The sequence below is a fragment of the Castor canadensis genome, chromosome 2, assembly GCF_047511655.1.
Source record: "Castor canadensis chromosome 2, mCasCan1.hap1v2, whole genome shotgun sequence".
NCBI classification, from domain to species: domain Eukaryota; kingdom Metazoa; phylum Chordata; class Mammalia; order Rodentia; family Castoridae; genus Castor; species Castor canadensis.
This window is the reverse complement of record NC_133387.1, coordinates 122588009-122660097: the sequence shown is the minus strand read 5'-3', so window position 1 is coordinate 122660097 and position 72089 is coordinate 122588009. Positions and strand designations below refer to the sequence as shown.

General features: G+C 37.6%; 1 pseudogene; it reads left to right on the top strand.

Annotated features, from left to right (window-relative positions):
- The first annotated feature begins 24976 nt into the window (after window positions 1-24976).
- LOC109702336 (small glutamine-rich tetratricopeptide repeat-containing protein beta pseudogene) lies at window positions 24977-44427 on the top strand (annotated as a pseudogene).
- Window positions 44428-72089: the final 27662 nt, after the last annotated feature.

Genomic DNA, 72089 nt, shown 5'->3' with positions numbered 1-72089 from the left:
CCTATGGGACACAGTTAGGGCAGTCCTGAGAGGAAAGTTTATAGATATGAGTGCATATATTAAAAAGATTGAAAGATCCCAAGTCAATGACCTAAAGATACATCTCAAACTCCTAGAAACACAAGAACAAGCAAATCCCAAAACAAACAGAAGGAGAGAAATAATAAAAATAAGAGCTGAAATCAATGAAATAGAAACCAAAAAAATCATAGAAAGAATTAATGAAACAAAATTTGGTTCTTTGAAAAAATAAACAAGATCGATAGACCCCTGGCAAACCTGACTAAAATGAGGAGAGAAAAAACCCAAATTAGTAGAATTAGGAATGCAAAAGGGGAGATAACAACAAACACCATGGAAGTCCAGGAAATCATCAGAGACTACTTTGAGAACCTATATTCAAATAAATCTGAAAATCTAAAAGAAATGGACAGATTTCTAGATACATATGATCATCCAAACCTAAACCAAGAGGAAGTTAATCACCTGAATAGACCTACCACAAAATGAAATTTAAGCAGCAATCAAGAGTCTCCTCAAAAACAAAAGTCCAGAACCTGGTGGATTCTCTGCTGAATTCTATCAGACCTTTAAAGACGAACTGATAGCAACCCTTCTTAAACTGTTCCATGAAACAGAAAGGGAAGGAAAACTACCAAACACATTTTATGAAGCCAGTATTACACTTATCCCAAAACCAGGCAAAGACACCTGAAAAAAGGAGAACTATAGGCCAATCTCCTTAATGAACATTGATGCAAAAATCCTCAACAAAATAATGGCAAACCAAATTCAGCAACACATCAAAAAGATTATTCACCATGACCAAGTAGGCTTCATCCCAGGGATGCAGGGGTGGTTCAACATACAAAAATCAATAAACGTAATAAACCACATTAACAGAAGCAAAGACAAAAACCACTTGATCATCTCAATAGATGCAGCAAAAGCCTTTGATAAGATCCAGCATCATTTCATGATAAAAGCTCTAAGAAAACTAGGAATAGAAGGAAAGTTCCTCAATATTATAAAAGCTATATATGACAAATGTACAGCAAGCATTATACATAATGGAGAAAAACTGAAACCATTTCCTCTAAAATCAGGAACCAGACAAGGATGCCCACTATCTCCACTCCTATTCAACATAGTACTGGAATTCCTAGCCAGAGCAATTAGGCATGAAGAAGGAATGAAAGGAATACAAATAGGTAAAGAAACTGTCACAATATCCCTATTTGCAGACGACATGATCCTATACCTTAAAGACCCAAAAAACTCTACTCAGAAGCTTCTAGATATCATCAATGGCTATAGCAAGGTAGCAGGATATAAAGTCAACATAGAAAAATCATAGCATTTGTATACACTAACAAGGAGCAAACAGATAATGAATGTATGAAAACAATTCCATTTACAATAGCCTCAAAAAAAATCAAATACCTAGGTGTAAACCTAACAAAAGATGTGAAAGACCTCTACAAGGAAAACTATACACTTCTGAAGAAAGAGATTGAGGAAGCCTATAGAAAGTGGAGAGATCTCCCATGCTCATGGATTGGTAGAACCAACATTGTAAAAATGTCGATACTCCCAAAAGTAATCTAAATGTTTAATGCAATTCCCATCAAAATCCCAATGACATTCATTAAAGAGATTGAAAAATCTACTGTTAAATTTATATGGAAACACAAGAGGCCACGAATAGCCAAGGCAATACTCAGTCAAAAGAACAATGCAGGAGGTATCACAATACCTGACTTCAAACTATATTACAAAGCAATAACAATAAAACAGCATGGTACTGGCACAAAAACAGACATGAAGACCAGTGGAACAGAATAGAGGACCCAGATATGGAGCCACACAACTATAACCAACTTGTCTTTGACAAAGGAGCTAAAAATATACGATGGAGAAATAGCAGCCTCTTCAACAAAAACTGCTGGGAAAACTGGTTAGCAGTCTACAAAAAACTGAACCTAGATCCATGTATATCACCCTATACCAAGATTAACTCAAAATGGATCAAGGATCTTAATATCAGACCCCAAACTCTTAAGTTGATACAGGAAAGAGTTCTAAATACTCTGGAGTTAGTACGTATAGGTGAGAACTTTCTCAATGAAACCCCAGCAGCACAGCAGCTAAGAGATAGCATAGATAAATGGGACCTCATAAAGCTAAAAAGCTTCTGTGCATCAAAAGAAATGGTCTCTAAACTGAAGAGAACACCCACAGAGTGGGAGAAAATATTTGCCAACTATACATCAGACAAAGGACTGATAATCAGAATATATAGGGAACTTAAAATCTAAATTCTCCCAAAACTAATGAACCAATAAAGAAATGGGCACGTGAACTAAACAGAACTTTCTCAAAAGAAGAAATTCAAATGGCCAAAAATCACATGAAAAAATGCTCACCATCTCTAGCAATAAACAAAATGCAAATTAAAACCACGCTAAGATTCCACCTCACCCCTGTTAGAATAGCCATCATCAGCAACATCACCAACAACAGGTGTTGGCGAGGATGCAGGGAAAAAGGAACCCTCTTACAGTGTTGGTGGGAATGTAGACTAGTACAACCACTCTGGAAAAAAATTTGGAGGCTACTTGAAAAGCTAGACATCGATCTACCATTTGATTTAGCAATATCACTCTTGGGGATATACCCAAAAGACTGTTACACAGGTTACTCCAGAGGCACCTACACACCCATGTTAATTGCGACACTATTCATAATAGCCAAATTATGGAAACAGCCAAGATGCCCCACCACTGATGAATGGATTAAGAAAATGTGGTATCTATACACAATGGAATTTTATGCAGCCATGAAGAAGAACAAAATGTTATCATTCGCTGGTAAATGGATGGAATATGAGAACATCATTCTGAGTGAGGTTAGCCTGGCCCAAAAGACAAAAAGTCGTATGTTCTCCCTCATATTTGGACATTAGATCAAGGGCAAACACAACAATGGGATTAGACTTGAGCACATGATAGAAGCAAGTGCACACAAGGGAGGGGTGAGGATAGGTAAGACACCTAAAAAATTAGCTAGCATTTGTTGCCCTTAATGCAGAGAAACTAAAGCAGATACCTTAAAAGCAACTGAGGCCAATTGGAAAATGGGAACAGGTACTAGAGAAAACGTTAGATCAAAAAGAATTAACCTAGACGTAACACCCATGCACAGGAAATCAATGTGAGTCAATGCCCTATATAGCTTTCCTTATCTCAACCAGTAAAAACCCTTGTTCCTTCCTGTAATTGCTTATACTCTCTCTACAACAAAATTAGAAATAAGGGCAAAATAGTTTCTGCTGGGTATTGAGGGGGTAGGGGGGAGAGAGAGTGGGCGGAGTGGGTTGTAAGGGAGGGGATGGGGACAGGGGGGAGAAATGAACCAAGCCTTGTATGCACATATGAATAATAAAAGAAAAAGAAAAAAAAAGGAATTATTGAAAGATTTAGACTCGTGTTCTGTGATTTTGGAAAGAATTTAGAAGGTGGGTCTTTGCTCTTGAATGCAGATTTTTATAGTCAGGCCACAAGGGTAATCCAGTGATTGCATATCATCTTATGGACCTGATGCCAAACGTAGTGACATTAAAAGCATCATTTGTAAAAAGAAGTGGTCACTCACTTTAGCCAGGGTAATGGGATATTTGATGCTTTTTATGGAATGAACAGTGTTCATTGGGTATTTTGTGACATGGACAGAGAGTACTCTTGCTTTGTTCTTAAAAATTTATAGTCAGAGAGCAACCTTATTCATGTTGTTATTCTGATAATTTGCTGATGTTTAGCAAAACACCAAAGTCTAGCTGACACCAAACTCCCAGATGTGGAGGTTGCTTTATTCTTAACTGAGCTGTGTAAGAATTCTGTCTGATATTATATCTCTCCCTCCATTTTATTGGTAAGGAATGTCAATTAAAGTATCTTTCTGATAAAATCTTATGTTAGTGCGTTCAGGGAGTTGGTAGGTAGAATATATGAAGTTCAAATATCTGGGCCAAAGAAAAAAATAGTAGACAACGGCTTAATAGAGGATCAAACTATTGAACTAAGAAGGTTACTGTGACAAATATTCTAAGAATAGTAAGCCTGTTAGCATAAATCAATAAATGAGGAAATTGGGAAAAATTAGCTTTAGGAGTACATTTGTATTAGCTGCTTAGGGTTTTGGAAAAATATTTGTGTTAAATATGTATTTTGTATATTTAAATGATTTTATATACTAGACAAGACAAAGAATTGTAGTAATTTCAAATAAGTAAATTAAGAATGGGAAATTTTTTTCTCCAAAATTATTTCTCTTCTCTCCTCTCCTTTGTCCCCACTTAAAAATCCTTTAACAAATTTGGAAACACCAGTAAAAAGAAAACAGCAATAAACATTTAAACATTTGATGAAATGGATGAAGCAAAGATAATACAGTAACAAAACACATATTCTCTCTCCATTTCAACTGACTTGTATTTATTTTGTTTCACCTAATGTAATATTTTTTACTTTTGTTTTAGAGAATTAGCTCATGAGTTACATCTCACCAAAACACCTTGCTGCAGTTTGTCTTATTCTACTGTGCCTCACCTCCCTCAGCTTTCATAAGAAGTTATTTATTAGAAATTCACTGAGTGCCCTTGACATTTACACTGTTGTGTTTCCAGTATACAGAACAATATTTGACCTAAAGTAGCAGATAGAGTTAATAAATTTAGCTTAATATTTATGGAAATTCACTGTCTTTTAACTTAAAATTATTTTCACCTTTCCCAATGATTATTAACCCATTTCATGGAGGAATATAAAAATAATTATATTTTTAAATTTCCTGATTTAACCTATCTGACCAATTTAACATTGAAAAAGAGGATAATGTACCTGAATGCTGTCCTTTACTCACAGTCAACAATCGTCATTAATCTTTGATATTTTCTGAGCTAATGATAATTAAGGAACTTGGCTTTTCTTTTGGATCACATAATTTTCTTTCCTTTTGAAATGCAAATATGATGTATCATAAAAAAGGGGAAATCAGAGACAAAAATATCAGAGAATTACTTTTCTAGAACATTATGACTAAAATACAGGATAGCTTTTTAGTCATAATAAAAACTATCTAAATATGAAATGTACAAACCTTGTTTTTTGTTCTTTCTTTCTCTTTTTCCTTCTTATGTTTTTGGAAAATAGGTATTTTTTTTTCAAACTGTATTCAGTGCTAGAAAAGTGTAGTGTAAAATTAGCCTATATTCTACTAAATAAATTGATGGCAAAGGTACTGATCTTCCTGACAAATCTGAAAAACAGTACAACTTTTACCGCTTTGCCTTAGGTTCCACAAAAATTACTAAGAGTATAATTATTGGAAGAAAAATGATTGTGAATTAAAAGAAGTCTTTTTTTTTTTTTTTTCATTTTTCTTTTATTATTCATATGTGCATACAAGGCTTGGTTCATTTCTCCCCCCTGCCCCCACCCCCTCCCTTACCACCCACTCCGCCCCCTCCCGCTCCCCCCCTCAATACCCAGCAGAAACTATTTTGCCCTTATCTCTAATTTTGTTGTAGAGAGAGTATAAGCAATAATAGGAAGGAACAAGGGGTTTTGTTGGTTGAGATAAGGATAGCTATACAGGGCATTGACTCACATTGATTTCCTGTGTGTGGGTGTTACCTTCTAGGTTAATTCTTTTTGATCTAACCTTTTCTCTAGTTCCTGGTCCCCTTTTCCTATTGGCCTCATTTGCTTTAAGGTATCTGCTTTAGTTTCTCTGCGTTAAGGGCAACAAATGCTAGCTAGTTTTTTAGGTGTCTTACCTATCCGCACCCCTCCCTTGTGTGCTCTCGCTTTTATCATGTGCTCATAGTCCAATCCCCTTGTTGTGTTTGCCCTTGATCTAATGTCCACATATGAGGGAGAACATACGATTTTTGGTCTTTTGAGCCAGGCTAACCTCACTCAGAATGATGTTCTCCAATTCCATCCATTTACCAGCGAATGATAACATTTCGTTCTTCTTCATGGCTGCATAAAATTCCATTGTGTATAGATACCACATTTTCTTAATCCATTCGTCAGTGCTGGGACATCTTGGCTGTTTCCATAACTTGGCTATTGTGAATAGTGCCGCAATAAACATGGATGTGCAGGTGCCTCTGGAGTAACAGTCTTTTGGGTATATCCCCAAGAGTGGTATTGCTGGATCAAATGGTAGATCGATGTCCATCTTTTTAAGTAGCCTCCAAATTTTTTTCCAGAGTGGTTGTACTAGTCTACATTCCCACCAACAGTGTAAAAGGGTTCCTTTTTCCCCGCATCCTCGCCAACACCTGTTGTTGGTGGTGTTGCTGATGATGGCTATTCTAACAGGGGTGAGGTGGAATCTTAGTGTGGTTTTAATTTGCATTTCCTTTATTGCTAGAGATGGTGAGCATTTTTTCATGTGTTTTCTGGCCATTTGAATTTCTTCTTTTGAGAAAGTTCTGTTTAGTTCACATGCCCATTTCTTTATTGGTTCATTAGTTTTGGGAGAATTTAGTTTTTTAAGTTCCCTGTATATTCTGGTTATCAGTCCTTTGTCTGATGTATAATTGGCAAATATTTTCTCCCACTCTGTGGGTGTTCTCTTCAGTTTAGAGACCATTTCTTTTGATGAACAGAAGCTTTTTAGTTTTATGAGGTCCCATTTATCTATGCTATCTCTTAGTTGCTGTGCTGCTGGGGTTTCATTGAGAAAGTTTTTACCTATACCTACTAACTCCAGAGTATTTCCTACTCTTTCTTGTATCAACTTAAGAGTTTGGGGTCTGATATTAAGATCCTTGATCCATTTTGAGTTAATCTTGGTATAGGGTGATATACATGGATCTAGTTTCAGTTTTTTGCAGACTGCTAACCAGTTTTCCCAGCAGTTTTTGTTGAAGAGGCTGCTATTTCTCCATCGTATATTTTTAGCTCCTTTGTCAAAGATAAGTTGCTCATAGTTGTGTGGCTTCATATCTGGATCCTCTATTCTGTTCCACTGGTCTTCATGTCTGTTTTTGTGCCAGTACCATGCTGTTTTTATTGTTATTGCTTTGTAATATAGTTTGAAGTCAGGTATTGTGATACCTCCTGCATTGTTCTTTTGACTGAGTATTGCCTTGGCTATTCGTGGCCTCTTGTGTTTCCATATAAATTTCACAGTAGATTTTTCAATCTCTTTAATGAATGTCATTGGAATTTTGATGGGAATTGCATTAAACATGTAGATTACTTTGGGGAGTATCGACATTTTTACTATGTGGATTCTACCAATCCATGAGCATGGGAGATCTCTCCACTTTCTATAGTCTTCCTCAATCTCTTTCTTCAGAAGTGTATAGTTTTCCTTGTAGAGGTCTTTCACATCTTTTGTTAGGTTTACACCTAGGTATTTGATTTTTTTTGAGGCTATTGTAAATGGAATTGTTTTCATACATTCTTTTTCCGTTTGCTCATTGTTAGTGTATAGAAATGCTAATGATTTTTCTATGTTGATTTTATATCCTGCTACTTTGCTATAGCTATTGATGATGTCTAGAAGCTTCTGAGTAGAGTTTTTTGGGTCTTTAAGGTATAGGATCATGTCGTCTGCAAATAGGGATATTTTGACAGTTTCTTTACCTATTTGTATTCCTTTTATTCCTTCTTCTTGACTAATTGCTCTGGCTAGGAATTCCAGTACTATGTTGAATAGGAGTGGAGATAGTGGGCATCCTTGTCTGGTTCCTGATTTTAGAGGGAACGGTTTTAATTTTTCTCCGTTAAGTATAATGCTGGCTGTAGGTTTGTCATATATAGCTTTTATAATGTTGAGGAACTTTCCTTCTATTCCTAGTTTTCTTAGAGCTTTTATCATGAAATGATGTTGGATCTTATCAAAGGCTTTTTCTGCGTCTATTGAGATGATCAAGTGGTTTTTGTCTTTGCTTCTGTTAATGTGGTTTATTACGTTTATTGATTTTCGTATGTTGAACCACCCCTGCATCCCTGGGATGAAGCCTACCTGGTCGTGGTGGATAATCTTTTTGATGTGTTGCTGAATTCGGTTTGCCATTATTTTGTTGAGGATTTTTGCATCAATGTTCATTAAGGAGATTGGCCTATAGTTCTCCTTTTTGGAGGTGTCTTTGCCTGGTTTTGGGATAAGTGTAATAGTGGCTTCATAAAATGTGTTTGGCAGTTTTCCTTCCCTTTCTATTTCATGGAACAGTTTAAGGAGGGTTGGTATCAGTTCTTAAAAGAAGTCTTTAAGGTTTTAGAGAAGGTTTATGAGGAAAAAAAGCCAAATATTTCCCTACTAGTAATAGCAACACATCCACATATTTACCCTTATGTCTAAACAAACAAAAAGAATGTAGACTTTTTTGTAAATCAATTTAGCACACATTATGTTTGTGGAACAAAATCTTATAACCAAAATCATCATACATACCTATTATTTTATTTCATTGATTTCATTTTACATGTATGTGTTTATAAATTCACACACACACAATGTATATATATATATATATATATATATATATATATATATACACACACACACACACAGCCCTTATTTGAATCAAGGACTCAAATTGTATGTTTACCTAGATTTCATGCACTACATCCTAGTGAATCATGTATGGTTTTCAAGTGTGGATAGTTATTGTGGGGGTATCTTTGAAGTGAAAAAGACAGTATCAAAACTTCTGCAATATTTTAAATGTATAATATTTCTGAGGCTTTTTTTCTCATTGCCAGAAAAAAGTAATTAAAAAGTTACTGTCTACCTTGTTCAGTCTTACTTGCAAAGTATAATAAATGTATTACAATTTAGCCACTTAGTAGACAACGAATTGTTGAAAATGTTAATCCTTCTATAATAATGGAGTATTTCTGCCTAGCTGCTTAATTGTGGATATGTACAGTAATGTGTGTGTCTGTGTATATGTCTCTATTCTTGTTGATTGTGTGCATTTATCAATAAATACTGGTTACTGTCAAATTTTCCTGATAAAAATATAAAATGTATGAATTCTGTATTATTACATATACAAATTACTAAGTCACATATTAGTAAAAGCAAAGAGTACTTGTTATACTCAGAATGCCTAGCCATTGAATATAATACACATGTTACAATATAATGAGTGAATGACTGTTGTCTCCTTGTGAATAAAAGGATATGCTTTGCAGATAGCTTTCTACCATAACAGTCTTTTCAAAAATTAATGAATTTTATGCAGCCATGAAGAAGAACAAAATGTTATCATTCGCTGGTAAATGGATGGAATTGGAGAACATCATTCTGAGTGAGGTTAGCCTGGCCCAAAAGACCAAAAATTGTATGTTCTCCCTCATATGTGGACATTAGATCAAGGGCAAACACAACAAGGGGATTTGACTTTGAGCACATGGTAAAAGCGAGAGCACACAAGGGAGGGGTGAGGATAGGTAAGACACCTAAAAAATTAGCTAGCATTTGTTGCCCTTAACGCAGAGAAACTAAAACAGATACCTTAAAAGCAACTGAGGCCAATAGGAAAAGGGGACCAGGAACTAGAGAAAAGATGAGATCAAAAAGAATTAACCTAGAAGGTAACACACATGCACAGGAAATTAATGTGAGTCAACTCCCTGTATAGCTATCCTTATCTCAAACATGAACACTTGTTCCTTCCTATTATTGCCTATACTCTCTCTTCAACGAAATTAGAGATAATGGCAAAATAGTTTCTGCTGGGTATTGAGGGGGTAGGGGGGAGAGGGAGGGGGCGGAGTGGGTGGTAAGGGAGGGGGTGGGGGCAGGGGGGAGAAATGACCCAAGCCTTGTATGCACATGTGAATAATAAAGCAATAAAAAAAAACACGATGTATTCTGAACATTGCCACTTCAATGAGTAATAAATTTGTAAATTTACTTTTGAAATGTATTACATTATGTTTACATCCTAAAATAAATCTGCTCTAACATTAACTCATACAGCACATTTCAATTTCATTTTAATATTCATTTTGTAACTGATAAAACACATAAAATGTTGTAACGTGCACTTTTCCAATACATGTATATATTGCATAATGTGAAATTTTAAGACTAAAAGTGGAGATTTTCTTTGTAAGGTAGCATCATAATTATGTGACCTTAATGTAACCAAAAATGCTATCTCAGAAATGGCCAACTTCACCTTTGTGTGCTTGGTTGGTTTGTATTCAGCTAACTTTGTTTAAGCTGCTTCAGTGAGTAACTTAAAAGAGTACAGAGTGCATATTTGCATATATGTGTGCATGTTTACTGACACAATCTAATTAATTTATATGGCCCTTACCTTCACTGAACTTGTGTATGTTGGAAAACATTTCACATTATAAAATATGCCTCCTATGCTGGGAAGGAATCAGTTGAGATAGGAAATGTGTAACAATGCATGACCTATGGGCACTTAGAGGTGAAAAGGAAGCTACAAATGGGTTCAAAGGGATTTGTGGGAATGTGAGACCATACGAAAAAATGTAAGTGCAAGAAGTGAACAGAACAATAAAATATCACCGATTGGGCAGTAGCAGTACCATATGTAGGGTCAATAGAGGAACAGAGCTTGTTCTCAAGTTCCCTTTGGAATACCTCCATGTGCTTTCTCTCTCCTCCTCAATTCCTCTTAACCCTGCTATATTTCCCTGTCTATCTTTCTAATTTTTTGCTCTCTTCACTTATAATTCTTCAAAAAGAAATCAGGGATTGCTACCCCCATTCTTTATGTATTCTGCTCAATTATTTATTGTGACATCCATCCCTGTTGAAATTATTTTCTTGTTTTCTGCCCTGTGATCTCTATATTGCCAAATATATTTGTTTTTTCATCACACTCAGAGTCTTTACAAAATTTGACAAAGTTAACAATTCATTTCTACAAAATCCCCCCTTCATGAAATCCTGAGTCAGCTTCACCAAAGAATTTCCTTTTGTGTTTATTTAAGTTTTTCTTGATATTTGCATAGGTCCTTCTGTAAGGAACAAACTGATTCATTCTCAGTGGATTCACAATCCAATTAGATTGTTAGGAATGCAAAGATTTCCACAGTGTTCATGTTAAAAGGTATAAATATGCTTATTGGGCACAGAATATGGGTTTTTGCAATTAGGAGATTTTCAGTGTTAAGCTATTTGAAATTGGCCTTGATGGTGAATTCACTAAGTACTTGATACATTGCTCATCTCACTGTTACTAAATAATTTTCCACTGATGAATCATTGGTCTGTCTGTCTCTGAAAACTAATACAATGTTCTCCAAGGGAGGACTATATGTAGTTCATTATAGCATTTTAGTTCAGTATTTTCTACTTTGGGCACCATCTCTGGTGGCATTTGCAAAGTGCAAGGTGTTTGATTCTCATAGAGCATGTAAGATTGACAAAAGGTTGATTAAAATTTTCTAATCTATGCATAATATTTTGTCTACATTTCAGTGTAATTTGAAAGTAAAGAAACCATACATTTACTGCTGCATTTAGAGAAAAATTCAAAAGACAAATGTCACAAATTAAGCATATTATCATTTAATGCAATTATATGCCTTTACCGTTACATTTCATATAATCCAGAAAAGTTTTTTTGAGAGTGATTTTATAAGATCCAGTAGGTTGATAGGTGGAGATAATAATAAATTATATTCATATACCAATCTATGACTCACAAGTCACTATCACTTAAAAACAGGTAGTAGAAATAAAAAGTAACTTATTTTACAACATTTAGAGAAGTGTAATTGAAATAAAGTAGAAAAATGCAGGGAGCTTATGTAATTACTTCTGAAAATTGTTTTGCAATACTACTTATGATTACAATAATCAGATATTAGTGATAAAATGTGGATTTTAATCATTCATTTTTTAAAGAAACTTATTTGCCTAGAAATGTTGAGCTGAAAAACAGCACAACTAATATTTTAAAGTATCACTTAAGAAAATAGGCATACTGGCATGAAACAATCTTTTAGTACTCTGGCTTTTTAACTGTTTGAAATGATTTAGCACAATCAGGTGAAAGTGTTTGAGACCTTTGCCTTCTTTGAACATTATAGACATGTCAACAGGAACTGCATTTGTGAAACAATTTTGTCCTTTTGTGAACACCATATAGTATCTTTAAACAAACCTTGGTTATAGGTTATTCATTCAATATGTTCTCTTGATGCAAGCAAGAGAAGCTACAAAAATAAGTATGATGCAGTGATCAGTATTATAAAACATTATTTTACAGGTTTTTTTGATGCTGTTGTTCATGGTTTTAAGTTTTGACGTTAGGACCTCACACTTGTTACTCAGGTTCTGTACCTGTTGATATAAGTCCTTTTCTGTGTTTCATTTCGTGAAGAGGGTCTAACTTTCCCAAAGCTACCAGCAGAGAGCAATCCATCTTCCTTTGTCTCCCAGGTACCTGGAATTATAGACAAACACCACCATCTACACCTTGTTTTTGGCCATGCTGGCCTGGAGATTCTAACATTCCTGATATGTCTCTCATGTAAAAGTGTGAGCCACAAACGGGCTCTAAATTTCAGCCCTGGAACTCCCAATGTTGATCCAAACACATATCTAAATGTCAGAGTCCAGGACCTGCCTTTTTTCAGTCTGAGCTCCTTTGTGACTGAATTCTGAAGGAACATGTATGAATTCTGCACAGAAATGAACATAGTCCTTGGCTCCACATGCCCTTACCTTCATTTGACACATTTTGCCCAGAACCTCAGGACTATGGATGAGGCCTGTGTTGCTTGACCCCAGTCCCTTTGTGAGTGAACATGTCAGATCAGACCAGGGGTTTATGTGGAAATTTCAGAGTGGTGCTGGTTCTGTAGGACCAAGAGGCTGAAAGGATTTCCAATAGCTTGTTATTTCTCTGAGAGAAGATTGGAGGATATGGGGTTCTTGTTTCCAATGTGTTTCTGTATATGTGAATATGTTCACATATTTTTTTTCCTTTTGGAGAAAGAGATATTTTTATATAGTCCAGCTGGCAATGAATTGTTATCTTTCTGCCTCAGTCTCTTGAAATCTGGGACTATAGAAATGACCACCACCTATGGTCTATGTTTCTTTCTTTGACTCCAGCCTTCCAATACTTGCCCCATTTCTTTGTTACTGTGTTAGAAATGAGTGAAACCAACAGTAAGATTTCTCAGGGAACACTGGTTGTAATGGTCATACAAATCTGGTGACATGCTAGGAAAAAGATGGAAATTTAATGTGCATGGTGCAAGTGAGAAGAATGGTGAGGCACTAAGAAGGACAATGACTTGTAATGGGCTGTACATGCAAATGGAAGGAAGGTATGCCTCTGAACCCAGATCATCTGCTGAAAGCTAAGGTGCTGACTCCATCCAGGTCTGCCCTAGGATAGTGGGGTAGAGCATGTGGGTGTAACTGTGACTATTTTTCCACAAGTCCTAGGGAGAAGACAGTCAATAGACCAGGGGACTTGTCTGAGGAAGAGCTCAGGAAGGGGACATCCAGAGATGACCTTACTTCCTTGAGAATGGACAAATGGAATTTGGAACCCTGGTAACCAGGTAACTAATCCCCACAAAAGCCCCAGCCAAGTCACTTCAGTTAAGACATTGGAGAGACCAGTATGTTCTCTTGCTGTGTCCAAACTTGTGAAGGCTCTGGCCACAAATCAGCTGAGGATGGGACCTTTGACCCTGCCTTGACACAGAGAATCAGTCCTCGCCCCTGTTGCTTATGGAGATTTCCCCATAGAATCACAAAGGCAACACAGGTTAGTTGAAGGTGGAATAGCCCATGACTCTGACACCTCAGTTCATATCAGACCCTTCCGGTGTGTGTGTGTGTGTGTGTGTGTGTGTGTTCATTCTTTCTTGGTGGTTTCAGTTCACTGTATGTCTACATTTGCTACTGTTTCCATGTTGAATTCTATCTCACTTTTTCCACAACAGAGTGCAATGGAGTTGCCCCCAACCCTGGCTAACCCATGCAAGGGAGGAACCATCAAGGGAGGCACACTGGATGTTCTGTTGGACCACCAGGTGCCTGCCTTCCTGTTTGGGGATATGTCACCTTTTTCCTGTGTACCTATTGAAGTCTTGTCACCACACAGCAGGTCCTCGACCTGCTGTTCAATAGGTAAGCCTCCCATCCAAGCCTAGTGGACTTCTCACCTCCTGGATAGGTCTCAGACATACCCAGTGGCTTTCTTTCCCCTGACTGATCATGGAAACTTGGCTTCTCTGTGGACCTCCCTCATAAAATATTGCCAGCACATAAGGGGATTGAGCATCCGAGGTGATTGCCGTAGCTTAGCCCTAGAGAGTGAGCTGGCCAGAATTGTAAAATGTATTGAATGTTTCACCCTATTCCATGAATAAGTTCTCTATCTAAGCACCCACCTATCTGAGGCTTTGGGAAATACATTTTCTCTATTTGTAAAGAAGTTTCCATATTTCTTTTGGATTGTACTTGACCTGGAAATTGCTAGATCTTCCAGACATAGGTAGGAGCTGGCTGGGATCATTCACTGAATACATTGTTAGGAAGCACTTATTGTATATGGGCACATTTCTAGACAACTTGCATAACTCTGTAAAAAGAACAGGAAATTCCTGGCATGCTGGGCTACACCCCCAAAGGAAAATAAGTCAGAAACACTGGATATCTTATGCCATTACATGAGACATGATGCTTTCTTGACCACCTCTGGATATCCCTGCATTGTGGACTATTACAACGGGAATGATGGACCACAGGAACAACTCAAAAAGTGAGTGGGTTTTTTGTGATAAAAGGGAGGGTGATTTTACTCATCGTGGGAATATTTGTGCATCTCAACTTGGTGAGGTCTGGGCAAAATGTGCGTCCTGCAGCTCCTATGATTCATTCTATTGGAATGAGGATTGTGGTTTTATCTGTAGGTAAGAATCAAAGATATTTGACAAACAGCTGTGGGTGGTATCTTTAATACCTGGGAAGCAGAGAGAGGAGGAAGCCACACAGTTGGCCCCTGTGAGAACCTATAATCCCCACCACAGCTCATCCTATCCAGGTCTGCTCACCTTGTGCACATCAGGGCCACACAGAAAGTGTGAGGAACTCAGACTCTCACTCCTTTGTAACAGGTACTCTGCTGCCTCACTGAGGGAATCAGTGAGTATTCACAGGGTAAGCTGTGCCCCTCAGGAGAATATTGTCATGAGAAGATAACCCACACTTGGATCAGGGACAGTGAGGCAGCTTTTGCCATGAATAGGTGCCACCAAGTCCCTGTGGAAGCCAGGCAGGAGAGTAAGACCTCTGAGAGTTGACAGTCCACTGGAAATGTTACCAGAGTCACACAGGGGAAAGCATGGAGCTTCCATGAAGAGTGGAGAGCTGCTCACACTTTAGGATTGGGCTCCCTCACATGAAGGTTCTTTGAATCTCTTCTGGGTTATCTGGCCTGCCACTGCTTGTTGGGATTCACTAGACTATGAATGGATTAGGGCAGGCACAGGTCCCCAGATCCCACACAGCTATTGGAAAGTTAGGAGGAGGGGATACCAGGACTCTAATTCTGGTGCCTTCTTGTCTGCCTCCAGTGCCCTGTCTTTCATTCTGGTCACCTTGCTGAAGCAGTATGCAGCAGATTTTATTCAACCTCCAGACTTCCTGTGCCTCAAGCAGCTACTTTCCTACTTACATCTTAACATGCTTGGCTCATATGAGTGTGGAACCCAACTTCTTCTTAGTCAGCAGAAGCACCTGCAACCCTACAAAACAGAGCCTGTGTGTGAAGAACCTGGGGCTGAAATATACACACAGCACATGAGGCAGGTTTGGGGTGGGATCCACTACAAAGAAGATCAAATGATTGCATCAGCTCAGGAGGAGTATGGAAGAACCTGGAATTCTTGCAATGGTAGAATGAAGTCTAGGGAGGAAACCTCTTTAAGGTAATGGCTTGGGGTTTGCAAGGCTGGCAGAGGTCTTATCTGCATTTGTAATGCAGCCTTCAGAAGGCAATCTTCTTGAGGATGTCATCTCATGTAGCCCTCACCACATGCAGGGCTTTGACTGAAACCTACTTCAGAGCTAGAGTCATGTCAGGCACTGGTTTTGGCATATAGATGAACAGCATCAGCAGCATCAGGCATAGAGCAAGTGACAACACAAAATAAGGAGCCATAGTTTACTATTACATCTTTTCTAGAGGAAGAGTCAGATCAGGTGCCAGATCTACGCCAGAAACTGCTCCAGTCCCTGCTACAGAATTGGAATCCACTAAATCTCAGTTTCCACTTCTCAGGCCAGCTGTGGCAGAGGTGTCTTCTTGGCCTTCACTTGGGCCATAGAGATCAGATCAAGTGAAGAGAAGCCTTACATCTTGGCATTCCGTCCTTAACTCGTGGCAAAGCTACTGACCCTGATGGATGCCCTGAGTGTTTGGGCAGGGCAGGTCATGGGTGGGCTTCCTTTTGGACTAATGTGGCCAGTCCTGCCTTCCCTGGTCCAAAGCCAATTCCCAGTCTAAATCTCAGCTTCAGCATTGCACAGCCCATTATCAGGGCTAATTTCTTGAAACAAAAATATCAATTCCCTTTGGAAGAGTCAAAATGGAACTCATCCTCAGAGTGACTATGAATATTTAGGATTTGTAAGAGAGTTGCAGCATGCAACAACACCCATTAGTGGCTTGGTGTGCACTGGAACCAGTGACTGTCATATGACACACTGGTTGTGACTTTTATGCATGGAGACTAGTGACGGACAGGAGGTATGTTGTGTGGATGGCAGTATGTGCAAACCAGTTCATGCCTTGTGAGCCTGTTTCTGTTGAGTGGACTAAGATATGCAAGGAAAATGCCCCTATCCCTATCCAGCTGCTTTTTTTTTTGGACAAGTGAGTGCTGTGTGTCCTCAATGCTCAGTGAACAAAACATAGAACCCCAGAAGGCTTGATTTGCACCCTTACCTTCTGGAGATCTTCCCCCAATCACAATGCTCCAACCTGGGCCTGGGAACTGAAGAAAGTATTGGCCTACTACTGCTTGGGCTACACCTGTTCTCAGCAGGACAAAAAGGGAAAGAAGCATCTGGCATCCATCATTGATGACATTTTTACTCAGATAAGCAACATTATTACATGTGTCATTATCACCTACCTTGGGGATAAGAGCATGGAGACAGACAGGGCCAAGTCAGTGGAGCACTGGATCCAGGTGGCCCTGGTATGCTGCTGGATGGACCTGGGGTCACTCCCTTCTCCTTACTTTCCTGTCAAGATGGGCACTATGGTTAGAGCCCTGATATGTAACATAAGCTGCTGGTTCCTACAGCCATGTTTTATGTACACTCCCAGTCCTCAGGCATAGTACTGTCTTCCCCCTGATGCTCTGTTCTTGGAGTGAGATGAGTCTTGCTCTTCTTACCCCTGGGAATTCAGCATGTCCCTGGAGTTTCCCACCTTCTGTATCATTGAGATAGTCTCAGACCCACGCATCCATGGCATTAGTAGGTGGGAGCTCTATTCAGAACTCACAATGTCTTCATCCACAGCAGTGTCACATGTTCAAGAACTTCTCCTCACTCTATGCAATCCTGTATGCTCTTCAGAGCAAAGGCATCCTCCAACTGAAGAACACAGTAAAAGAGGTCTCCAGGGGGGTACACATCTTCCTTCAGTATGTATGACTACAGAGTGGTAATTGTTACCCCTAAGTTAAACCACTTGCATATCTCAGAGAGAAAGAGGTCAGGGTGGGTCCACCTTTTGTGCATGAGATGTGGTCAGTAAGTCTCTGATGGAACTCCACATCCTTGTCTAGGAGATACTGCCTACATTTTCTTACATTGTAGTCACAAGAGTCTGTTCAGGTGAAATCAACTGATTGATCATTGAAAATGGGTTTGGGGCCCTTGCTATACCAGCAAGAAAGCCCTGCTACAGACCATGCACCCTTAGAGATCAGAAAAATCATTTGCAAACCTGATCCTATCATTTTGGAGTTTTGTCTCTAAATGAAAGTTCATTCACACTCATACCTCTCCCCAGTCCTCTGACCTGTTACTTCTATGACTTCCTGAAGGGAAAGCTTAGACATACTACAGAAGATGAGAAAGAATTTTCCTAAAGAGAACAAGAAGTGCATTCACAGAGTGCTATTCATCAAGGTGGGTATGAGTCTGTGTGCAGACAGAGGGAGGGAAAAGAGGGGCAATATTAGTTCCTCACTGAAAGTAATTTTGAAAACGGAATTTATGTCTCATCAACATGAAGCAAACAAATATGAATTCAGTGTGGGGGCATATGGAGGACAGTTTAGGGGAAAGGAAAGCCCAGGTAATTGACTGTAGTAGAGGCATTCAGGGTATTTAATGAGAGTGCTTGAGCCAGCAGAATTTGGAGCTCTCTGGCTTCCTTCTGACATTTAGTATCCCCAGTCTTTTGTCTGAACATAAGGGGATGTGGCTCCTTTCTGTGGACTAGGACACCCTTTAGCCACAAATTTAGGCCTATTCTTTCAGATGAATGCCTGGGACATAGTGTCACAGGGGTACACAGGGATAAACTAGAATAGTGGAAACTTCACTTAGGACCAAACATCCAGACCCAGGATGGAGATGTGAATTTACTGTGCATCTTCATGCCCTGCCATGGAACAGAAGCTGTTGAGAGTCACAGATGACCACCTGGAAACCACCACACCCTTGGAGTCCTAGAGTGCCTGAGTTGCCTAGAATATCAGATATCTATTAAGTCACCCTGGTTGTCTTCTGATACACTCCAGAAGCTTCCATGTAAAAGAGGAATGAGACTGTCACTGTCTCATTGCCCTAGTATAATGATCAGCCAGTGATGGCTCCTGTAGAAATCTTAGTCCCATGTGGACACAAGCAGATTTTTCTGCCACAGAGCATCACAATGGGCTCCATGGAGAACAGAAATATTTGACAGAACCCCAGTTTTCACTTCAGTGCAGAGACACCAGGAAAATTGGGCAGATTGGTGTCTGAGACACCTTGACTTTCTCTTATTGTAGATAACCTCTTCTATGGTGTCTGACATAAACCATGAGACCAGAGGGCTAGATCCTAGTTTTTGGCCAAAGGAGCTGAAGACCTGTTCCTTAGGGCCTCCTGGAGACCTTTTGGGGGGGGCAACATCTCTCTCTAATCCTCAGCTTTCTCATCCATTCATGGAGAGATGATGAGTTTGAGGTGCTGACTTCCAGTGAGATGATAAGAAAAGGAATGAATGGGGCATTAAGGTGGATTTGGTCAAATAAGGCCACTTAGGTCTGCACAAATGGAAGGAAGGAGACACTGAGTTTTCACATCCTCTGTGAGGGGCGTATGGCCATCTGCATGTTGCAGATGAGGAGAGAGGTAGAGGGAGTCCTGCATATCAGCTTGGTGTCCCCAAGGGGTGAGTCCTGGAAAAATGCTGGTTACAGGAGAATTGGCATAATGAAGCAGAACACCCTCAGGGTCAAATTTGGGGTACTGGTGGGGTAAGTGGGATTTCCAAATTTGCCTCCCTGTGGAGCAGCCTCAAATTGGGCCACAGGTGTCAGAAGGAAAAGGTGAGTAACCATGCCTTATGCTACATTCCTCACAAACAGGACTGGAGAGGGCTCCCCTAACTTCATTCTTCTTTATCCACTGCTTTATTACCTAGCATTTCAATGTTTGAATAGCTGGCATGTTAGAATGATAAGCCGTAGCCACCTGACAAAGGGCCAGGCAGGGCCTATGTGTGGCATGGACACACACATTGAATATCTGCCAAATGTCAGTCTGGGAGATGGCCAGAATCAGTTTGAAATCCCAGGTGCCAGGAGGGGGAGCACCAGGGAGAGGTGTCCTGTGGACTATAGACTGTTCTCAGTGGGAGGCCCTTATGGGTCTATGGTCATGCTGACAAACCCTCAGCATAGAAGTACTAGCCCTTTCTTATTGTCTCCCATCCAATGCCACAGGATGACACTGAGGCCACCATCCCCTACCTAGGAACATTCTTCACTGATCTCATGAGAGTGCATACTGTGAAGAATGGCCATTTGCATGTGAGGGAACATGCAACCAGGGCTGGAGAAGAGAGGCTGGTGGCAGAAGGCCCCTTGCTGACCCCTGAGTCTAGCACCCATTATAGTCTCACAGATGTCCATTGTGCTAACAGCAAAATCAGGCCACCTGGTGAGGCACCAGAGATGTTTGACTTTAGAACAACTAAAGCTCTAAAGCTTGACTTTAGAGCTTGGCTAGTCCCTGAAGAGGTAGTCATGGGTGGGAGACTGAAGCCAGGTTCTCCCAGCTTAGGCTCAGCATGTGGAATGTGACAGGACTTCTTACCTGAAGCCTTATTTTTAAACACATTGGCTATGTGCCTTCTAGGGTGAAGTTATTATCTTACACAGGAGGAAGAAAGTGAGTAGATAATGCCCACACTGATTGGGATGGAGGGTGGGGAAGCTCAGGCTACATTTATCCTGTCCTTGCCACTTGTTGTATAAGACTGTCCACCAGAAGCTAGGGGTGTCTATTTGAACCCAGCTGTGAGAATAGGGAGGAACTGGGATAGGAGGGAACAAAGAGGTGACCTCAGAGCACATACCAAGAGGTGCTCCCTAACCCACTGTGCAAGATCCTAGGTCTATGATCTTCCTCTTCTCTTTCTGTACCAGGAATTAAAAACAATATAACATATAAGCATTCTGCAGTTGGCCTGCAACAAGTACAGTATACAACCTCATATGAATTTTCAGACCTGATTTCAAGCCTTGGAACACCTCAGGGAGGATGAGATGGGGCTTTAGATTGGAAATAACATGGGGGGAGGTGGATGAAGATCGAAACAACAACAAAAACTTAATAGTTTAGAGTGCAGTAGTACTTGTTACAATTTTAATTTTTACTCTGGAATATTTACATATATTAAAATATTTATTATTCTGTTGCATAGTTATGAGTTTGTTCTTTCATCTTCTGGGTAAATAATGACAGAGTCACTTACATCTCATTTTGAAATAAGAAATCTTGGCAGAATTCTCAGTTTAGTTCATGCAGAAGTAGGAAGAAATGGCTAGTTCTTTGTCATGTGTGCTGAAGGAGACTTTGTTGTACCTTGCACAGAGCAAATGCCTTTTTAGTATCATTCAGATGGGTTTTGTACTGAGATAGCCCCTCAGAACTCCTGGATTAGAAGTCTGAGGCAGTATCAAGAGCCTGAATAACAACAGAAACTGTATGTTTTAGCAATAATATTTCAACAGATCATTGCAGAATGGGCAGCTTCATGTTCAAGTTAAACAGAGAAACTACCACTAAGCAGGTGCTGGTGACTTTGGCTATCAGAATCAAAAATTTGAGGTCTCTGGAAAGTGATCAGACACAATAACTAGGGTGGTGTTTAATTAAAGGACACAATGCTGAAGTTTGACACTCAATAAATTTGGTAAATCCAAATCTACATTTCTTGAAAACAAAGTAAATTCAAAAATTCCTAGCCAGATTGACCAAGGGACAAAAAGAAAAACATGTGAGTTATCAATATCAAATATTTAAAAAGAGCATCATTGTAAAAGGTACAAATGTTAAAATGCTAAAGGATAATATTACAATTTTTTATTTTCAGAAAGTCAACAGCAGATGAAATAAAAAAATTCTTGCAAGACACAACTTGGCCTAGCTCACTAATGAATATACTGGCTTATGTGGGGAATCTATACTCACTAAATTTATTGTTAAGGGTCTTCTATTTCTCATTTTGGTAAATGGTGTATGAAGATTAGCACAGGCCCTGTGCAAGGATAACATACAAATTGATGAAGTGTTCCATATTTTGTGTGATAATATGACAATGAAACCTGTTGAAATTGTCTTAAGAAAGGGGACTGGGGTAGGGAATGAGGGAGAATGATGGAGTGGTGAATCTAATGAAAATACATTGTAAACATATGTGTGAATTTCACAATTAAAACATCATGTAAAAGTAATATATACTAAAAATGTGAAAAAAGAGCCTATTGACAAAATCCCTGAAAGCACAGATCCCTTCATTAATGAATCATTGCAGTTATGAAAAAAGAGAATATTAGTTCTACAGAAAATATTCCAGACAATAGAAATGACAAGAATATTTTCTAACACATTTTACCATTGTTTACTAGAGTAAATTTGGACAAAAATAAAAGATGCCAAAAAAGACAAATCATTAGAAGAATATCAAAGTAGAGATCAGTAGTCTCACAGTGGAGAGGACAGGATCCTAAGCAAAGTATATTGCTGATCAAATACAAAGTTCATCTGCAAATGGAATACTGCTTCAAAATTCAAAAGTTAATGATTGTGTCTGTGTTTCCAAATCAAATGAGTTTATAGTAAATCATATGGTCATCACAATAGATGTAGAACAATGTTTCACCCAATGTAAATACACCACAAATCATGATTAGAAAAGAATTTTCTTATCCAAAGTATTTTTGTGTGTATTGTTTTGTTTTTCTTCTGTTGTTTAAATAAGGTGAAAGATTTGCTCTTAGTACCTAGAAAGTCTTGTGGCCTCAGAAGACAAGATTCCTCTAAATTAGAATAAATCTTAGGAGTACAGAGAATGAGCACAGACCACACACACATCCACTCCAAGGCTCCAACACATATCACATGACTTCTGCCTAGCACATATTCTTTGCACAGACTCATGCCTCAGTGCCAACAGACATAAACCCATTCAACCTCTTGAAACAGTATTTCACACTGAAATTGGCTGTACTGACATGGGAGTTTTAGTTTTGAGATGGTACTAGGAGTATGGAACACCCAAAATCCTTGGTGTCTGAAGAACAGTCATGGACTGGACATTGGAGTTGCTGTTACTCTAATTCAAAGGACACCTGGATAACCCTTCCCTCAGTGGCTGAATATGGAATGCTGCTAAAGAGCTCAGGGACTTGGGAAGTCAGTAGGAGACCAGGAGTAATTGGATGCTCACAAGCCATGGGCACCATGACAGAACAACTTGCCTTCAATCCAGGGTGGAGCCTTATCCACAAGTATGTGGATCAAACCCTTTTAAGAATCTGAATAATGGGCAACTGAATTGTTGTAGCACAATTAGGCCAATTAGGAGGGTCTAGGAATGTACCTGACTGTAACTCAGAAACTGCATACGTGCATATTTGGTCAAACCTTGATTCCCAAACTGCTGCTAACTGCTCCTTTGACTTTCAACAACCTCTCCTATAAGTGTGCGTGGTCAGCTCTCCTTATCCATGGTACTGCATGCATGGACTCAACCATCTGAGAATGGAAAACATTAAAAAGTGTCAGGCTAGATGGTTCATACTTATAACCCCACCTACTTCACAAGCAGATATAGTGTGGTTCAAGGTTCAAAGACAGCCTAAAACATAGGTTAGTGAGATCCCACCCCAACAAAACTCATGGTAATGGTTTAGCCTATAATACTGCCTATGTGGGAGGCACAGGTTGGAGTTACCAGCTGACCCTGAAATTAAAATGTGAGACACTGTCTGAAAAATAACCTAAATAAAAAAGGCCTAGAGTGTGTCTCAGTGGTACAACACCTGGATAGCAAGTGAGCAGCCCTGAGCTCAAATCTGGATATATTCAAAATAGAATAAAAAAATAATAAAAAATAAAATGAGATAATACATATATACTTTAAAAAAACCACATTTCATGATATTTTTCCTTTACAACAAACAGATTTTTTAAATGATTTCCAAAGCAGCACATTATCTGAGAGATGGTAAATACAATTAATACAGTGTAAGGTATTTCCATTAATGCTACAGTGTATGTGTGTCTGTCTGTGAATTTACAGGTATATACAGCAATAAGTCAAAGATGTATACTTTAGGCAAACTATGAAAAATATTATAAAGAAGTATAAACCTATCAACAAACAAAGATATTGGAAATAATGTGCAAAGTATATCAAATCAATAAAAAACCCAAAGGCAAGAACATTTATGAAAAGAACAGAGATTAACAGAATCTTTAAAAGGAAGGAAAAATTGAAACAAATATTAGGATAATGGAGTAAATCCAAACACATAATAAATTACAGTAAATAAAATGGATTTAATATTCAGTAGCACATCTTTCCAGATAAGATAAAATTGTAACAAAACACAAAAAACATTTTTATAAAACACATCAAAATATAAAGATATTAAAAGGGTAGAAAGAGATAGGATAGAAAGGTGAGCATCTGATTTCTAATCAAAGAAAGATATTGCAGTATTGGTTGGTTTGCTTTTTTGTACTAAGGTAGGCATGTGCTCTATCACTTGTGCCATGCCCCACTCCGTTTTTTCTTTTAGTTACTTTTCAGATAAGGTCTCATGCAGTTTGCTGAGGGCCAGCCATAGACCAAGCTACCCTACCTATGCCTCCCATGTAGGTGTGATTATACGAATGTTTCACCATGCTTACCTTGTTTGTTGAGATGGTATCTGATAAATTCTTAGCTGGGCTGACCTTGAACCATGATCCTCTGGATTTCTACCTCCTAAGGAGCTGAGACTCTGTGAATGTGCCACTACATGCTGCCTTGCAGTTATTTTAACATCACCCAAAATATGTTTAAAGTGAAAATATGTGTAGAGATAAAGCAGGATATTTTATAATTTTTATGCTACATATTTATAGATTTTTACATTTGTGTTAGTTTGCTGGGCTGCCATAACAAACCAATATAGACTGAGTAGGATTGTAAATGATATAAACTTATTTTGGACAGCCTGTGGAGGTTAGGAAGTCAAAGATCAAGGTGAGATGCCAGTAGTGAAGGAGCAAATAAGAACAAGCTACCTGGATGGCTGTCTTTTTGGTTCAACCTCAGATGGCAGAAGGTGGGGGGATTCTGGAGTCTCTTAATACCCTCAGGACCTATGCAAATAGAGCAAAAGCCCCACTTCCTAATAGTATGACCATGGAGTTTAGGATATTAGTAAATGATCTTCGTGAGACTCCTGCCACAGGCTGGGAACCTCACAGACCTGCTATCCTGCGCCATTCCTCTCAGAGCTCAAGGCAGGGTCCCACTTTTGTAAGGTCACAGACCCCTTGGAAATTTCAGGAGTGACAGTTCTGCTTCCTAGATAAATAGCATGTGATGGAAATTGCCCTGTAATTTTTGGTACATTTGTCCATCCATGCAGCCATATTTTGGTGGAGGAGACTGCTAGGCAAAAGGGAGTTTGGAGGGACTGCATGTATTTGTCAGAGAGCAGTAACCAATGTCCCCAGCAGCCCATGATCCATTTGTTTATTCTTTACAGAGCACTATGTTGTGTGCAGAAAAAGGAGCTAATATTCCAAACAACCACATCCATTCTGAGTGGCCCTCAATATGACAGAGATGAGGTCGGTACCATCAAGGTCTGGTTTAGACAAGGCTATGGTGGTACCTGGGAGTGGTATATACTATTGCAGTAAAGCCCAACAGAGTGCCTCCAGGAAGGCAGCTTCTGTTTCCATGCACAGTGTCTCTTGGCCACAGGTTTACAGCTCCTCCCATAGAGACAGTCAACTTTCCAAGAATGGAAGCCCCTGACACAAACTGCTGTACATGGTTACCAAGGGCCTCCATGCCAACACACATCACAGGCCCCCGATGTGCAGTTCCTTCAAATTGCTGATCTAAAATGGAAGAAAAAAGCAAAATAAGAGAGGTAGTTGGTTATGGGTACAGGTGTATGAGGAAATAGAAATGGGTGACACATATCCACAGTGCCAAAATAATGCTCAGAACTACAGGTGGGAAGCAACAAGAGACTGAAGTACTGTCACAGTAGGCAGAACATAATAATTGCCACCACAAGAAGGGTGACAGCGAGCACACACATTCAGATTACACAGGAAAAATCAGCAAAAGAATGTGGGATTATGGCATGCCATCCTCACCACTAGGCAAGGTCTTCCTCCCCCAATGAAGGCAAGTGTAATGTTGCTTGGTCTTCGACGCCTCCATCTAAAACTGCGACATGCCTATGAGATCTGGAATGATAGTGACAATGTTGCCTGTACCCTGGGGTTGAGAACCCCTCTTAGCTGTGCTAAGTAAGTAAATCATTACTTCCCTCTCACTTCCAATGCAAAGTCAAGGCACATACATCAAAAACTGTCCTTAGGCTGGTTCTTAAGTGGTAGATTGCCTACCTACCAAGTGTGAGGTACTGAGTTCAAACCCCTGTACCACCACTACCAAAAAAATGCCCTGATAAGCAGGAGCAAATCAAATTTGGCAAGGGAGAAATTTACTATAGCCACCACAATAAGCCAGTTCAAGTTGGCTGACAAGCCTGAAGTTGCCAGTATATAAACCCTTGAAACATATTCTGGTTTGAATAGGAATGTCTATGTAGGTCATCTGGTCTACTAAGGCAGGCATGTTTATATTCACATTACGTCAGTTCCAGTCTTGGAAACAGCAAATATCTCAGAGCATTTCTTTATATATCTATCTCTGATTCTTTTGGCCTTTAAAGAAGAGAAACTCAACACTGTGTGGGTTTTAAGAAGATATCTACCCTGGAGGATAGTGATGACTTAATGGACCCACTTCAGGGTGTCTGTCATTGCTCCCTAGGCCAGTACTCCTGGAAGATATATTTATACTGCATGAGAATGTCTCACCACCCACAAAGATGTCTTGAGGATAGTCTAACTTGAACTGGTTCACTCTTTCTCTTAGGAATTTGGAGGTCCCTGGAATAAGACCTGTGAACTTGATACTTGGAGTATGGTGGCCATATTCTGCCACATGGGGCAGAGAGGTAGGAAAAAAGTTTTCAGAAAAAGCAAAAAATTAAGCAGAAACCCACAGAGTACCAGAGACAGAAGAAGAAAAACACAAAACACACAATGACTTCCCCATTCTTGGTCATAATCATTCATTGGTCTGATTGAATCCTCCTGTTGGAGTCTATGAAGCATTTTTGTGCCTCTGTTAAAGGCTCCTTATCAGGGCACATGAATCTACAAGGAATGTTCAAACTCCACTGGACATGTAATACAATGGAGAAGATTGGACTTTAGGGTAGTGTACTAAATGCAGTAATGAACAATACTTTGACCAGCCAGTAGGAGAATACTCCATCAAAGGGTTTACTTAAGAAATGATACTGTTCCAACAACCTGTTGATAAGATTTAAGGGAGAAAGAGAGGGGAGGGCTACCCTGTACACTGCTTTTGTTTTCACTAGTGGTTATGAACCTTAGGGACCCACGTTGAGTCACTTTGAATGACAGAGCAGAGACTGAGTACTTTTTTCATCTTCTACTTAAAGATAACCATTTCTACTGAAAAATGTTTAACATGGTTAAGAGGATACCAATAGCATGGTTAAGAAGATACACAATGTTATCTGCAAGTGTGAGGTGGGCTTGTCTTATTAAATCCCACATTTCTTTGCATCAGTCATTGTATGCTGACTTATGTTGTTCCCAGCCATTTCCTCTGCTTTCACAGAAGGTAAGACATTCTAAACATAAAGGATGGGCCACAGGAACTGATAGGCCAACCCCAAAGACCCAGATGCTTAGACACTAGTCATTGGGCCACAGTAAAAAAAATCAAGTTTATTTCAGCTGACAGTATCCCTTCCTCCTGAACAGGGGGTCAAAAATGGGACAGAGACACTGGGCCAGGTGGCCACAGCCTGGGAACCAACACTGTGAACACAACTGAGGTTTATTTTCTACATAAAATGTGAATGTCAAAATGGCAGCAGGAATCACAAAGTAACATTGGCTTCCACTTCTATTCACAACAGCTTCCAATAACCTGTTCCACCTAGTGGTCCAAGGGTGGCAGTTCCTGAGCCTGCCTGGCTGTCATGAAGAGGCAAATTTAAAAAGATTATGACTGCTTGAGACCCTTGAAAGTTCTGATCCCCAGTGTCAGAGATGAGACACAGAACCTCTGCTTGGCAGAAATTTCATGTCACCTGTCTCTTGGCTGAGGTTGAGAATCATGACAGAGAAAGAATAAACTTTCTCTGTTGCTGGCATTTCCTTAAGTCCCCATGATGTCATGAGTCCTGACTAGCTCTGTCCTGACAATTCCCAGTCCCTCCACCACTCTTCTCAGTGGAGTTCACACCTTCCACCCTTCCTAAGGCCATCAGAAGATATCAGCAGCCACCAGTGTGTCCTTTACCAAAACCTCTAAGTGATTCCATATAAAGCACCTGCTCACCCTTGCTAATACCTTCTGTGGCCAAAGGGTGTCTCTCCAGCCTTTCCATCGCTTCCTCTGTATACTTATAAGAGATGTTTAACCCCACACATAAGGTAATGAAACCTATAGTCAGTGCATCTAATGAGTTGACAGAGGCCTGTGGGGAAAAATAGGCCATCAGATTTCACTCTCTATCCTAACCAGCTTAGTCCTTTACCCCTCAGCCACCAGACATTCAAAGAAAATCACAACTTGAAAGAAAAGCAGCAGACTTTAAAAATGCAGCAGACAGGGCTGGTGGAGCAGCTCCAGTGATAGAGCATGAGGTCCTGAGTTCAAGCCCCAGTACCACCAAAACCAAAAAGTAAAACTGTCAACCTTAGAGGAAAGAGAAGAAAAATGAAAGGAAACTTACCCCTAACGCTAGGCACTTTTCCTCTATTATTTAACAAAAACATACCCTTTCATTCCAGTTCCACATCTTTGGTCTAACACTCTAATCAGATTTTGAGCCTCTTGATAGATCATGATTTTTCTTTTACTATCTAGTATTTTATTTCTCTTGTTTTGGTTTCTTTGTTTGGAGACTCCAAGGGACTAAAAGGAGGGAAATGTTGCTAGAACAAACACAGAGGAGGCTGTGAAGGGAAGTAGGTCCTGTGCCTGTGGCACTGTATAGAGCACACTAAGGGTTTTGGTACCTCTTCTGCCTGGGAGCAAGCAAAGCCATTGCAAAGACTTTCATCTTGCAGGGAGTTGGGTGTACTGTTGTGGGGGGATGTTACTATCATTTTTGAATTTTTGGAAAATGTACTCACCCTGGGAGCTGAAGTGTGGAGAATTGGCTGGAGAGGAGCAGGGGTGGAGAGAGGGTACTAAATGCTTGAATGTCTAGGGGACCAGGTGACAGATTATGGTGTTTGGCCAAGGGTACTGGTAGGAGAAACAGAAAAAAAGATGTATTCAAGAGAAAAATTCAAAGAGCCAAAATGTCTATACAAAGTAATCAGAAAGGTTCAAATTACAATGAGATATGATTTTATATCTACCAGATTGGCAAAAAAGAATGAAAACCTATGTAATGTTTATGACAAGGAGGATACCTCATATTGCTTGGTGCTAGAACTTTGATGATAATTTGATAATATTCAAACGAGCATGCCTGCCATTTCAACTTCAGATATAATTATCTACCCTTTAAAAACATTAACTTCTGGGAATAATAATATATGTCCTAGGATGTTTTGTGTAGCATCTGTTTTGAATAGGAAAAAAACATGAAACAATCAAATGTCCACCTGTGATGTTAAAATGGAAGATTAAATACAACAATTTAAAAAGTAGAAAAAGCAAGTGTCTTAAAAATATGTATGACATATCAAATTTAAAGGCTCTTTCTGTCTATTTATCTATGTGGTAAACGTATCTTTGCAAATACAAAAGGAAGAATATGAGAAGGTTTATATTCCCCTGTGTGGTCTCTATCTTCTCAGCAAAGCAGGAAAGTAGGTTGTCTGTTAAGATCTAGGGCAGTTGTTCCAAACATCTTTCACTTGAGAATGTCCCTGGCTTGCAATTGTTTTGTAGGGAATAGGAAATTCTGCAGGGTGTTCTTTGCCAAACTTTACTGAAGGCTCAAAATGCTTACAAGCCAACTGTCAAGACCAGTCCACATCTCCCACAAAGACTCAGGATGAAGAGGAGGAGGAGGAAATAGTGAGGTACCCATCATCTTCTATGATCCAGGCTGCATAGACACTGACACTGTACCCATAAGAACTGTCCAGCTCAATGGTAGACTGAAATGGCTAGATATTCCAAGACCACACAATAGGAGACTAACAGAATGCAAAGTCCCTGGTTAGTGTCTCTCCAGGCCCTTTCCCCACTAGTTACTGGCTGGGGACCATTCTCTGGGATGGGGAAGCATCAAGTGGAAGAGTTCTGTGTCTCCAGTGACCCCATAAACAGTCTTCTAACTACAATCTGCCTCAGCTCACACTTCTGCACAATAGAAAAACTCTTCAACTGGTTAATTCCTTTGAGAGATCAATGTATTTAATGCTACACTAACCCACTCTGCTAGGATCATAATCACAACAGTTTCTTCAAAGAGAAATAAACTCGTTAATTGAAAACATTAGCAATATTTTCCCTTTAGGCTGAAAGCATCATATTACATCAAAAAGCACAAAAATTTATGACTTATTTGTATATTATTTAAAACTATAATTCAAAGTGTCCATTTAAATATAGTTTTCTACTTTCTTGCTCTTCTTAAAATGCTATTTCCCAATTAATTTATGCCAATTTTATGTCTTAACTTATTCCTTGTCCATTTTACAACATATATCAAGTAGCCTCTGATAAGAAATGGGTCAAATGTGAAGATTTCTTGTCATTTTAAGCTAGGACTTGCGAGCACATTTCTATTCTACTGTTTCAGTGTATTTTTAGCTCTTCTTTGAACATTTCTGTCTCAATGCTTTTGTATGTAGCTTCTCAAAACAATGGTACATCAAGTTTAGAATTACTTATTTGAGGTTTAATATTCACTCTGTCACAACATCATTGTGACTTTTATCAAGTAACTTTAAACATTTCATGTACGGTATTTACATATGTAAAAGGGTAAAAATAAAACAATATCAGTTCAGATATTAAAATTATTTTATGTGTTAAATGAACTAATCCTTAAAGGGTATTTAATATTTGCAAATATCTGACATTGTAGAAACACAGAAAGTATTGGTCATTATTAAATATTTCTTCTCTTTACTGTAGTAATAGTTTACACAATCTACTTTTCTTTATCAGTGGTTTTCAGCCTCTGGTGAACATAAGAATACCAAGAGAATGGACATAAAATACAGGTTTCTGGGATATAATCTAAGTATACTTAATCTACATCTGTTTTCCATTTTATTGCTTTGCCAGTTCCCAGAAAGATATTAATCACTAATCTCTACATACAGGAAAATGATTTCTCATGCAAACAAACCATTGGTAGCCATTTACACCACAGAGATACTACCCATAAAACTGGCTCAGAATGTTAGGCTCTGCTCTGTACACCAACACTATCTTTCTACTCTGGGAGATTTTACTTACAGACAAATAATCAAGATTCACAGAGCAAAGAGTTTGGAATATCTTTTCTAGGAGAAACAATGGCAAGAAAATTAATCACTAATTAAACATGTTCCTAGTGATAATTTTACATATCTCTGTATGTAGAAAGTACCTTCTATAATCTGGGTACATGTGTTTATCTAATAACTCTTTTTTCTGAAGTTATTAAGAGGTGTACCCCATGCTTTCTCTACCTCAAAAGGAAAAGCAGTCATTATTGGAGAGATTTGCTGGGCTTAAAGGAGATTCTTATAAAAGAGGGAGAAATAGTGTTATCTTTATTTTCAGTTACTTATACAAATCACTCTCCTAAAATTGAATGGAAGACTGAGTTGGTAACTAAAGACAGACAAAATGGATTTATGCCCCTAATTTTTATTTTCTTGTTTTTACATTTATTCATATGTGTATACATTGTTTGGACCAAATCTACCCCTTCTCCCTCCCACCTCCCTCTACCCTCCATTTTCCCTTACTCCCAGGCAGAACCTGTTCTGCCCTCTTGTTCTCCAGTTTTTTTGAAGAGAAAACATAAGATATAATAAGAAAGACATACCATTTTTGCTAGTTTGAGATAAAGATAACTATACAGAAAGACTCCTAGCATTGCTTCCAACCACATGTGTATTACAACCTACATTGGTTCATCTCTACCAGACCTATTCACTACTTCCTGGTCGCTTTCCCATAGTGGCCTCTGCCATTTTTAGATAGCTATACTTGCTCACTTACAGTGAACATATTAACCACATTAAAGTTTTAGGTTTCCTCCCCTATTCCTATTCTTCCCGTGCTCATTCTACCCTTAGTGTGTGAACCATGTCCAAAATATTACTGCATTTGTTTTAGGTCTATAATCTGCATATGAGGGAGGACATACAATTTTTGTCCTTCTGAGCCTGGCTAACTTCAGTTAAGGTGTCATTCTCCAGTTCCATCTATTTACTTGTGAAAGACAAAATTTCATTCATCTTTGTGGCTGAATAAAATTCCATTGTGTATAGAAACCACATTTCCTTATTTCATTTCTTGGTAGTGGGGCATCTTGGCTGTTTCCATAGCTTGGCTATTGTGAGTAGTGCTGCGATAAACATGAGTGTGCAGGTACTTTTGTAATATGCTGAGTCACATTCCTTTGGGGATATCCCTAGGAGTGGTACTGCTGGATCGTATGACAGACATATATTTAGTTTTTTAAGAAGCCTTCATATTGTTTTCCAAAGTGGTTGTTCTAGCTTACATTCCCACCAGCAGTGTTTGAGGGTTCCTTTTCCCTGAATCCTTACCAACATGTGTTGTGGGTGGTGTTTTTGATGATAGCTATTCTAACAGGAGTGCAATGGACACTTACTGTGGTTTTGATTTGCATTTCATTTATGGCTAAGGATGGTGAGCCTTTTTCATGTGTTTTTTGGGCATTTTAACTTCTTCCTTTGAAAAAGTTCTGTTTAGTTCAGTTGCCCACTTCTTTATTGGTTCATTGATTTGGGGGGAGTTTAGTATTTTGAGCTCTCTTTACATCCTGGTTATCAGTTCTTTGTCTGATGTGCAGTCAGAAAATATGTTCTCTCACTCTGTGGGTTGCCTTTTCAATTTGAGACTATTTCTTTTGTTTTGTAGAAGCTTTTTAATTTCATGTAGTCCTATTTGTCTATCCTTTCTCTTAGTTGCTGAGCTGCTGGAGTTCTACTGAAGAATTCCTTGCCTATACCTATTGTTTCAAGAGTATTCCCTATTCTTTCCAGTACAAACTTCAAGGTTTTGGGGCTGATATTAAGGTCCTTAATCCACTTTGAGTTGGTAGTAGTACAGGGTGATAGGCATGTATCTAGATTGAGTTTTCTGAAGGCAGATAACCACTTTTCCTAGAAACATTTGTTGAAGATTCATGATTCAAATGAAAAGATTTCATTTTCTTTATCAGAATTAATTGTGCATATTAAAAAATTAAATTTCCATACATGAAGGGAATGCATACTAATAAAAGCTTACTCTGCTGCACTCTCCACACTGCTATTTCTGGTGAATTTTTTTAGATTTCTCATATAAGAAAGAACATGTGCAACTTTCTGTGTCTGGCTTAGTATATCTAGCATGAGGTCCTTCAGTTCCATGCATTTTTCTGTAAATAACAGGTCTCATTATTCTTTATGTGCAAATAATACTCCCTTTTGTCTGTGCCGTATTTTCTTTTTCCATTCATCTGTTGATTGGCATCTAGGCTGAATCCTTTTCTTAGCTATTGTAATTAATGCTGTAATAAACACAGGTATGGAGGTAAACCTCGTGTGGTGATTTCAGTTTTTAACATGGATACCTGGAAATAGCTCAGTCATTTGAAGGTTTTAGTTTTGATAGAGTTCCACATTGTATTGTATAATATCTATACTAATTTACATTTCAACCAACAGTTCTTGAGAATTTCTTTTTGTTCATATTCTCTGCAGATGTTTTAAAATTAACAATCATAACAACAGTGATCTAGATGCTCTTTTATAATGTATAATAATTTTACATGGGAATTTCATTTGATATTATTATGGATACATATAATGTAATTTTAACAGGTTCACCCCCTCCAATATACTCCCTTAACCTCCTTCTCCTCAGTATTTAGTGGATTTCATTATGTCATCCTCCTATGTTTACATAAGGATATACAATATATATCTAAATGCATATAAATATAATTTGATCCTGCACACACCGCAAAAACTCCCCTTTCCTCATTCCACAACACCCAATGAAATCACCCACAGAAAATGTTTCCTTTCCACTCATGTCCCATTATAATAATTATGATTATTATTATTACTGTCATTATTATTATCATTTTAAATGATTTCACATATGAGAAAAACTTGTGATATTTGGTCTTTTGAGATTGGCTTACCTCACTCAATATGATGATCTTTAGTTCCATCCATTTACCTTCCAATGTCATAATTTAATTCTTCTTTACTTTAAGAAACATTTTATTTATCCATTCATCAGTTTTTTGACAATTAGACTACTCCCAAAACTTGTCTATTGTGAAAAGTGCTGTAATAAGTAAAGATGTGTTGCAATTTCTTCTATGTTGATGTATACTCCTTCAAATATATGCCCAAGTGTGGTAAAACAGGATCATAAAATAGATTTATTTTTAGTTTTTTAGATGGACCTTCATTCTTATTTCCATAGTGATTGCACTAGGTTCCATTCATACCAACAGTGTGTAAGGGTTTCTTTTTCCCTCATCGTCTCATTTTGTGATTGATTATTTTCTTAAAAACATGCATTTCCTTTATAGCTAAATATATTGATTTCTTCATGTATTTATTAGTAATTTTCACTTCTTTTTCTGAGAACTGTTTGTTCAATTTCTTTACCCATTGATTACTTGGATTATTTATTCTTTTTTATGTTCAAGTTTTTGACTTTTATGTTTATTCTAGATATGAATCCTTTACAAATAAATAGATGCCAAAAATTTTCTCTTGTTCTGTGAATTGTATTGCAGCAGTAAAATTTGTTTCACTTGATGTACAGAAGCTTTTAATTTGATGAAATTCCATTTACCATTTCCTGCTCTTATTTCCTGGGGCATTGGAGTCCCATTAAAAAATAACTGCCTATGCATTTATCTTTAAGTTTTCACTATTTTTACCTCTGGTAATTTCAAGCTTTTAGGTCTCATGTTAAGTTATTTGTAAATTTAGAGTTGATTTTTGTACTGGGTATGAACTAGGGGTCTAATTTCAATCTTCTATGCAAGGTTATCTAGTTCCAACAACATTGTTTGTTGAAGAGGCTGTCTGGTCTCCAGTGCAGATTTTTGGTTATTTTGTCAAAAAAAACCAAATAGCTTTATTTGCATGGGTTTATTTCTGGATCTTATATGTATACTATTTGTCTTCATGTATTCTTTTGTGCCAGCACAATGCTATTTTTGTTATAATAGTTCTGTAGTATAATTTGATGTCATGTATTGTGATAACTCCAGCATTGTTGTTTCTGCTAAGGATTGCTTTTGCTATTTGGTGTGATTTATGTTTCCATATGAATTTTAGGATGATTTATTTAGATCTATGAAGACTAACATTTGTGATTCTAATGGGAACTACATTGACTCCATAGATTACTTTCAGTAGTTTACCCATTTTTACAATATTAATTTCCTTAACCACAAACAGAGGAAATCATTATTCTTCTAGTTTCTTCTTAATCAATTTCTTTGTTCAAGGTTTCATAGCATTTATTATAGAACTCTTTCACCTCCTTGGTTAATTTTATTCCTGGGTATTTAATTTTTCTTACTGGCTGATTTATTTCTTAACCTGTTCATTGTTGGTTTATAGAAAAACTGTTGATTTTGCATCCTGTCACATTGCTGAAAGTGTTAATCAGACCCAAGAGTTTCTTTGTGGCATCTTTAGGGTCTTCTAAGTATAGGACCATGTCATCTGCAAATAAGGATAACTTGATTTCTTACTTCCTATTAAATCACTTCTATTTCTTTCTCTTACCTCATTTTCTGGTAATGAATTACACTACTACACTTAATAAGAGTGGGATAAGTGCACACCTTTGTCTCATTCTTGATTCTAAAATAATTAATTCAAGTGCTCCAATTTAGGATGATATTGCCTATAGTTTTTTCATATTTTCCTACAGTTTTGCCTTTGTCATTATATTGAGGTACTTTCTCTCTCTCTTTAGTTTTTTCAGTGCTTTACTCATTAAAGGGTGTTCAATTTTGTCAAAAGCTTTTTTGGCATTTACTGAGATGCTTTTTGGTTTGTTGTCCTTGATTTTATTTATGTGTTGTATCACATTTATTGATTTTTGTGCATTGAAATCCTGTTGCATGCTTGAAATGAAACCAACTTGATCATGGTATATGATATTTTTCATGTGTTGCTGAATTATATTTGTAAGAACATATTTGAGAATGTTTGTGTTTATGTTCATCAAGTTAATTGGTCTAAATTTTTTGTTGTGTCCTTATCATGTTTTGATATTAAGATGAAACTGGCTTCAAAGAATGAGTTTGGTAGAACTGCTTTTGTTTTTTAGACAACAAAAGTTAAGGAGCATTGGTGTTAGACTTCTTTCAAGGTCTTATAGAATGTGGGAATGTATCCAACTGGTGCTGTTCATTTCTTCTCTTGCAGGCTGTTTATTATTGCTTCAATCTCACTACTTGTTGTACTTCTAGTCTTTTGTTCAGTTTTGGTAGGTCATGTGCATTTAGAAATTTCTTCATTTCTTAGACATTTTTTCTTTATTCAAATATAAATTTCTCAAGTATTCATTAATAAGCCTCTGAATTTCATTGCTATTTGTTGAGCTATTCCCTTTCTCATTTCTACTTTTATGAATTTAAGTGTTCTCCCTCCTTCTTTTTCCAGTAAAAGGAGGCTAACCTGTGAACTTTTATCTTTTTTTTATTGTTGTGCTTGGTGGGGATACATTGTAGCATTTACACAGGTTCTTACAATGTTTGAGGTCACCCACTCTACTACTGTCCTTCATTCCCCTTCCCAAACCCTGGAACAGGTTCAACAGGTATCATTTTTGCATTTACGTAAATGTGTATACATTATTTGCACTGTTTTCATCTTCTTACTCCTTTCCCTGCCACCTCCCCATCCCACATTCCCCAACATCCACCAGCAGAACTTGTTCCTTTAAAAGGTAAAAAGAGAAGCATGATGTTTTTGCTAGTTTGAGATACAGAGAGTTTCCTTGTGTTGTTAGCAAGCATGTATATGTAAAAACCCTAATTGGTTCATCTCTTCCATTCCTCTTCACTCCTCCCTAGACCACTTCCCATGGTGGCCTTGGTCTAAGTTTTCTATATTTGTTTCGGTACAGCGATCACATCAACCACATTCTAGGTTTTGGTTTCTTTCCCTTACCCTATTTCTCCAGTGTGTGGCCTCCCCATAGTGTGACCCATGTCCTATAATATTGATGCATTTGTTTCAGGTCTACAATCTGAAAATGAGGGAGCATGTGTAGCTTTTTGGTCTTTTGAGCCTAACTACCTTCACTTAAGATGATGTTCTCCAATTCCATCCATTTACCTGCAAATGAAAAATTCCATTCTTCTTTGTGATTTATTAAACTTCCATCATGTACAAATACCACATTTTCTAAATCCATTTGTCAGTAGTGGGGCATCTTGTTTGTTTCCATAGCTTAGCTCTTGTCAATAGTGCCACAACAAACATGGTTGTGTAGGTGCTTTTGTAGTAACCTGAATTACATTCCTTTGGGTTTATCCTTAGGAGTTGTATTGCTGGATCATATGGCAGATCTATTTTTAGTTTTCTAAGGAACCTACATATTGTTTTCCATAATGACTTACAATCTGACCAGGAGTGTAAGAGGGTTCCGTTTTCCCCACATTCTTGCCAATAGTTGGTGGTGTTCTTGATGCTAGCTATTCTAACAGAAGTGAGGTGGAATTTTAGTATGGTTTTGATTTTCAATTGTTTTATGGCCAGTGATGGTGAGCATTTTTTATGTGTCTTTTAGCCATTTGGACTTCTTCTTTGGAAAAGTTCTTTTAGTTCAGTTCCCTGTACTTTACTAGATCATTGATTTTGGGAGAGTTTAGTTTTTGAGTTCCCTGTTTATTCTGGTTATCAGTATCTTGACTTATGTGTAGATAGTAAAGTTTTTCTTCCATTCTGTGAGTGGTCTCTTTAGTGTCTCCTGTACATTTTTATTGACTGTACATCTCTTTAAAATTCTCATTGATTACTTGCAGGATTTCTTCTTTCAGTTTGTTATTGTGGGCTTCATTGAGTTCCTTGGCATAGGTTATCTTTGTTTTGTTGGGAGTCTTGATCTAGGCATCTGTTTTTTTCATTTCTCTCTGGTTCCTGTACTAGGCACTTGCACACCCATGTTTATTGCAGCACTATTCACAACAGTCAAGTTATGGAACGAGCCAAGATGCCCCACTACTGACGAATGCATTAAGAAAATGTGGTATTTATACACAATGGAATTCTACTCAGCCATGAGGAAGAATGAAGTCTTATCATTCGCAAATAAATGGATGGAACTGGATAATATCATCCTGAGTGAGGGTAGCCAGGCTCAGAAGACCAAAAATGGATGTCCTCCCTTGTACGCAGACTTTAGGTCAAGGGGAAATGCAGCAAGGAGATTGTACATTGTTCACATGATAAGGTGAGAGCACATAACAGAGGTATGAAGATAGGTAAGAACCACCCAAAAAATGATAGCATTTGATATCCTCAATGCAAAGGAACTAATGCAGAAACTTTAAAGCAACAGAGGCCAATAGGAGAAGGGGACCAGGATCTAGAGGAAAGGTTAGTTTGAGAAGAATTAAATTAGAATGTAACACATATGTACATGAAAGCAATGTGAGGAGCCTCCCTGGATAGCTATCCTTATCTCAACTAGCAAAAACCCTTGGTCCTTATTATTGTTTATATTCCCCAACAAAATTGGAGATAAGGGCAAAACAGTTACTGCCAGGAAGTGATGGGGTAGGGAAGGACATGATGGGGATGGGGAAAAGTAGAGAGTGGGGGGACGGAAGGAGAAATGACTCAAACATTGTATGCACATATGTATAAAAGAAATAAAAAAAAACAAGCACAGTGAACAGAGAAAGAATATTGAAGGCTGTAAGAGAGAGAAAAAAAAATAACGTACAAATGTAAATCCATCAAAATCACAGCAGATTTCTCAATGGAAACCTCAAATGCAAGAAGGGCATGGAGTGAGGTATTTTGGGCACTGAATGAAAATAACTTCAACCCTAGGATATGCTACCCAGCAAACTTATCATTCAAAATAGATGAAGCAATAAAATCCTTCCACAATAATCAGAAATTAAAACAATATATGACCACCAAGTCACCATTTCAAAAGATTCTTCAAGGAATTCTGCACAGAATAAATAAAAGCAATCAAAACCATGAGAGGACAGGCAGTATCAAACCACAGGAAAAGAACAGACAAGGAATCAGAGAGTATCATTGATTCAGCTGCACACAATCAAATCCTTAAACAACAAAAATCAACTAAGAGGTAGGAATCACCACATACCTATCAATATTAAAATTGAATGTCAACTGAAGATCCAACAATCTGTTGTTTACAAGAAACCCATCTTATTGACAGAAACAAACGTGGCTTAGGGTGAAAGGTTGGAATATTTACCAAGCCAGTTCCCCCCCCAAAACATGCAGAAGTAGCAATATTTAGATCAAAGTAGACTTCAAACTTACATTTATCAAACAAGATAAAAAAGGACACTTCATGCTAGTAAAAAGGGAAATAAACCAAAAGGAAATAACATTTATCAACCCATATGCACCCAATGTCAGTGCACCCAATGTCATCAAACATACTCTGAAAGATTTAAAAGCACACACAGACTCCAACACAGAGGTAGTGGGAGGCTTTAATACCCCCCATCACCAGTAGATTAGCCATCCAAACAAAAAATCAATAAAGAAATTCTAACACCATATAACACCATAGATCAAATGGACCTAACTGATGTCAACAAAATATTTCATTTCACACTACCCAGTATACATTCTTCTCAGCAGCCCTAGGAACTTTCTCCAAAATTTATCATATCTTAGGGCACAAAGCAAGTCTCAGCAAATATAAGAAAATAGAAATAATCCCATGCATTCTATCTGATCAGAATGAATTTAAAATAGAACTCAAAACAAAGACAACAGCAGAAAACATGCAAATAATTGGAAGCTGAACAACACATTGCTCAAAGATCAGTTGGTCATGCATGAAATTAAAGAGGAAATTAAATGTTTCCTGGAAGTTAATGAAAATTAAAACACAACTTACTAGAACCTATCAGACACAGAAAAGGCAGTCCTAAGAGGAAAGTTTTATAGCTGTGAGTGTTTATGTTAAAAAGACAGAAAGATCTCAAATCAATGACTTAATACTACACCTCAATATCCTAGAAAAACAAGAACAAGCAAAACCCAAATAAGACAGAAAAAGAAAAAATAAAAATATGGGCCAAAACTAATGAAATAGAGACACACACAAAAAAATACAAAGAATCAATGAAAAGAAAGCTGATTCCTTGAAAAACTAAACAATGCTGAAAAAACACTGGCAAATTGGACTAAAATGAGGAGGGAAAAGACCCAAATCCGTAAAATCAGAAACACAAAAGGGAAGATAACAAACACCAAGGAAATCCAGCAAATCATTAGAAACTACTTTAAGAAACTTTATCCCAACAAATTTGAATATCTTGAAGAAAGATGGGCAAATTACTAGATACTTATGACCATCCAAACCTGAACCAAGAGAATATTAACAACCAAAAGAGATCTATAACACAAAGTGAAATTTAAGCAGCAATAGAGTCTACCAAAAAAGAAAAATCCACAACCTGTTGATTCTTTGCTGAATTCTATTAATCCTTTAAAGAAGAACTAATACCAACTCTCCTTAAGCTTTTCCACAAAATAGAAAGGGAAGGAACACTGCATAACTCACTATATGAAGCCAGGATTACATTCATCCCAAAAGTAGACAAAGACACAATCAAAAGGATAGGCCAATCTCCTTAATGAATATCAATGCAAAAATCCTCAATAAAATAATGGCAAGCTGAAACCAACAACACTTCAGAAAGATCATTTACCATGACCAAGTTTTCTTCATCCCAAGATGCAGGGATTGTTCATCATACACAAATCAACAAATGTAATACAGCACATTAATAGAAGCAAAGACAAAAATTACTTGAACATCTCATGCATGCAGAAAAAGCCTTTGATAAGATTCAACATTACTTCATGATCAAAGCTCTAAGAAAATTAGGAATAGAAGGAATGTACCTCACCTTATAAAGGCTACATAGGACAACCTTATAGTCAACATCATACTTAATAGAGAAAAACTGAAACCATTTCCCCTAAAATCAAGAATGAGAAATACTGCCCACTATCCCCATTCTATTCAACATAGTCCTGGAAATCCTAGCCAGAGCAATAAGACAAGAGGAAGGAATAAAAGGAATACAAATAAGTAGAGAAACTGTCAAAGAATCTCCATTTGTACATAACCTGACCCTCAACCTCAATCACCCCAAAACACTACCTCAAAATAGACTCCATAAACACCTTCAACAATGTGGCAGGATCCAAAATTAATTACAAAAATTGGTACCTTTCCTATACACCCAAATGAACAAATTTAAAAAGAATATATGAAAACAATTCCATTTATAGTACCATTAAAAAAATCAAATTCCTAGGAGTAAATGTAACAAATGATGTGAATGGCCTGAATGAGGAGAACTACAAACCTCTGAAGAAAGAGTTTGAGGAAGACTACAGAAGGTGGAAAGATTTCCTGTTCCCATGGGTTAGTAGAATGAACACAGTAAAAATGGCTATACTATCAAAATCAGTCTACATGTTCAATGCAATTTCCATCAAATCCTAATGGCATTCATCAAAGAGATTGAAAAATCTACCACCAATTTCATTTGGAAACACATGAGACCACTAACAGCCAAGGCAGTACTCAGCAAAGAGAGAAGTGCTAGAGGTATCACAATTTCTGTCTTCAAATGATATTACAGAGCCATAGCAACAAAAACAGTGTGATACTGACACAGAAACAGATATGAAGACCAGTGGAACAGAATAGAGGACCCGAATATGAATCCACACAGCTATGCCCACCTTTCTTTTGACAAAGGTGCCAAAAACATAGATGGAGAAAAGAAAGCCTGTTCAACAGATGTTTCTGGGAAAAGAGGTTTCTAGTTTCAGAAAACTGAAACTAGAACCATGTCTATTGCCCTGTACTACTATCAACTCAAAGTGGATCAAGGACCTTAATATCTAAAACTCAGAAGTTAGTACCAGAAAGAGCAGGAAATATACTGGAAGCAACAGGTATAGCAAGGACTTCCTCAATAGAACTCCAGCAGCACAACAACTAAGAGAAAGGATGGACAAATGGACTACATGGAATTCAAAAGCCTCTGCACACAAAAGAAATGATCTCTAAGCTGTAAAGACCACACACAGAGTGGGAGAAAATATTTGCTGGCTATACATCAAAGGATTGATAACCAGAATATACAGAGAGCTCACAAAACTAAATTCTCCAAAAATCAATTAACCAATAAAGAAGTGGGCAACTGAAATAAACAGAATTTTTTCAAAGGAAGATGTTCAAATGGCCAAAAACCACATGAAAATATGGTCACAATCCCTGGCCATAAAGGAAATGCAAATCAAAAGCACAATAAGATTCCACCTCACCCCTGTTAGAATAGCTATCATCAAAAACACCACCAACAACAATTGTTGGTGCAAATGCAGGGAAATAAACACTCATACACTGCAGGTGGGAATGTAAGTAGTACAACCACTTTGGAAAACAATATGGAGGCTTCTTTAAAAATTAATCATAGATCTCCCATATGATCCAGCAATACCTCTGCTAAGGATACCCAAATGAATGCAATTCAGGTTATTCCAAAGGCATCTGCACACCCATGTGTATCACAGCAGTATTCACAATAGCCATGTTATGGAAACAGACAAGATGCCCCACTACCAACAAATGGATCAAGAAAAGGTGGTGTTTATACCCAATGGAATTTTACTTAGCCACAAACAAAAATGAAATTTTGTTATTTGCAAGTAAATAGATGAAACTGGAGAACATGTATTGACTCAGAGGCCAAAAATCATATGTTCTCCCTCATATGCAGACTTTAGACCTGAAACAATTGCAGTAATGTTATTGGACATGGGTAAAATGCTAAGGGAAGAATGTGTACTGGAGGAATAGGGAAAGGGAAGGAAAAAATAAATAAGACATCATTATGTGAAGAATTGGAATAATTTGTTACTTCATTCTATTTTTCCATAGCATTTATACTTGTATAATTTACACTTTATATTTTATATTTGGTTTCTCTTCAAGGGACAAAAAGCATTTTGTGTGAGGCCAAGGGGGCGGAGGTGGCGGCAGAGCTGGGAAGTTTGGGCAACAACCATCAGGGCTGCCATCTTCAGCGGGCTCCAGCAGGCAACACATGCTGGCGGGCCCACAGACGTCATCTCATCTGGCCTCTCCTAGCTTGGAATTGTTTAAGTTTCTAAAATATCATCTATCAAGCACCAAGTTTATGCAGTTATTGGTTTCTTAAGGGAACAAATTCAGATGGATGCTTATACTTTTGATGAGCAAGAAAGTTTGGAAGTTGCAATTCAGTGCTTGGAGACAGTTTTTAAGATCACCCCAGAAAATACACACCTAGCAGTTTCTCAGCCTTTGATGGAAATTTTCACCAACTTCCTCTGTACGAATGACATTCTTCCCCTTTCAAACTCAGTGTCTGAAGATGTGGGAAAAGCTCATCAATTAAAAGATGAAGGCAATAACCACATGAAAGAAGAAAATTATACTGCTGCGTTTGATTGTTTCACACAGGCAATAGAACCGGATCCCAATAATGCAGTTTATTATTACAACAGGGTGGCTGCTCAAAGCAAATTAAGTCACTACACAGATGCAATAAAGGATTGTGAAAAAGCAATAGCAATTGATGCAAAGTACAGCAAAGCCTATGGGGAGATGGGGCTGGCCCTCACTGCCATGAATAAATTTGAAGAAGCAGTTACAAGTTATTAAAAGACATTAGATCTTGACCCTGAAAATGATTCCTACAAGCAAATCTGAAAATAGCAGAACAGAAATTAAGAGAGGTATCTAGTCCCACAGGAACTGGATTGAGCTTTGACATGGCTAGCTTGATAAACAATCCAGCTTTCATTAGTATGGCAGCAAGTATAATGCAGAACCCTCAAGTTCAACAGTTAATGTTAGGAATGATGGCAAATGCCATTGGGGGACCTGCTGCTAGATTTGGGGTCCTAACTGACCTGTCTAGCCTCATCCAAATGGGACAGCAGTTTGCTCAGCAGATACAACAGCAAAACCCTGAATTCACTGAGCAACTGAGAAACCACATCTGGAGCAGATCATTCAGCAGCAGCACTGAAGAACATTCCTGATTTGACCAGGGACTCTCGCCCACAATACAAATTGCTCATGGCACTGAAGTGTCCATTTTGGAAAGTGGCCAAAACAAAAAACAAAACATCAACAAAAGCACCATACCCGATGTTTGGAAAAAAAGGAAAACCTCTTGAATATATTCTTCAAGAATAAATCTGTTTAGACAATAGGTTTATCACAAACAGATTGAACATAACTTCTTTGGAAACAAAGATCAGTAGCCTTGTTAAGTGCTATGATAGCACTGAAACAAGGGTCCATACACTTTCAAAGTTTTATCATATTTGTATATTAGACTTAATAGCAGAGTACATTTATTGAATACTAGGCTATTTATTAGTGAGTTCTTTATGTCCAGGTTCCCCTAAGAAAAAATTTTTGAGGTGAGATGAAATTTAGATGATCTAAGTTTAGCTCTGACCTGTGTTGTCAGTAATGAATATGTATCATAGATGCCACTACTATCTTCAGTGCTGCTTATTCTGATGAGTGATAGGGAATCTTGAGAGCTGGTGGAAAGCAGCATTTGGTATAGAGGATGTTCTGAAATGTGAATGTATAGAAAATAAAGGTAGGGTTTTTGCATAATTCTTAACTAGTCTACATTTTGTGTTGATACCTTAGCATGACTAGTAATGTTAAGTACATAATAAAATACATTTAGAAATCCTTAATGGTATGGGTTTGGTCAGTGATAGAACTGTTCAAATCACAATTTCCTGGTGGTATATTTACCTTGGAAACTATCAAGTATTCCTATATTTAAATAAGCCAATGGTTTGACAGTAAGTTAAGGATTTTCTAAGTGGTATTTAATTATGTGTCCATAAACATTGATTAAAAAACAAAAACAAACAAACATCTATTACTAACATTGCTTGTTCATGTAATCCTCTGCTATAGTTTGGTCCTGTGTGCCAGTCTGTGCTTAACTTCAATTTGTTGCAATTTGAACGTAATAGGCTCTCTAGAGTATTTCATTATAAATTAGATGCCATGGAATCCACAGTGAATTAGTGCAGTGAAATAACGTCAGGTACTGTTGGCATGGGAAATGCACTGATGGATGAGACAACTCTGATTCCAAGTGGAATTTTGTTTATTAATCATGAAGTTTGTTATGTGGATGACATGTAATGATTTTACAAGTGCCATGAGGAAGATTGAAAAATAAATTAAAATTAAGGCAGTAAAAATGACAAGGGTCTTACTGTAACTGTTCTCAAGATTAATTACTTGGTAACTCGAATTTTAAAATCTAACCTTTTCTTTTTTCCTTTTGTGAGATAGTGGTTCTGTGATTTCACTGTAAGAATTTTATGGAAGAAATGCATTAAAAATGCAGATTTAGAGTTCACAGCTTTAATTTTGATTAGGAATCACCATTCTAAATAGCACACCAGGTGCTTCTGATGCAGATGCAGGGACCCAAATTTAGATTCACCATAAGATAAAGGTCTCTCCCCAATTAGACCAGCAAATAATCTCTTCTAGAAAAAGAGGAGAAAACACGTTTCAGATCATTTTATTTGGCAAGTAGTACTCTGGCAACAAAATCAGACATCATAAGAAAAAGCACTTTAAAACACTGTCTTCATGTGATAATATTTGTAGGAAAAACATATCCATTTTTTTCTCATAGATTGTAGTAACTGGTGTATTCCTTCCATTTTTGTTTCTCAGTTTGTTACTTTGCCAATGAATATACCACCTGTAGCAAATTCAATAAGGATAATAACTCTCCACTTACATGCACTTCTTTTCTACACCAGCCACTTTTGTTCTTGAGTCCCTTCATCACCTTGGAATCACTGCACTGCAAGCAACTTCAACAAAGTTTTGTGTGGTTTGATTGTGCTAGCTACTCTTAAAATGAAAAAGAATGCCCTAAGTATTATTCTTCTTGTCTTGAAGATACAATAGATAAGAGAAACAAAGAGCATTAAGGTAAATCTTTACATTCCACTTAGGAATGCTTGACTTCCTCTAGCCATGTTTCATTGTAGTAGTTATAGCCACTGCAAAGATATGTAAAATTAAACATGTCCTTTTAATGCAAATGATATTTTCATTTAATGTATCAAGCAGTACTTTTTTGTGCCAGTGAAGTGGGAGAGTTTATTGACATAGAAGAGTAGCTAAGAGTAGAGCTACCAGAGCCAGGAGGGTCCCAAGAGAAGGTACCCACAAATTGTTAATTTTTACAATGTAATTTACACAGATTCTTTAAAAGACGGCATTATCTAACTTTTAGTTAAGTGTGAACAATATGTGTCTAGGTTATTGTTTACAAACAGAAGAGATTTTTTGATTAAAACAATATATACAGCAGATTCCAAGTGACCATTATGTTATTTTAAATTTCCAAAGACTGAAACAGTAATGAGAAGATGCTCAAAAAACAATCCAAGTACATAGTCAGGTGGCTATAAAGTATTATTTCATCATTTTATCAATCTTTATCATTTTGGAAGAATGACAGACTTTGATTTTGCACTGCTTGCATTTTATTTTGCACAGACGTGTGATTTGAGTGGCAACTCTTCTGAATATAAATTTTGTTTTGGATCAATTTATCCTGGAAGTAAATATGCATTTAATGAAAACCAATTTTTGTATTTGACTTAATGTATTCTTATATGCAAAAATTATACATTGTGGAATTTTGACTTAAAAAAAAGCATTTTGTGACTTACAAGGCCATCCCCCTTGTAAAAAGGTGATAATAAGAGGATTAGTCCTGAACACAAAAAAAGGAAGCTATTCACTAAAATTAAGAAAGGTTGTTATCAATAAAGTCAACTGACTAGTTCAAAGTCAATTTATTGAAACTGTCACATGAAAATTCCTAAAGAGTGAATAAGCATGAGTATGCTTGGATACTGACGCTGAAATCTCATTGAAAGGAATGGCATTTTGCTTAAAATAGCAATCTCTAATCTTTTCTTAAGCTTAGAAAAATAAAGTGCACAGGTCTATGATCTAAAAATATAATTGAGTCTTTAGTTTTAAATAAAAATCCTTGAATATTTTATCATATTTAGAAAATGTTTCATAATTTAAGTTTTACATTTAAATTTGTTAATTTATGGCTTACTGTTGATTTTCAAGGCACTTTTTTTAAGGGTGTTGAGAAAATGGACTGTAATTTTTTAATCAGCATGATAAAATAAATAGCTCTCCATGCTAAACAAAATTTTAAGTTTAGCTTTCAGTGTAAGAGCAATGCTTACGGTAGATACTTAGAAGTTTTTCATCATGCATGACTGAAACTTCAACCCATGGAACAGCCACTGAAAAATGCTATTCTGCTTCCAGACTCAGTGGTTTTTGCACTTTAGATGTTTCACGGAAGTGAAGGTAGACCGTATATTTCACTTACTGTGTCAGTAAGCTTTACCCACATTACACTGTATGGTAGAACTTCTTTGTCTATGGCTAAATTACATGTTATCATTCAATCTTCACATTTTCTACCTTTCCACGTATTTAGTCCATTCATCCACCATGGACATTTAGGTTGTTTTGACCTCTTGGCTACTGTTTGCAATTCTGCAATATACTGGGAACATTTATATTTCTTCAAGATCCTGATTTTAATTAATTTGGATAAATGTCTCAAATTGGGATTGAGGTTTACATGGTAATAGTTCTATATTTAACTTTTTAAGGAGCCTCCTTTCTATTTTCCATAATGACTGTGCCAATTTACATTCTTGTGAACAGAGTATAAGGTTTTGGTTTTCATCACTGCTCTTTATCACTAGTTGGTTTCTATTTTTTTAGATAATAATTGTGCTATGAGGCTTGATGTGATATCTCATTGTGGTATTGATTTGATTTCCCTAATGTTTTATGGTGTTGAGCACATTTTCATATACCCATTGACCACTCCTATATTTTCTTTGGAGAAGTGTGACTTCATTTACCTTGCCCATTTTAAGTTGTGTAAATAGTTTTGATATTAATTTACTTAAATCCTTATACATTAATTTTTCTTTCCCTAATTTCTCTGTTTAGGACTTTCAATATTATGTTGAGTAGAATTGGTGACAGATCCTGATTTTAGAGAAAAACCTTTCAGTTTCTCACTGAAGACATATTTATTAGCTGTGACTTTTTATATATGCTCTTGATATGTTGGGAAAGATTTTTCTCTACTTTGTATTCAAAGTCTTTATCATGAAAGTGTTAGATTTTTACCATTCTTTTTTCTGTCTATACTAAGAGAGTCATGTGATCTATTTTATTATTTTTTGTTAATTTGGTGTATCACATGGATTTTAATATGTTAAGCCATCCTTACATCTCTGGGATAAGTCCCACTAGTCCATAGCACATCATATATAACTTTTTTCCACATATTAAAATTACTGCTTATTAATATTATTTTATATTATATGCTAAAAGCATATTATCTTAGCCCATTCGGAAAACACTAACAAAATACCATAGATTGAGTGACTTAAAAACAACAGAAGTTTGTTTCACAGCTTTGGACACTGTGAAGTTCAAGACCAAGGTGTCAGCAGATTCAGTGTCTTGTATGGACACATTTGTGGTTCATAGACAGCCATGTTAGTTGTCATTCTTGTTGTATCCTCACATGGAAAAGGGCCTAGAGAGCACCTTGGCCTCTTCTTACAAAGGCACTAGTCCTACTTGTGAGGACTCCATCTTCATGACACAATCATTTCTCAAACATCTCACCTCCCACCACAATGGTGCTTGGTCTTCCATACTCAAACTTTGGGAGAACATACAATCTAGAGCTCATGATATGCTATTTTCAAAATATAGTAGCTTTATTAAACATTATCCCTAAATAAATTCAAATGGGAAAGGATCTTTTTTATTAATTTTTCCCAATTAGTATATTTAGCTTTATTTAACATACTAGAGCAACAACAACAATAAAAACCACACTAAAATACAATGACTTGGTCTGAAATTAGTGAAAAGATACATGAAACGAACTTAATGTGACTCAAATATAACTTTTTCTTGAGATAAATTCAACCTAATATCAAAGAAATTGAAATCACTATAGTCAGCTTTCCATAGATGAAAATCTTTTAAGAATAATCATGTATAGCGAAATTACAAAATTATTATTAGAAAGGAAAATTAATGTTATGAGATAAATCATCTTGAAACAATGCCATGATTAGGGGACAGGAACAAATTCATTAAATATATTGTGAACAATAAGCAAAATCTGGATGTCTTAAAGAATTTCATACACTTAAACATTGCAAATTTCTAATTAGAACAGTAATAAGAAATAATGATAAAATAGTGATCAATTGACAAGCATCTGTAAAGAATATTTGTTCTGAGAGAAAATCCCATAGTTTTGTATGTAAAGGAAGTATTTTCATATGTTCATTCAATTCAAAGAGAATATTCAATGGCTGAGTTCACAAGTGATATTAATAGTTAGATTTATCCCTGAGATCACTTTTGAAAATAATATACAAGTTATTAGCAGCATTAACTAAATCTCTATTACCTTACTCTAAAATTGAATTTTAAGCCTTCTGAAAATGGTGGGAAATGCCATGTGGTTTGCTCTCATTGTTGAGATGTGAGAGAAAATACCACAAGTCAGTAGAAGAATAAATTCTCAAAAGTTAGCTCACAGTTTGCCACATGATCTCATTATTCTTTTCCTGGATCCTGAATGGAAAGAAAGTATAAAGGAGATCCCAAGCGACCTACAAACAGTACAGCAAGGACACATTGCAGTGATAACACCTAAATCTTTAACCACAGAAATTGTATTTCGTGAATTCCACAGGATGCTCTGTTGTGATGGATACATGAAAGGGTACCATTCAATAAGGGATTAACATAACAGGCCTTTCCTGTTGAAACACTGTCCATTATCCATAAAGTTCTGCTTTCAGGACAAGCCATTAGCCAGCTCCTGGAAACTAGTCCCATGGATGTTACATATGAATTAGAGTATTTTCATATGCTGGGAATCTGGCACCACGCTGTGGCACTATGTCCAGGTGGTTTACATTAACAGTGTTATTTATAATGAATATTGTAGAGCCTGAGTAGCTGAGGTTAGTCACTTTAACCTCTCTGCCTAAATAACTGATTCACTGAAATTATCCAGGACCTCAGGCTTCCCTTCTTGGCAACACTTTACAAATGTCGCCATGTCTCACTTCAGGGGATTGAAGCAAGACCTATGTTAATTCACTGGGACAGATCCTTGGAAGATTTTGCAGACTTCCCTGGATTTTTTCACCATGTATTTGGTGCAAAAATAATTTCCCCAATGATCATTTTTGGATGAAGCCATGCTGTATGGAACAACCACTCAGATCTGTTCTTCTTTTTGAATAGAAATATTCTTACACTTATATTACACATATTACATCATTATATATTTGTTAATGTTATATCTGATAGAAAAGCTGCATCTTTTATTCAAATGTACTAAAGGATCCATTAGTGACTATAAAGTAAAGATTGTCTTGAATAATTCTTTGACATAATAACTACTGCTTATTAACAAGAAACTCTAGAAAGAAAGCTTGATAAGTAAGTGAATGGAAAACAGTAGGTAGATACATGTATTTTTATCTTGGAAAAGAACATAGCACTGGTCAGTGTATATGAGCTCTTGGTCTTTCATGAGAATAGCAGGATTGTTATTAATTTTTTGGCCACTTGAGGTAGAAGGGTACCCATCTATGCAAGTGATGAGGGAGTGAAAGACTGCATATAGTATATGCCATTTTTCACTTGCATTTCTTCAGATAGAACATTCTATCAGAAAAGAATATAAGGTTATTGATTTTTAAGCAAGTATCTGACACACTGTACACATTTTGTTGTCTAATATTTGCATCACAATTTGACCACATATGTTATCACTGAACTCTGTACAAAGGAGGCAATCCAACTCCTATCTAATCATAGAATTTAGTCCAAGCCAAGATTATTTTCTTACAATAAACAATTATCTCGGTTAAGCTCAGCTAAGCATTCTCAGAGCCTGGCATTCTAAGGAAAGTACCCAGTCCTGTTCATTATGCCTTGTTGGAATGGACATGAGATTGCTTTAGTGAAGAATTCCATTCAGGAAGGAGAAGAATGTGATACACAAACTTTATTTCCCATTTCACCTTGAAACCCCACTGTGAATGTTCTGAAAACCTGGCAACCTGGCAGAAGGGATATTTCCTTGATCAGAACTTAACTCTGTTGGGAGTGGGGAGAAACTCTCTCTTGCTTTTGTGGCCCCTGCTTCAACTGAAGTGGACAATGATGTGTATTTTTTTCCTGTGCATAACTGCTGGTGAAAATTTTGAATGTGGCACATTGTTTAAAACTTCATAAATGAAAAACACTAACAACCAGAAAGCAATCAACACTTTTATAGTGGGGAAGGGTTGAAAGTGAGAGTAAATACATGAAAAGATCTGTTATCAAACAGTAACATCAACAAACTTAAGTAGTCACAGAAAGAATGATGCCTGATGAAGAAACATGAAGTTTGGCATGAAAAATAGAAAAGTTTTTAAATCTTCTGAGTATAAAAATAAATGTTAACAAAAATTGGGATAATAAAAATGGCCTTTGGTAGTTTATAAAAACTACTAGCTTATCATTTTATAACCACCCTTTTCCCCAAAATGACTTAGAACTATAGTCATTATATCATCAATCCATTGCATCCCAACTGCACCTGAAATAAAGCTGGTATTCCTAGTTTATGGACTCAAAACTCACATCAGTAAGATATCCATGTACCTCTAAAACATCAAGCCACCAAATCCCCAAAGTGCATCTTTATAATCTGCATTTCTTAACAAAGTTTAGTAACAATCACACAGTTACTCTGGAATCTTAAATGAAGCAAATGATGTCTTCAAATTGGACTATTTTCTCACAACTTACAAAGTTGTGAGCAGTGTTAAAGGAAATCATAAATTTTACTGTATGAGAAATTTGTGATTGTCATCATCCAAGGCTTTAAGAGGTAGAAGGAGAATGGGTACTTAGACAATTTAGAAACAGAAAGTCTATGTGGATATTAACATCCAAGTGTTGTGATTTACTGTGATAGATGCAGCTAGTCAATGTTGATTTCAGAGCATTGAACAGTCAGGGATTATATATGGTTTATAATACTTTCTTACCTCTCTCCAATCTTATGTTTGTATTCTGCACTGATTGAACTAAATTGAAATTTGTTGATGAAAAGTTCCCTTTTGCAGTTGTAAGTCAGACTCTGGAGATAATAAGAAAAACTGAGGGAAAAGCAAAGAGAATGAATCTGGACTCTAAGCAATAGTGTGCTTTATAGAAGTCAAAGGAGTCACAATAGCCAGAAAGTGGAAATGATGTTTTAGGTACTATACCTTTATAGCAAACTGCCCCAAAGCTATGTTTCTATCTCATTTTACTATTGGAATGTTTATGTTCCCACCAAATTCATATGTTGAAATTTAATCAATGATGTGATGATATGAGGATTTGGGCTTTGAAAGGTCAGTAGTTAATGAGAAGAGAAGCATTACATAAAAATCCCCAGAGAGCTGTATTGCCCTTTTGAACATGTGAAGACACAATAAGAAGTCCCCAAATATAAGCTATAAAATTGGTCCTCATCAAACATAGAATCTGCTGAAGTCATGATCCTGGATTTCCCAGTATCCAGAACTGTCACAAATAAGTGTCTATTGTTTATGGTCTTCCTAGTTAATGGTATTTTGTTACACCACCCCAAACTTACTAACATAATACTTTCTATTAAAAGGAGAGTAGAAAAAACTTGAGAAAATTCCTTGAATGACATGGCTTGTACTATATATGCAAGTTTTGATATCTAGACTATTTCAACCTAATATATAGTACCATGAATAAAATAATATACTATTTTCTACAAACCTCAGAGTATCTGAGGCTTGACAAAGCTCTTGCTTGATTGTTCTCAATAAGGTTAAGTCAGACGATGTTGACTAGAGATGGAGTCACATTCAGGCTAGGTTATCTCCTCCCCTAAATAATCTCAAATATAAGGGGATTTTGCTCTCCAATACTTCCTGGAAACTCCATATTTCTTTCTAAAATGGCAGCTGCACAGAAGCTAGAATATTTCCATTGTCATTCAGGGTTTGCAGTGTGCATGACCTGAGAAACAAAACCAAGGAAAAGGAAACTAGGAAAAAGAAAAAGAAAACCACATTGTTTCTATGATCTAGAATCAGAAGTCATACAGTAGCAGTTTTGTAGCAATTTGTTGATGTTATTAGAAAACTGTGTCAAAGTACAAAGTGAATGGATATAATACCCAGCATCTTGATGAAGGAACATCAACATCACAGTGAGAGAAGAACATATGGAATGGGGTTAGCCACATGCTGGACCAGTGCCTTTATTGGCATTGCTTTGGTGGGTTTCAATAAATGATGGTGGGAATATTTATGTCTTGAAAATTGGAAATTTCAACAAATGCTACATACACCCCAATACACCTGAAAATAGTTGCTAAATATTTATCACACATTATCATATGGGATTTATACTACCAAAGCCATCACTGAGTAATTCAACCTGCCTCATGAGACATTATTATTGTTATAAAGGGAGGGGTCCAAATTATGAGTGGAAGTTATTGAATCACCATAATCCAAATAGCAATGAAACTGTGGTGGTATTAGTCACTAAGTGAGAAAAAACAGGTTAAATAAATGGAAGCTTGATGATCTCAAGGACTGAAAATCTAGTAATCTAGATGTCAAAAATTTTCCTTAAAAAGATGAATTTGTATACTGCATGAAACTCTTTGTAGGTCTAGGTGACAAGAGAAATTGACATCAAGAGTGGTGTCACAGCAGACATTATAGATTTGACTCTAGAAATGTGAAGATAATTGAGAGCAAAGTAAAGTAACATCAGGTGTGTTGAGGACTTAAGTAGTTCTCACAAATTTATATGACGATGTGCTATACTATCGTGTCTCAAATGTGATTATGTTTGGATATGGAGTATTAAAAAGGGAACTAAATTTAAGTGAGAAAACCATGTTAAGACATAAAAAAACTGTTGTCTTGGAAAGCCAGAAATGGAGTTCTCAGGAGAAAGCAACCAGTTTGTGGACTTCCAGACTCCAAAACTGTGAAAACATGTTTGTTCCTTAGGCCATTCAGTCTCTGGTATTGTATTGTAACAGCCCTACCAAATTAAGACAGTCATTAACAATAAATTATACATGTAGATGGAAATACCAAAATGCAACCCCTTTTTATAACTAATCTATATCAATAAAAAGAGATAAAAAGGCAGTCATTAACAATGAGTAGTTATAATGTCTGTATGATGGTCACTAAATCCTATTTTCCCCTTTAAAATGGAAGGGGGATTCTTTGGAAGAATGACTAATTCCAGGTGTTGGCAGAAAAAGTACAAGAAGACAAAGTTGTTTAAGTAAAAGCAAAAACCCTTGCTCATATCAAGCAGAGTTAGTGGGCAACTTGAAGAAGCTCCCACTGTCAAACAATGCTATTATGTAAGCATAGCAGGAAAAACAAAAAATAAAACAAAGAAAAACCTGCAATAGATTGAAATATATCAAATATTTATAATATGTAGAAATCTGTGAATAGCTAATGATTACAGACAAAAAACCCTGTTTTGTTACTCTTTCAAAATTTTTCTGAGATTATCTGGATCAACTTTATCAAGTTTTCAGAGGTTTCAATCCATAATTGGCTTGCTCCAATATGATGGGCCTAAGATGACTAAGAACATCATGGTGGCCCAAGTGCATGGGGAAGAGACGACCTGAGTCAGCACAGCCACGAAGCAGAAAGAGAGAGGGAGCATGAGCAAGGGATCAGGAACAAGCTAAACCCTTCAAGGGTACTCTCAAAAGGGACCCAATTACTCCAACTAGGTAGCATCTCCTAGTTTTGACCACTTCTCTGTAATGGCATCAAATTATGAATTTGTCAATGGTGTAATTTGTTGATTAGGTAAAAGATCTTGTTCTCATGCTCTCTTTTGAATGATTACATCAATAATTATTGTTAAAACTATTTTTTGTGTGATGTCTCTCCAAATCTACATATTTTTCCTCTAAATCTCTTATATTTAAATAAAAGCAGACATGTTTGGGGGTATTAATTTGATAGCTTATTCCCAAAGTATTTACGATCATCATTTGTTTGCATACAAACATATCATTTCCCCATTAGAGGTGGGATCTCTTTGTTTAGGGGAAGAATAATTCTTAAGGATAAATTTCACCAAATATGGGAAAGATGCCTTAGTGATTTTCTTCACAAATGTGATGTAGAGATTTCTTTTCCTTTTGCAACCTCCTCCTGAACTTCTAAGAATTCTTTTTCTGTATAGAAAAATGCCACCAAGTGCAATATGCAACTGCCATGAGAATAACAAACTTATTTTAGGAAAACCCAGCTACCATACAGAGTTGACTATTCAGTCTTCCATCATGTGTTGCAAACGAAAAGGAGTAGAGGGAGAAAGTGAGAGAGAGAGAGAGAGAGAGCGAGAGAGAGCAAATCATTGTCAATCAATGTCCAACCCACTTAAACTTTCATCCACCACCTAAAATAGTAAAAGGCTGCTAAGAAGAATTTCCATGCTTGGCCTAATTAACACAAAAATCTCTGTGAGCATTACTGACAAATTGGAGTTTTGGTTCTTAAGTTTTAAAGAAGCTGGTAGCTAGTTCCACATCAATAAATAACTGAAGCCATTATTGTTAGCATGAATTATCAATTAGTTACAAAGTAAATGTACTTTCCACCTCTGAATTAGTCATTCTTTATCCAATATTTGGGTTAATTGCCATGTCACACTAACTTGCTTGCCTTAAAAATATCCTTACATTCCTTTTACTTTTCAATGTGTGGACCTATTAAATTTTTACATTTAATTTATGTTATATGTTATAAGAATTCATGTCTTCAAATCTATTTATAAGGAAAAATATCCCTTTATTTTTCCTTTATGTACTCTTAATGAATGAGGGTTTTCATAATCATCTTTATTTTGCTGCACGTGCTGAGATGAGGAACAATGGAGACATTAAAAATTTTAAGGAATATGGATTTCTAGCCTTTATAGTAAGGACATTTATGATCAACTTTGAAATTCAGAATAAAATTATGATATTCTGCTTTATCAATATTTTGTTGACATGGCAACAAAGAAATGTTCAAGTGTTGTTCATTGTTTAAGTCTAGATATAATGCTTGTTCCCAAAGTTATGTAAACTGAATTAATTCATGAATGTAGGTATTACTTAAGTAGCCCATAATAAGAGTTGAGCACAAAAGAAAGAGGAATCTATGCTGTGGTAGAGTAAGTTGTTTCCTGAATCATCAATTGATATGCTTTCTATTTTTTTCACCTTCCTTTCACAAGGACACAGGAATCATTACAGTATTGTTGGAGCACTGGTAATTGATAGGAAGTGACTATTATCTCATGTCACAGTACAGACATACTGATATTAAATGTTCAGATGGGTGAGGAGATTATGCCTCACTGATATTGACATTTTTTAATGATTTTTGTAAGGTATAGCTTAGCACAGAAGCAGGAGGGATGTCACATTCAATGCTTAAGATCGCTTTTTCTCAAATGCACATCTGAGGACTGTTTTGAGCACAACACATTTCCTCCTTATTATATGTGAAGTGTTCAAAAGAAAACCTCATCTGTCCATAACAACACTGTGATGCCTAATATTAATGTAATCTTGATAGCAATCAATGCACATATGAAACTGACTGCTTCTAGAAATATAAGTCATCATTCAGGTCCTTTTCTAGGGTCCATTGGGAGCATATGGTTTGGGAATATTTACAGGTATACTCTCAAGAAAGTAGGCAATTTTCCCTCAATATCTGAAAGTCTTAAAATAGTGTAGCTTTATCTTTTAATGATACAATGACATTGAAAAGCATGAATGGCACAAAATTTTTCTCTGGTGTCTGTCAGAAACAAATCACTATATCTATGGGAAACAAAAGGATTTTATTAAGTGGAGAGTTCCTGGTACCCAAGTTGGTGGTTATGGGGTCAAATAAAAGCATACAATGTCTGGCTTTCCTTTATATAGATAATATGAGATTGTCTCCAATCTTTCTTGTCACTAACATTTTTTACAGGTGCTCAGGTAAGGAATGACTGATCTGTTAACATTTTAATGACTATGCATATATACTTTTTACACGTTGGAAAAAAATTCACATTATTTCTCTGTGTACTACAGCATGGTTCTGTCCTTGATCATTATCATTTTTGTAGATCTTGAGAATTTTTGTAAGTATGGAATATTTATTAAGTGCTAGTGGTGAATAAATGCAATGCCCAGACCATAAAATTAAACTTGAATTAATCCAGGGATCCATATATTGTTGAATGGTTCATCAACAGTGCTGGTGTCTTAATTAAACATAGGTGGCCTGGCAAAGCAAATTGTTTCATGAAACATATATGTGCATGCTTCCTCATAGTTTTTCTGGTAAGGAATAGAACATTTCCTCACCAAGTGTTGCTAGTAAAGAGAGAGGTAACAAACTGGTGCAAGTACAGATTAGGTCATCTTATATCCCATGTCCCTGAGATTAAACAGGATATTTGTGTCTTGTTATTGCCTTGCTTTTGGTTGCAATCCTATATATATCAGGCCTGAAGTATGAATATTTGAAAGTGCCGTATAAACCCCTGAGAGTATATTTTCAGATACATTTTAAGGAATAGTTTTGTGTTCTTATATTCCTCTCTATTTTTGCCTGTATGTGGTGAAAACATGAATATATGCCTCAGATTTCTAATCAATTTTATGATTTTATTGTATGTTTTCAGATAGACAATGATACTCTTTTTAATATTCCCAGTGATCCAAGCATAAGCTGGGCTTCACATAATTTCCATATTGTCCATCTCAATGACATTAATGAAGAAATAGTATTAAGCATTATTATGGCAAGTAATAGGCCTTTTGAAAGTCTCTGTGGTTGAGACCAGGAATTATCCAAGTGGCATTAGTGGATTCACAAATGATAAAATGTGCTTTCATATTACTGAGAGCACAAGTAGCTTTAGGTATGTGATTGGTTTGCATGAAATTTTTTACAAAGAGATGACTTCATGACACTGAACCAGTAAATTTCACATGGAACATTGATGGTGTTTATGCATATGCTGATGTTGGCCTACACAAAAGCTCAAAATTTTGGCCTATCAAAAACACAAACAAGTAATGACTGTTACCCTAAGCCCTCCTGTCATGAATTTTTGCTGTCTTGTCTTGAATCAATACCAACACTATGGTTATTAACTATAATTACCAAGGATTAAGCATTTTAGAGACATAGAATGTTATTTTGAACCCATGAGTATTGAGATAATGATTACATTGCCCTTCCTTATCATTGTTATCATTCCATCAACCCAGAAAGAAGAACAGTCTTTGCAGTTATCCACATGAGAAATGAGACCCCCTTTTATGTTTATGAACAATGTCACATAAATCACTATATTATGTAGAGCTCAAATACCCCTTAATTATTTTGTTCACATCTCAATGCAGGTATTCTTGAAGAGCAATTTTATCCTGAAATATGTTCATATCTGTTTTTTCAGGTTTCCTACAGGACCACTAAAAATGCAGGAAAAGTTAGTGTCAGAAGCTTGCTAATAAACAGGAGCATAATAAATTTATTCTAGCACTATGAAGATGACATCATGTATAATATGCAGATAGGCAATTATACTGGGTCTATTCTGGTGTCACCAATGTTTTCTGCATGTTGCCCCTTTCTATATAGGTTAGTGTATAGGTCTGAGGTGAAGCCACATTCAGTCATTGAATTTCTAACTATTTTCAGATATATTTAATGAATCATTAAGAGGCACTTCTATTTCTCCAAACTTTTTTACCAAACATGCCTTCATCTCCTACAGCTACTTAATATTTTAGACAACATTCCATCTCATTGCATGATTGCTGATAAGCAATGTTGATGTAACCCTCATACAGGTAGAAAATAGAAAATATCACACAATTTGACTGTGTACATCTCTATGATGTTAAGGTCAGAATTGCAAAGCTTTCCTCTTAAGCAAGGGTACTTTTACAAGGTGTGTGAGTGGACCTCTGCAAGTGGGCAGCTAGTACATGGGTCATGAATTGATGCTTGGGGATTTTGGGATGTGTGGAAACAAATGTGCAAGTATTATATTTTGCATGATGGCTTTTTCAGAATCAAGTAAAATTTCCAAATTTACTCAAAGACCATCAAGACTAAAATGCTTCCTAAATCTGAAACACTGCTATGAACCTAAGTCAGAATGCAGGATATCTTACCTTCATCTACAAATCTGAGGAATGAGGGTTTTTCTAATCCCTCTGTTACCAGATTTTGGTACACATGTTTTGATAATGACACTTGTAGCCATTGTAACTTTAATGAATATGAGGTTTTACATTTTCTCTTCTCAGAAAATTTATGTTAAAACTTTCAATGTCTTTGGAGGTATGGTAACACTTTTCATTGTCCTGTTGGTGATCTGCCCACACTGGAGTAAAGTAAAGATATTCTTCAATGTTTCCAATCTAGAAATGTAAATGTCTCTAAAATTCTATGAAATCTCAAGCAGTTCTTGAGTGTAGGTATAGTTTAAATGATACTTTATAATGGCCAGTGGCAAAGGAAGGGCAACGTATCCTGAGAGATAAGTTGTACCCTGGATATTGCTTTAAAGTTTTTTTTCCATTCTAGTCATGAGAACACAGCAAGTATTAGAGGATTGTACATAAAATCTTAGTAATAAGTAAGCAGCAAACTACATATGAAAGTGGAAGTAAACTGATTTTAAATGTTCTGACAGGTGAGGAGGTGGTCCTCATGTATTGTTGCCATTTTCACTGATTCCAAAAGGAGATCGTGTAGTTTCTGGGGTAATGCGTACAAGAAGTTCAGCCTATGTAACCAACACACTTTTTATTCCAAATTCATTTTTGGCACATGCTCAACCCTAAGCTTCAAAGAAAAAGCCTGTCTCCTGTGAATGGAATACATAAATGATTGATCGCCTCACACCAGGGCCATGGAGGAGTTCCCTTCATGGAGAGATAATCTGAGATACATGACACAAAATCTTATATACCTCAAGGAAAAATTCCCCAAACATCAAGTTTACAGACCTCAGACATCTCATTCTCAATGGGCAAATCTCTCCTTAGTGCCCATTTTACTCTCACCTTTATTGACAGCAAGAATGTAAAATGTTCAGAGCTCCTTTACCTCCTTCTCCATCCACTTATATTCTTTAGTCATTCCACTAACACCATGCCTTTAAGCCTCTCAAATCCCAAGTCACTAATTAATTTCTTCATTTTACTACACAGACATAGTCTTGAGGTTAATTTCATTTTTGTTTAAGATCTTATTAACTTAAAAAATTATAAATGGCATAACTGGGTTCTTTTGTTGGGGATTCAAGTCATAATTTTGCCCTACATTTACTTAAGTTAGGAAAAACTTTTAAACACATGCCTTTTGTGTCAAGAACTTAAAATACATAATTTGTTTCCTAAATTCTTTCATGACCCATTGGTGGTCAAAAGTGCCTGAGTTTGAATGGTTTTGTGGTTTTCCTTGCCATTCATTTAAAATTTCATTCCTTATGCTCATTAGGAAGCAGTGAATTATATAAATATTTTTGTTAAACTTTGTTTTATGACCAAGATGTGATCTATTTTCTAAAATGTTCCATGGGCTGCTGAGAAAAATGTGTAATGTATTTCCATAGAATGGACTACTCTATAAATTTCTGTTCACACTATTTTTCCATTGCATTGGTTAGTGTGAGGACATCTTTGATAATTTGTGGTTTGGGTGTTCTATTAATAAGAATTGGATGATGTTGAGAATTCTTGAATAAAATCTTAACCTTTACAACTTACACTTAAAATATATTTATTATTTGATTCATTTCCACCATAAATGAGGCAGGCAGGATTTTACGAAAAAATTCAACAAAACAAATTATTGCAATTGTAAAAAGCAGTCTCTTTCCTGATTTTTTTTTATCTAGAGGAGATTCAATTGCAATTCTGTACCTAAAGACCAGTCTCCCTAAATCAATCGTAGGTTTTTTGTTGTTGCTGTTTTTGGTGGTACTGGGGTTTGAACTTAGGTACTCATGCTTTCTAGGCAAGTGCTTGCTGTACTGCGTGAGTCACTCCACAAGCCTTAAAATGACAAAGATGTTAAATTTTTATGAGTTTTTTTAGTAGAACTGGAATTTGAATTCAAGGCTTCACACATGCTTCACAAGCATGAGCAACTCCATCATACCCTAAATTAATTCTAAAGAGGCTTATCTAATTAAAAGTACTGCCATAACCATAGGTATACTATTATTTGAGTTCAAGCACCCTCTAACGTGAATTCTTAATAATATCTTTTACTTTCCAAATGGGCCACATATCATAAATTTCAAATCAAGCTCCCCTTTTACCATCAAAGCCCCCAATGTTTGTCTCATCACAAATTTTTTCTAGACTCCTAATTATGTAGGAATTCAAAATGGCCTCAAAAATAGGCCAGTAATATCACACCTCTGGGAGGAAGGAATAAACTCTCACCAAAGTATAACCAATTCAATAATCTCACAATAAACTATTGTCCATTTTCAGAGTACAATAGTAAAATGTGGACATGATTCAAGTAGGAGTATACCTGCCTAGCAAGAATGAAACCTTGATTTAAAAATTCCAGCAAAGCAAATAATAATAACAATAATGTTAATAACAAAGCTAGCAATAATTGAACAAACAACAATAATTTATGAAATTCTAATACAGGGTCTTTTATTTCCCTGCTTTTCTTCCAAATCCATTTTCCACCAAATCCAAACAACAAAAGTAAAACAGTTGGAGAACCCCATAGATTACTCAATATTATCAGTAAAAATATATACTGCAAAATTAATATATAAAAATATTTATTAAAAATTCTCTAAGAATAAAATGCTACTAAAATGAATTAAAAATAAAAATATTTAGCCTATGAATAAAAAGCAAAAGGATAACCATTACTCTTAACAGCAGTTATTCAACTCAGATCCCAGTACCCTGGATGTCCCCATGCCCCAACAGGTGTTGGCCAATGACTCATACTGAGGGCCATCACACCAGAGTCTCAGGGAGCCCACTGCTCAAAAGTTTCTATAAAGCAGCCATGATGGCAAATCTAGGTCAACACCTCTGGAAATAGGCATGCATTGTTTGGCTGGGCTGAGTCTGTTGTTTACTTCAACTAAGGACACTTTCCCTATACCAGCGGCAGGGGAAAGTGGGCATTGTGCCTCTGCCTGTGATCACCAGCTAAGTAGTTACCAAAGACTTTGCAGAAGCCCAATCCCCTGTTCACATGAGGACTTCAGGGGTGCAAGCTTGATCTGATCAAGGGCAAGATGTTGATTTGTTTTACACAGTTTTTGATAAGTTATTTTGGCCAAAGTCACATGGAATAGGTTGTTTGAAAATTGTGAGTTGGACCAAGGCCCTGACCTCTGTCCTTCTCCCTCCCTAAATAATGACAATGATAGGCAATGAAAGATCAATACCTCATTATCTCACTTATGTGTTGAATTAAAAGTGGATCTCTTGGACAGAAAGTTAAAGGGTGGCCACCAAGAGCAATGTTTAATGGTGAGTTGTTGGGGTAATGTTGTTCAAAGGATATAAAATTTCAGCTGGATTGGAGGAGTAATTTCAGGAACTCTATTGTAGTGCATGGTGAGCTTGTTAATAATGATTGTTTGAAAATGGCTAAGCAAGTGAATTTTAAGTGTTCTCACTACAAGCATAACCTTGTGAAATAACAAATATGTTAATCAACACAATTTACCTACTCCACTGTGCTTATATGCTTGGAAACATAAAGTTGGGAATGAGAAGGGGTAGGACAACTGTTAGCCTCACCTCAAGTTAAACAGTTTGCAACCAGTTGTCCCTTAAAATCCTCATATGTGTCTTTAAAGGGGATGTCACAGATAACTCTACTCAACAGCACAGAACAGGTGTCAGAACCAGAATGTAAACATTGTTCTATTGTTGCTACATTGGTCTCTACTCCAGGCTGCCTGCATGACAATGAATACTGTGCAGAAGATGCTCCTAAAAAATTATATTGGTCATGTGATTCAAACATTCCTTATAAATGCTTCCAATAGCATAAGGACAACAATATTTGATCCTTGTCATGTGCCCATATTATTTTTAGACAAATAGAAAAAAATGCATGTCTTTTCAATATTAGTGCACAGTAAACAGCAAGATTGGTGTATATTCAAGTTAACAAATACTGTGACAGTCCAAAAAGACAGCAAATCTGCTATTCCAGTTCTGATAATTACCCTGTCACTCTGCCTGTAGCTTTTCTTCATGAATTTTCTAAACATTATTGGGCAGTCCCAGTGAATCCATAAGCCATATAGACCTCCCATGCATTTGTTAGGAAGTTTGGTTTGTCAACACACTGCCAGCCAAGAGTTGAGATGAATGCATCCACTAGGGCAAGATTGTGGGAGGAACTTGGAAACTTTCAAAATTGCTAGAGGAGGTTTCATTCAGAAGGTTTGCTCCATTTGATAGGTGAAGTCTGTCTTACTTCTGAGACTCAATGGAACAGTATTTTCCACCTATGTGATTTCCTCCTTTACCCACAGAAAAGTGACTCTCTTATGCTTCCTTAAGTGGCAGGCCTGGGGAAAACAAGGTGATGGACTAAGGCAGACCACGGGAATAATGCCGTTCAATGAAAACCAGGTTTGAAGTCACTTGTCACTCTTTTCAAAAGCCAGTTGCATTTCAACATCACTGGTACTGACCACTACAATTCCTACATTCAAAGCAAATAAAACCAACGCCAAGCTGAGTGTGCTGGTGCATACTTGTAATTCCTCCATTTGAGAGGCAGATGTAGGAGGTGGAGTTAGGAGGATTGTGAATTTGATGCAAGCTTGGGTTACATAACAAGACTATAGCTCAAAAAAGAAACAACAACAACAACAACAACAAAATACCAAACAATCTAATGGAGTAACAAAGAGAAAACAACTTCATCCTTTCTTTCTCAGTCAGAGGAAGTCCATTCATCAGAAGGGATTCTAAACAGCCACGTAAATGAGCATAGTTGCCTACACCATGCAGCCCTTTGTGAAATGGATGGATGATGGAATCAGGAGAGGGAGTGGGTGGTTAGAAATGAGAACCATTCAGATATGTACAATATGGTTTTCCTGTGCACACTCTCAAAGATAGCTTACATCAATCACTGACCTCAACAAAATATATTAGGATTGCATTTCTTTGGAATATTTTCCTCATATGCTTCCATCATGTCTACATTTTAAAAATTATATATATCAAAATAGTTTCTAGATTCCCTTTATTATATTCCCTTTTATTTTCAGCAATATCTTCCTTAGTGCACTGACACATATTACCATTATTCAGTAGATTGTTTTGCTCCAAGGAACACAAATGCTTGTAAACTGAATGTTTCTTCATCTTTCAAACATCTTTTTCTAGTTGGAGTTCTTGCTTGGTTTTCCAAATTCTTACATTTAATACTATAATGTGAATTTCCAAATGCATCTGCACATTCATCACATAAATATGACTATTTGATGCTACTTGGAATAAGAACTTGCTTTAAGGCTCTACTAGAAATGAATAAAGTCTTCAGAATATTGAAGGAATCAGTGTTAGATATTGCAATATTTCCTTAACAGACATTTAGATACTATAATTGTGAGTGAAAAACAAACTGTATTTATTTCTACACTAAGAAATTCATATGTATCATGTCCAGCTTTATGGATGGTGATTCAGAGTCTGGTTGGCCAGTACAACTGAATATCTCCCAATTTTGTGCTGTCAGTTTCTCCAGGGGCACCTGGTATCATCATTGGTGCAACTCATCCTTCAGAAGACTGGTTGCATAAGCTGCATGCTGTGACCTTCATGAATGGAAGTATACATGCCACCCCAATACCCTGTCTGAAGAATGTCATAGGACAAGAATGACTCTGCACTGAACACTGTTATGTGGATGGCTGTTCTGTACCAGAGCATATGAAGGATGAGAGATGCAAACTAGGAGAGGAATTAATCTGTGGACAACTAGGAAGGTTTACAAAGAAATTAGTGGTTCTGAGATCAGTGTCATGAACTGCAGGGTGGCTACTCCTCATGTTGGTTGTCTCTGTGCATATCTACTTTCTACAGGCTTACTCCCCACAAGACCATCCCTGGACCTTATTGATAAAGCTCCTGTAAGAAAGCTGAGAGCAGTGAAGCTGGACAGGTGAATCATGACAAGAGATTAATGCTGTGAAAATGCAAGTGAGGCATGGAAGACAGGGTCATCATCTAAAAAAATCCTTTGATCAAAAATGCTAGAAAACTTTCAAAGTGCAGAGAGAGCTCTCTCTGCAATCAAGTCCAGTAATCCAAGGAATATCTCCCTGGAGGGGAACTGGAGAGATCTGCATAGGAAAGCAGTTATTCCCACCTAGGAGCAACACCCCTGGAGTCCAGAACAATTCCCACCAATTCAGAAAGTTCTTGAAAGCAACCCTGAGAATCATCAAATGGTGGAAGGTAGTATCCACCTGGTCCTTGAAGGAGGCAATCTACATCACCTAGCATGAAGTTGATCTAGAGGATAAGCCCATAAATTGTGTCCCTTGGGTCTTTTGTTGAATCTCAATGGAAAGCACTCTCTTCTGCCTAATTACAACTGAGGAGAAAACAGGGTGAACTTATAACCAGGCACAACTTGAACTTAACCCATCCAACAGGGTTTCCTGTAACACAGAATTCAGACATGGTTTTCTGATGGGTGGTCTGGATACTTCCTTGTTAACACCTGAAGATCCTCCAAAATGATATGAGCTACTAACTGCCCTCAGCTATCCCATGCTCTTCCACAAGGCTGCTAGAGTTATCAGGAGACCCTCCTTCATTGCACAATGGCCCAGGATCCTGCAGATTGGGCTGTCATGGGCAATTAGTCAGGAGCAGTAGCTACAGGAACACAAGCTGAAGAAAGACCACAGAAGGTCACATGGACATTCACGAAATCATTGTAAGTTCTTTTTTGGCAGCACTGGGGTTTGAACTCAGGGCCTCATGCTTGCTAGGCAGGCGCTCTACCCCTTAAGCCACTCCACCAGCCCTCATTGTAAGTTCTTAATTCTTGTCCTGTGTATAGGGCTCAGGCCCTCTTTCCAGACCTCCTTAATAATATCAGGCCTGATCTGCAGGTTTGACATTGCCATAGATCACAGGTACCTTCCTTGTGTGCTACACATGGCAGAAGCAGGGGAAAAGTCAAGCAGGTACAAAATATAAGATCAGTTCTCAATCCATGCTCATGATACCCAGAGATCCATCCCAATTCCACCTGTTTCTCACAATGAAAGTCAGGTCCTGCTCTGGATCTCCTGATTTGCTCTAAATTCATATCCAAATAGAAGAGTCCAGGACTTGCTTTGGTTTAATCAGGGCTCCTTGATAACTGAACCTAGGAAAGAGTGTTCTGAAGGAAACTGAGGCTTGACTATTCACTTAAATGAGCACAGCATCTGCTTATGGATTACCAGTAGTAAGTCCTGTTGTGATGGAAAGGTCTTGTCTTTCTACTGAATGCATCCAGAGGACATAGCATGTAGTTTCCATGGGTCCACATTTTGCCCCTTTCATATTGTTTCTAGTTTCTCTATGGATTGAACTCATCAAGATTCTTCAGAAACCAGTTGGTAGTTAGTGCTGGTGCTGACCCCATAGGTATGGGACCACCACAGGACCTTTGAATATATGACTCCCACAACATTCTCAGCCCAAGCTCCTTCTTATTTCACAGTCCTGGGATCTACATGCCCTTACCTTCATTTGACACATATGCCAAAATCTCATGACTTTGGATAAGGCCTGACTTGCTTGGTCCCGGTCCCTCTATAAGGGAATAGGTTGGATTCAAACCAGGTGTTTGTGTGGTAAGGTTAAATAATACTGTTGGGGTCCTTTTGACCAAGAGGTTGAGAACATTACAAGCAGCTTATTTTCCTGAGAAGATTGGAGGATATGGTGTCACTTGGTGAGGTGGAGGATTCCAATGTGTTTATCGCTCTGTGCATATGTGTTTACAATTTTTTTTCCCTTTTGAGAAGGAGTATATTTTTGCCTTACCCTCTGCTGTTCCAGGACTATAGACATCACTACCACAATTGGTCTGATTTTCATTCTTTGACACTAGCCTTCTTTTAAATGCCCCATTTCTATGTTACTATATTAGAAATGAATGACATCATCCTGAGGTTTCACAGGGCATATAGGATGTGGTGGCCATACACAACTTGTAACATCCTAAGAGCAAGATGATAATTTGATTTCCATAGTGCAAGTGGGGGAGCCTGGGGAGGCCAAGAAGCACAATGACTTCTAATGCTTCATACAACCAATTGGAAAGGCAGGATGAGCCAGATAACAGTCATGTCTTCTAAAAGCTCATGTGCCAAATGCATCCAGGTCTAATCAAAGGCAACAGGTTTGTCAATGTGTCCACTTTTCCTCATGTTCTTTGTGGAAGTCAATCAATCGCTCAGGAGAGTATTGTCTGAGGAAGTGCCTTGGGAAGGTGACTTCCAGAGATGATATCACTTTCTTGACAATGGGCAAATAGAACTTGGAATCCTGTAACCAGGCATTTAATCTTCTCAAGAGGAAAGGCCAAGTCACTTTAGTGCAGACATTAGAGAGACAAGTATGTCCTGTTGCTATGTCCAGTTTTGTGAAGTCTCTGGCCAGAAGACAACAGAGGATGGTACCTTTTTTACATCATGTCACCTGTCCCTTGCAGGTGTCTCTGTCACTTCCCACAGGGTGAACCCTCAACCACACCACCAATGGAGATTTTCCCAGAAGATGGCAAAGGCAACAGAGGTCTGGTGAAGTCAGAAGAGCACATATGTCTGATACTCCAAGGAGCATTTTATGTGTGTTTACAAGTAAATAGTTTCTATTGTTTTTCAATTCATTGGATGACTGATCAGGAGACTTTTTCCAGTTTGGTACTGGTTCCATGTTGAATTCTCTCACATTTTTTTCACCTCAGAGAGAAAAGGATTTGGCCCCAACCCTGGCAAACACCTGCAAGGCAGGAACAGTCAACGCAGTTGCATTGGGTGTTCTCATGGACCACTGGGTACCTTCCTTCTTGTTTGGTGATCCATCATATGTCCTCATTTTCCTGTTTACCTCAAGTTTTGCCAACATGCATCAAGTTCTAAACCTGCTATTCAATAGGCAAGCCTCAGCTCCAAACCTAGTGGACTCCTTGCCTCCAAGGTCTAAGACATGGTCTGTGCTTTTTTGTCCCTGAATTATCATGAGAACAGCATTGCTCAGAAGACCACCCTCCCTAAGTGTTGCTAGGACTCAGAGGAATAAGCCATGGAAGTGTTTGCTACATTCTGGCCCTGGGGAGTAGGCTGACTAGCATAGTGGGAAGTCCTGTGAGACTCCCCCCACTTGATGAATAAGTTCTCTGCCAGAGGCCTCACCAATCTAAAGCCTTAGGAAATTTACCCTTCTGGTTTGTAAAGAAGGTTACATTTTCTGTCTGGATTGTGCTCATCCTCCGTAGACATAAGGGTCCCCATGCATACAGAAGAACTGGTTAGGCTCATTCATTGAGCACATACATAGGAAGCACATATTGTTTATGAGCACAGATCTTTTCTATGAAAAGTACAAAAAATTCTGGCATTCTTGGCTCCAATTCAAATGGGGACTTAGTCAGAAACACTGGATGTCATAAGCAGGTAAAGAAGATGTGATGCTGTCATGGAATCCTCTGGATATGCCTCTGTCTTCCTCTATGACAGTGGGAATGATGGACCAAGGGAGCAACTCAAAGAGTGAATGGGTTTTGTGACAAGAGGGAGGGAACCATTACTGAATGTGGGACATTTGTGCATCTTGACTTGGGGAGGGCCTCACAGCTCCTGTAATTCAGTCTACTGGGATGAGGTTCATGGCTTCACCTGCAGCTAGAAATCAAAGAGATATTTTGACAAAGAGCTATGGGTGGTATCTGATTCCCCTGGGAAGCCAAGGGAGGCTGGAGTTTCACAGTTGGCCCCTGTGAGAATCTATCATCTCTACCACAGCCATCCCAGTCAGGCTTGCCCAAGCTGCACACATCACGGTCAAGCAGAAGATGTGAGACTCTCAGACTCTCACTACTTGGTAATGGGAACCCAGATATTTCCCTGGATGGGAGGATCAGTGAGTGACCTCAAGGTAAGCTGTAACCATCAAGAGAATATTATCATGGCAAGGCAGGCCATACATGGGTTTATTAGAGTGAGACAGCATGTACTACCAGAAGGTGCCACCCAGTCCTTTTGGAAGCCAAGCAGCAAGACAAGTCATCCTGGAGTTGACAGTCCACTGGCCAGGATGCCAGAGTCACAAATGGGAGCATATGGAGCTTCCATGAAGACAGAAGTGCTGTTCACAAGTAAGGACCAGTGCTCCCTCCTATAGAGATTCTCTGCAGCTGTTCCTGGTTACCTGGCTTGCCAATTCTTGGACAGTCCAAAAGCTTTGGCTATGGTATAATACCCTCTAAATAGACTAGGGAAGGCACAGGAGACCAGATTCCACACATGTCCTTTGGAAAATCTAGGAGGAGGGGAGGCAAGTGCTCTCACTCTGATTCCTGCTTGTCTTTCCCATGAGTTCTGTCCTTCATCCTGGGCACCTGGTTGAACCAGTGTGCAGAGGATTTCATTCAACCTCCAGAGTTTCCATGCCTCAAGCAGCTAGTTGCTTATCTCCATCTCAACATGCCTGGCTCAGATGAGGATTATCAAGCTCAACTTCTCACCCTCCTGGAGCAGCTGCAACTCAGTGAAGTGTAACCTCTGGGTAAGGAGGTTGGGACAGAAACGTTATAGAGCATATGAGGAAGGTCTGGGGTGGGACCCACTTAAAGGAAATTCAACTGCTTGCATGAGGCAAAAAGCAAGGAAAGGCCTGAGAGCCCAGGCGCTATGACCTGGGAAGGAAACCTGTTTAAAGTTACTTTCTGGGTATTCTCAAGCTGGGAGAAGACTTACTTGTATTTGTAAAGGCTCAGGGAGGGCAGTCTCCTTGGGGATGTTTTCTCCTGCAGCTCTCTTACCATGTACATGGCTTCAACTATAACCTACTCCACAGCTGGAGCCATCTCCAGCACCAGTTTGGATACATAACCCAGTGGCATTACCAGCATAAGGCCTAGAGCAATGAGATCAAGTGAGGAGAAATCTTACATCTTGGCATTCCATCCTGAACTGGTGGCAGTGCAGTTGACCCTGATGGATACAGTGAGTGTCATGGCAGGCAGTACATGGGTAGGCTTATTTTTGGACTCTGGAGGCCATCCTGCCAAGCCAGAGGCAATTTCCAGTCCAAATCACAGCTTCAACATTGCAAAGCCCATTATCAGGGCCACATTCTTAAGACCAGTGTCTCAATTCCCCTTGGGATAGTAGAAATGGAACTCATCCTCAGAGTGACTATGAAGATTCAGGGTTTGCAACAGACTAACAACATACCTCAACACTCATTAGTAGCTTGGTATGCATTAGAGCAAAAAGCAGACATAGGTGGAAGGCAGAATGAGCCAACAAGTTCATGCTTGTCAGCCAGCTTCTATTTAGTGGACTGAGATTTTCTAAGACAATGCTCCTATCACTATCCAGCCACTTTTCATTTGGGATAAGTATGTGTTGCATGGCCTCAGTGCTCAAGGAACAAAACACAGATTCCAAAAAGCTTGAACCATATTCTCAGATTCTAGGGTTCTATCTCCCAACCACAGTACTCCATCTTGGGCCTGGGAACTCTGGTATATATTTGGGCCTTATAATACCCAGGAGGTATTGAGGAAAATATTGTCATACCACTACTTGTGTTACATATGGTTCTAGGAGGACAATATGGGAAAAAGCATCTAACATCTGCCATTGATGCCATTTTTGCTGTTCAACAATGTCATAACCTGTGTCATTACCACCTGCCTCAGGGACAAGAGCAAGAAGGACACATACAGGGCCAAGGTGTGGAGCACTGGATCCAGGTGGCCATGGTATGCTGCAGAATGGGTTTTGGCTCACCCCATTCTGCTTTCTCTCTGTCAGGATGTGAGCTATAGTCAGAGTCTCTGCATGAATCAGGCCACTCTTTTTTAGAGCTATACTTTCTGGATACTATCAGCCCCTATATACAGCAGTGAATTTCTCCTCATGTTCTGCCCTTGGAGTGAGCTTAGTCTTGCTCTACTTAACTATTTAAATTCTGCGAACTCCTGAAGTCCCCCCCATCCATATCATCAGGATAGTCTCAGCCTTAAGGGCCATGGCATTAGCAAGTAAGGGCTATACTCACAGCCTCCTCATCCATTGTTGTGCCCCATCCTCAAAAGCTTCTCCTCACTCTATGTCATCTTGTCTGCTCTTTAGAGCAATGTCATTCATCAACTGAAGAGCACATGGAAAGAATTCTCCATGTGGGTGCACATCT